The following is a 72,089-nucleotide window of genomic DNA, read 5'->3' as shown; positions in this document are numbered from 1 at the left end:
TTGTGGCATCTATCCATGCCTGCATCTGTTAAAATGTCATGGTCCATGGTCCACTGACAGTCCATGGTCACTGTCAAACCCCCATGATGACACGTCTGACATCCAGTTTCCTATCTTGTCTGTAGTGATAGCTGTGATTGTTTCTACATCCTCTTCATCTGTACTTGGAGGCCTTTTCAAGTTCAGCACTCTTTCTCATTTAAATTCCATCCCCACTTGGGGCTTGTGAAGTGTTGAACTGCTCTACAACACTATGCTGGGATTGTGACAAACTCAGCATTTCTGTCCCCGGCACTGTCATCCATACAGCCATCTCTGTATGAAAACTTGCACACTGTAGTGGAGTGGGAGTCTTGCAAGCCTGCCAGGTCCAGCTCTCATAATGGGAAGTGGGGCACAAGTCCTCCCTACTTTTGGACCCCAAACCAATAGAGGGTTCTGTTGCCTTGGGCTCCCTGCCTCTTCTCAGAGCTCACATCACCCTATCACAGGATCATTCTCCTTGAGTTCTGCTTCACCTCTAGTTCAGAGGGATTCTTTTTTTAGTTACTAGAATAGCAAAAATCTGCTCTTATGTCTCATGCATTCTTCCAAATATGTTCTTTTTGGCATTAACTTTGGGCTTTGATTCCTTCAGCATCTGGCCTTTTGAGATTGAAAAGCTTTTTTCTTTAAAACTACTGTCTCACTATATATTTCCAAAGTCAATTTGAAACTCAAAAGCTAAAAATGGAATCTGTTTGCCCCTCCCCCTTGCCCCATCCTTTAGTGACCTCATCTTGAGGGCATGGAGTACAGATTGCCCTTGTTCATGAGTGAATGGAAGAAAAGTAATGGGATCACAGGTATTCCCTCAGCTGGTATATGGCATTGTTAACAGAGCACTGCTGTATCTGCCACTGTGCCCTGATGAACTGGATGTACACTCAACATATGGTGAGATGAAGCCCACTCCAGAGTCCACAGGAACATTCTTTTGAAACATTTGACTTGAGAGCTCAGAATTTAAATTTAAATCTTTGAATGAAAGAATATATTTGGAATGTGTTAGATTCCTTGCCACATCTCCAAAGGAGGCAGATAGCCAAAAATTCTCATGGCTTTTCTTCAAGTTTTGTCTTTGGAAGTTAATATATCCTGTAACTGTGCTGAAGTTATGTATCGCCAGCATTGAATTCTATCTTATCTTTTATGTTAACTAATTGGGTCCTTGGTTTTGTGAGCAGAAGCAAAAGAATGTGGGTCCATGAGTATCATGCCTCAAATAATAAAATGTTGTCAAAATTAAGAACAGAAAAACAGAAAACATTATCTATTGAGCATGAAATGTCAAAGACATATGATATTTTTGTTCGAGTCTTTGAAGGTTGAAACCTTGTTTTATGTTTAAGCCATGACGGAAGAGCTGACATGTGGATCAAACAGAATTTTAATGGCAGCCTTCCCTACAATTGTAAGAAGCAATATCAAAAGCACTATATTTAATCTCATGTACTGTGATTTGACCAAAATTGTGAAACTAAGTTGTGGGAAATCTCACATCTTCGGGAGCTTCAGAATGTATGAGGAGATGAAAAATTGCTGACCTACTAACTGTCATCAGGTCAGAATTGATCATCACAAGTTATTGACAGTCTCAAATAAGAATGTTTAACAATTAAAAAGTCTTTTAATGTTTTCAAAACATGCAGGGTAATTTTTTTATCCTTTAGAAATCCGTTTGGTTTCTGTATTCACTTTTGTCAATCATTCTGAATGTGGGTGGTGGGTTTGCTTTGAATAAATTTTCCTTGTAGCCTAAAAGGTAAACCAAAGCCATCGGGTTCGCAAACCTTTCTTATTATCTTAAATTAACAATTCTAGAAAGTCCTGCAATTCATGGGACTTGGTGAAAAGAGATTAGAGCTTTTCAAAAGTTTTTATGAAGTTGGCTTTAATTTTATGAAACGGTTTCTAATTTAGGAAAATTATTTATCTTCTACCCAACATCTAAGTGCTCTGTCCAATTAACAAGACTTTGGCCACCCATGACAAAGTTTATCCACTGGTTATCTCACTTGCAAAAATGATATTGATGGAATGTGTGATAAGCTTTGATTTCTTCAAGGGATACTCAATCTGTAGCCAATTCTAACTATAAAAGCTAAACAAAAATATTTTGTGATCTCTAACAACTGATTGATTGGGGATGACGTTTCAAGCTTTGAGCTGGATATCCAGTAATTGGGTCTTGAGTAGGAGCTTTAAATTCCCATGTCTTCCTCTGAGTGTGTTTGTTAAACATGGAACAAAGCTGCCTGGTTTGCTGACATTAGCTCTCTACTGTTCACAACTTGGTCTTCTTATTTGACTCGCCCATCTTTTGGTGAGGATAGGCACAACCAGGCCTGGTGTGTGAAGCTATTGACAGATGAGCAGTCCCGCATCCTGCAGAAGCCAGAACAAAAGAGCTAATCATCTATGGAGTGAGGGTGAGGTCACCTGCCTTCCTCCCCAAATAAACAGATGGAAAGAGTTTGCAGTTTGTTGCTTTCCAACGTTAATTATTTATTCCAATTCTATGTTTTACAGTAATGGAACAAAAAGTTCTTCTCTTCATAGAAATTTTATTTTTCCTTAATTATTCTACCCAAACAGCAAGAATGCTGAGTCTTCTGGGGATAGATGCAGTGAAGTCAGAGTTAATTAGTTTTCTCAGTGTGCACTGCATTGGGGTAAAATATCACTGCAGGGGCACACCAACAGTCAGAGTACTTGATCAAATGCTGTGTTCCTAGAAAGGCAGAGTTCTATCAGAAAAATCTGCATGGAAGTAATATTTCATCTTCTTTGAGAGCTAACAACATTTGATACCTCAGAGTAATTTCTTTCACCTCCATTTAGTCTTTCCTTTAAGATGTTAGATGTCGAAGGAGAATGACAGAGTGGTCTGCAAGTCCCTAGTGAACTCAAGAACCACGTTCCTATTTAGTTGTACAATAAAACTCACAAATCAAATCAAAGCAGTTTATGTTTCTCTTGCGATTGTGAAAGTTACATATTCTGCAAAATATCAAGGCTAAACAAAGAAATCTACCTTCATGATCTTTTGTCATTTCATAGCTGGATGTTCAAATCAGGCTATCAGTATTACATGAATACATCTATGGCATGAAAATGAGCTTTCAAATTAAGTGTTTGTTCTTTTCTTATCTGATTATGGGCTGATTACATGCAAGCATGCCAAGTACACGATTTACATTAGGAAAATAGAAAGCTTCAGCATTGAGTATTATTCCCAAGTGATCCTATTATTAACTTATTAAGTATGTGTCTTGTAATGGACTCAAGGTTTCTGCCACACAAAAGAATAGCAGTTATCATGTACTAGAAAAATAGGCAAAGTCTGAACATCAGACTAACACTAAAGACAAGTTGCACATTGATATCTTCAAGTCAAGATCTAAGAAAAATTGCAATGTAATTATGGTAAAATTCTGAAGACAATCACCTCAGGCTTGGTTCTGTTAATTTAAAAAATAAATAAGCAATTAAAAACCAGGTAAGTAGCTAAAACCAACACCTCCTTCAACAAGTTTGCTTCTCTATTCAACTCATTTCTTCCTTAGGAAATAACAGATAATAAATAAAAACCAAGAAAAACAAGATTCCTTTATGCAGTTTTCATAGCCACCTTTTTCCTTCTTGGATCTATTTTATACAAGCATTTCGTGTAGTTGTAAACACTGGAACGTCCAAAATCTTCACTGCAAGAAAATTGCCTTCTTCGAAGACGTTTTCAAATTTCAAAGCTGAGGACTTAATTTCTCTCTTATCTGCATTTTTATCTGTGTAAAGAAAGAGAAAAAGCATTTTTCCACAAAATTATGGTGTTAAGAATATACAGTGACTTTTCCTTCGAGTTTACCTGCTTTATTCATGGATGGATCACGGAAGGATGAGATAAAGGAGAAAGAGTGTTCATCAAAGTGTCAAACAAGTGCCTTCTACTCATTTTCCTTACATAGCTGACAATAACAAAAGCTCAGTTATTAATTCTGTGCCACAACTATACATGCTTTGTTTATATTTGCCCTTAGTAAGGTCAGCTTATCCTGGTTCATTTTTTAATACTGTAATTAGCTCATACCTTAATAAGGATTCTTATCGTCCATGGCTTTCATAAAATCTGATACACAAAGTGTGAGACTGTTGACAGCCTGATGTGATGATATGAATTCCTCTGATATACTGCAGCAGACTTGATTTCTGTTTCCAATTATGAAATAAAATAGAATTTGTATTTCTTTCAAGATGAAAATTAATTCACTATTGTTAAGTATCTGACATAGCCATTTCAGGCCCATTTTTTGGAACTTTCAGGAATTATGGAAATAAGAAGCCTTTTCTTGAGAGACCAATGGTGCAATGACATGTAATTGTGGAGTTGATAGAATTAAAGAATGCAGTTGGGACTAGTTTTCTATGGCTGGCAGTTCCCACAAAAGAACAAATCTAATATTACAGTTTTATTAATTTTAATTTTCCCCATTCTCACTGGTGTGAGGTGGTATCTCATTGTGGTTTTGATTTGTAGTTCCCTGATGGCAAGTGATGCAGAGCATTTTCTCATGTGCATGTTGGCCATGTCTATGTCTTACTCTGTGAGATTTCTCTTCATGTCTTTTGCCCATTTTATGATTGGATTGTTTGTTTCTTTGGTGTTGAGTTTAAGAAGTTCTTTATAGATCTTGGAAACTAGCCCTTTATCTGATACGTCATTTGCAAATATCTTCTCCCATTCTGTAGGTTGTCTTTTAGTTTTGTTGAAAATGGTCTTGTTTTAGCTTAGCATGATAGAGTAACGTCAGTTGTTTAGATCATCTGTCCTTCAACTTGAATAACATAGCAAGGAGGAAAAAAGTATAAATTCCTCAAGACTAAGAGAAAAGCAGTAGACAGAGCTGATAAAGGAGTGGTAGCTAAAGTAGTGTAGAGTGGAAAACCACAAGAAGCTACCAAGCTGTGCACAAAGTATCAACAAAGTCCCAGAATTTGGAGGCATCAAACACCACAGATGGTAAGTTGGATACTAGACTAAAAATGGGGGCATTTGTTTTAAAAACGTTGTTTGAAATGGAGAAAATAGGTGATCCAGCTGGAGAGTCATGCACTTCTGTCCTCCCCTCCAGCTATCCCCCAGTCTGCATTTTTTTGTTGTTGTTGTTCTTAAGAAATTTGCTGGTAGGAAATTTAGATCTTATTTACTCACATATTCATTTATTCGTTCCATGGATATTTGTTAGTTATCTACTATGTACCAGGCAGTGAATAAAACAGATAATGGTTCAGGTCTCATTCCAGAAGGGGATAGAGATAAAATAAAGAAATAGTAAGTAAACAAGAAAAATATTATGACAAAGATTATGCAGAGGATTAAACAAAGCATGATGTGATAGTGAGTGACTATCATCAGCGTGGCTGGTCAGAAAACATTAGCTTCATCACATTGGCTGGTCAGGAAACATTAGCCACAGGTGTGGGTGACATATCTAAAATGGAAGTTAGGAGCCCATCTGCAAGATACTCTTTTTCCTATTATTCAAATTCCAGAATATCAACAGAATATCTGGAATATATGGTCTATCTTCTCTAGAGTAAAACAAAAATAAAAACAAAACAAAACAAAACAAAACGCTATTAGGCTTCTTCTTTAAAAGGTCACAGATAAGCAACCTCTAGATGCTGACACAGAGCTATCCCCAAAGTAAAAGGAAAATATTGTTTGTCGGCATAAGGACCTTATAGGGAACCCTCAAGTTAACAATTACTACCTCCAAACAGAAGAGTTCCTGTCAGCTTTAGTGCTTTACTTTTAAACATGAATGGACAATCAAGGATAGCTAGATATCCTAGAGGCACTTCAGAAGCCAGATCAAAACAAATGGAAAACTAAAAAAGGAAGTAAAAAAGGAAGTCAGGCAGCAGGAAAAAAGAAAACTTAAAAAAAAATCCTTAAAAAATCCTTGAATTAATATCCCCCAATATACATGTTTTTCCATAAATCAAAACCTGAATCCATGAACACGAAACATGGTTAGGAAAAATAACATTTGGAAATTAAAAATATAAGTGCCAGAAATTTTGAAAAATAGTGTCAGATATTTCCCCAGGAGATTCATGAAAACTAGTAATAAAATCAGGTACAATTCTAAGAGAGGCACTGGAGAAGAGTCAAGCAGGGTCTGTTAGGGATCATACATGAGATAGCACAATATTTATTCTGTGTGAAGGTCACATGTTCCTATCCTATGACTTTGTCAACATCCCTACTACCTGAAAAATAGACATACTTTTTCAGGGAAATGATTTTTCTGTTACTATGCTTCTGCACCAGTAGGTTGATTCAGTAATAAATGTGTGAGACCATTTGTTTGAAAAAAAAAAAAAAGGAAATAAAAACATGATAGAAATTTAGAAATTTTAGTAAGGAAGAGCGGAGAGAGAGAAAGAGAGAGAAGAAATAAAAATATAGAAAAAACACCCCAGATATTAAAGATTTGGCTTTGTAAGTTAAAGGGCCCAAGTAAAATCTTATGATGTGAAATAAATACTAATTATAATTACAAACCACACCAAGGCACATAATTGGGAAATTTTAGGACGCGGGAAAACCTATCTACTGACAGTGAATGGAGTGAAAGGACAGGTAAAGTACAAAGAATAGAAAATTATGATAGTGGGAGGGAATCTCAATGGCACCATTTGGAAGACAGAAGATGTGGAACTATAACTTCATAATTTGAAAAGTATTTTCATTCTGTAATTCTCTTCCTAGCCAAACTCTAAATCAAGTGTAAAAGCAGAACAAACAAAGCAAGGATTCAACTCTCCATTGTATTTTAGCTGAAGAAACTATTGAAGGATAGACTCCAGCATAAATGATAAACTCAAGAAAGTAGAAGAAACCAGGAGATTCCACATTAAAGATGATTGAACCAAATACCAGTGATGACTGTTGGCAGTTCCAGAATGACAGCTGAGCAGCAGGCTCAGGAAATATTCTGTCTAAATTGGAGCAGGAGGATAAGACTTTGGGAAGGAGATCTCAGGGAAATGAAAAGGCAAGCAATGATGGGTGACTGACATGTAAACATTCATAATAATATTGGTAGGTATTTGACACATATACTGGAGAAATTAAGCTGGTAATAGATGTTGAGGCACATTGAAACTTAAGTGGGAAAATAGTTCATTTTTGTCCAGAGGAAATGAAAATATTCTAAACAGGGAAACACTACTTGATTATGTAATGAATAATATTAAGACAGTCACAGTAATGGTCGCAATGGCTATTGAATTAATGAAAAATTTGATAACACTCAACGGGAAAAGGATAATAGGAAAAAGTAGTGGTCAATGGTATAAAAGAACTAAACCTTCATCTAATTTAATAGAAGTCGATAAGCAATTTCTAAAGTTAATAAGTGAATAAATTTCAGGGTAGTAATGTAATCATTTTCAAACAAAATAACTAACATATCAATATCTAACAAAATTTAAATATATTAGCTACATGAAATTAGGATTGATTAACTAGATTTTGTTAAGATTATTAGTGTCAGTTTATAAAGGCAATATAATCTATGAGTATGTTTGACTTTCACACATTTTTTTTTTTAAGATTTTATTTTAAAGTATTCTCTACACCTAACATGGGAATCAAACTCACAACCCAAAGATCAAGAGTTGCATGCTCTATCCACTGAGTCAGCCAGGAGCCCTGACTTTCACAGACTTTAGAAGGGATTAGAAATCAGTTATCATTTTTAAATGATACCACCTTTAGTAAAACTATAGGGTCATATTAACACCATCTTTTATTTTTTATATTATTATTTTTTAAAGATTTTATTTATTTATTCACGAGAGACACAGAGGGAGAGAGAGAGAGAGGCAGAGACACAGGCAGAGAGGGAAAAGCAGGCCCATGCAGGGAGCCTGATGTGGGACTCAATCCCAGGACTCCAGGATCATGTCCTGAGCTGAAGGTAGGTGCTAAACCACTGAGCCACCCGGGGATTCCCCATACTACCTTTTAAAATGAATTATAAGCAGAGCTCTGATTAGTGATAATGTTCGTGTTTCCTCCTCCTGAAACAACTACTGCCATTGGGTCAGTAACCACAAAAATGTATAAAGAAATGAAGTACATTTTAATCTGAGAGAAGATACTACCATAGAGTTTCTCAGGGAGTATATTCCATGGATCTACTCAACAAACATAGGTTGAATGGCTACTAGACAGCTCTTTTTTAGGAATAAAGGATACAGAAAGGAGCAAAACAGATGAATAGCCTGTCCTCATGAAATTTATGTTCTAATAAGACCAGGAACATATAATATACATATGTGTGTATATATATATATATATATATATATATAGAGAGAGAGAGAGAGAGAGAGAGAGAGAGAGATCTAAATATATAATAAAATATATAAAATGTTAGTAGTAATATGTGTAACAAAGATGAAGAAAAAAGTATTGGGAATTTAGAGAGAGTGTGTTTGCAATTTTAAATATGGTGGTTAGGGAAAATCTCATTAATGTCACTAAGAAGACATTTCCATAAAGATCTAAAGGAACTAAGGGAGCTAGTGATGATGCTATCTGGGGGAATAGCATTCCAGGCTGAGAATGTCAAATATATCGGCTCTGAAGTGAGAGTATACCACGCATGGTTACAGAACAGTAAAAGAGGATGATTGGACTTTTGTGTGGTGTGGTGAGTGAAAAAGGTGAGTGGTAGCAAGAAACACTAAAGTAATTAGGTTGCATGACATTGTAGAGGATCATATACCATTTTAAGGACTTTGGATTTTACTTTTAACAGAGAAATAAGATCTAACTTACAGACCCATTTTGACTGCTGTGCAGTGAAGATTGAAGAGGAGGAAAGATTAAGATCAAAAGATCAGTTGGAAAGCTGTCTAAGTAATCCAGATGAGAGGTTATGGCAGTTTGGACCTGAGGGATAGTTGTGGGCTTGAAAAGCTCTGGTTAGATTCTAGATATATTTCTGAAGATGGAACTAACAGGATTTGCTGATGAATTAGATGTATTGAGGAAGAAGGGTGAAGAACTCTACAATTTTTGTACGGAGGGCTTGGAATGATGTGGTTGTTAATTGAAACAGGAAAGGCAGGTCATTTCTATTGTTTTTGTTGGAAGGAGTATAGAAGATACTGGACTCAGTTTTGAACATACTAAATTTGAGATGTCATATATATATATATATATATGTCTATTATATGAATATGAATGTGAAGGTAAAAGGTTAAAGCTAGAGACATGATTTTGGAAGAGAATGTGGTATCTAAAGCCATGAGACTGGATGTAGTTATCAGGAGTAGATAAATTTAAGGACTGAGAAGTGTTTCAAGGGCATTTTAATATTAAGAGGTCAGGGAGAAGAGGAAAAAATAGATTGAGAAAGAGGAGGGCCATGGCTTGCATCGTTCCTATCACCTTCTGCATCATCCATAAGTCTGAGAAGTTGTGGCATAGCCTCTTGAAGGCCTTGCTGAGGGGCCAGCTCAGAGCTGACATCTGAGGAGGGAGAGGAGCTGTTCTTCAGGATGCAGTCAAGGGTCTCTGCTCATCATCACTCCCACTGACTCACTTAGGGGGAATTTATTCTTCCATCTCTACTACTTTAGGCTTCATGGTCCAGCAGTCTTGTTTCCTAAGAGAACATAATTCTAATAGAAGATAAAATAAAAGTCTCGATAAACTTAAAGCTATGGCTGATGCTCTTGAAGTTTGGATTCTTTGTATCAGCAGGATCAGCAGCTGAAGGAAGTACTCATCATGACATCAGACAGCAGAAAAACCAGGATGGTATGGTGTTGTGATTCAATTGAATGTAGGGGTTCAATCAGGAGGAAGTTTTCAACCACCAAATACTTACTTGTTATATCAAGGAAATGTAGCCTGAGAAGTTCACCCTGGACTTGGTAAAATGGAAGTTGCTGAGGGTCTTGCTAAGAGTAGTTTCAGTAGAATGGTAGATGGAAAATTCAATTTAATTTAATTTTATTGCATTCATGAAAAGGTGAAAGAAAAATCAGAGAAGGAGTAGAGACAATTCTTTAAAAGCCTCTACTCTAGAAAAGAAATAAATAGGTCACTTGAGGGAATAATGGGGTTGTGGTTGGAGGGAGACAGATAGAATCAAAATGGTAAAAGCATACTAACGAGAGATCATGTAAGGACAGAATAAATGCTGAGGACAGATTAGCCGAAGCAGCTTTTTTAGGTAAACAAGGAGGAATGGGATTTAGTGTTCCAACGGAAAGATTGGCCACAGGAGCACCAACAGTTCATCCATAGTCAGAGGAGAGGAGGCAGAGAATATGGGCACAAGTGAATGCAGAGCCATACGTAAAGGGAGGGCTGTAGGGAGTTCCGCGGCAAATTCTCAGTTAAATAGGTGGCAAGGTCATCAAGTGAGAGAGGATTGCAGTTGGGGATTTGAAGAAATCCAGCACTCTAGGCTGAGAACTTTTGGGGCTTTTTTCCCCTACTCTTTCATACTTGATTTTCAATTTATTGTGGAATTCTATGCCAAAGACATGGAGAAGCCAAGCATCATTCATCACCTACGTCACTACCTCGCTGGTTCCAGTTGCACCATTCCCTTCTTGGATTATTGCAGTCATTTCCCAATCAGTGTCTTGCTTTCACCCTTGGTTTCCCTATGGTCCATCCAGAAAAACAGCCAGTGAGACTCTTTAAAAACGTGTGAGATGACATCCTTCTTCTGCTCAAAGCCTCGGCAGCTTCCCTTCATTCTCAGAATGTAAGCCCAAACCTTAGCATGAATTTACAAGGACTTACATGGTTTTAGCCACTGCTTCATCTGGGACATCATTTCCAATCACTCTACCTGTTGCTCACTGGACTCTAGTGTTTCTGGAACATGCCTGATGTGTTCCTCCCTTTGGGCATCTGCCCTGCCCAATCCTGTGCCTAGAAAGCACTCCCACAGATGCTTGCATGACTAGGCACCTGGCCTACTTACCAAAATTTGCAAATAACACCCTTCCAAAAGCACATGTCCCTTTTCCTCCTTTCTTTTCATAATATTTGAAGCTTCCTAATATATTAAATCATTTAATCATTTTTAAATTGTCTTCCTATGCTAGAATATTAACTCTACGAGGGCGTAGATTTTTGTGTTACTTCTGGCTATACCACAGTTCTTAGAACAGTACCTGAAATTTAGGGAGCACTCAATAAATATTTTTTGAGTGAATGGATTAAGGAATGCAGCAGGATTAATTGACAGTGTTAAGGGCCCACTTGAGACTAGCAATCACACATTAAACCTCCACCACAGGGTTGTGTTGGTAGGATTAATTGATAAGATGCTTGGGGTTAGTGAAGGGGTTAGGAAGTCTTGAGCTAATTCCAAAGGCCTTGCAGGAATAACAAAAGCAATCATGGATAAATTAATTGCCTTATGAGTGTGGGTGTGGTAAACTTCTGAGATTTTCTTTTGCTCTGTATAGGTTTGGGGCTACTGCCAAATTGCTTCTGAAGATAGCTTATTGATTTGAAGCTGTTGCACATTATTAGCCTTTCTGGAACTTCTTTATGTGCTCATCTGCCTCTGAGTGAAATCAACTGTTGGCAAATATTTTGCCAGAGTAGAAAGTTTTAAAGACTCTAGTATTGGAATATTCTGAAAACAAAACAGAACAATCATTTATTGCTCTAAAAACAAGAGTACTTTTTGTATTTTTGTGTGTGTGTGTTTCATTTATGTTCCAATATTGAAAACACTATAGAGCCCAGGGAATGGCTCCCTTAATAGCATGTAGGGACTTTCTGTACAGGCTTGATTCCTGGATGTCAAGCTGACTGGATGACTCTATGGTGTCACTGTCGTCTACACTTCATTATATTCAAGAAAAAAAATGATGAGTTCGGTTTAGACTATATATAGAATGAGGATATGATAGTACTTTCAGGTACAAATTTCAATACATTTTCTTTCTTTAAGAAAAGCAGATACATTTATTCCTCCTCTTCAACTCTCTCCTCTCTCTTTTACACACACACACACACACACACACACACACACACAGTCATAACCACAAACTTTGTATTTTTCAGATGATTAGAAAATGTAGCTGGAGCAATTTGGACATCTTAACTCTCTTCAAGGTTGTTTGGCAGAGTGGGGTGTGTGTGTAATTCCCTCATAGTCAACCAGCAGACATAGAATCCTGGGGGTGATATGATGGAGGTAAACATTTGCTAAATGTTGGCTCATCCCTTTAAAAATCAGCTTTTTCCATTAAGTTAAAGTGTTAATTATAATAAAGTGATCTATCCTAAAATTGAAAAATGTCATAGCAGAGAGTCAAATAGCTCATTAATTCCTTCAACTTTAGGCACCAGATGATATAACCAACAATATTTATTTAAAAAAAAGAAAAAGAAAAAAATCTTTGAAATAATGTAGTTTAAAAAAAAAAAGATTTTATTTATTTGAGAGAGAGAGCATGCACTCACTGGGGTGGGGGTGGGGCAGAGGGAGAGGGAGAAGAAAATCTCTTAAGCAGACTCTATGCTGAGGAAGGAGCCCAATGTGGGGCTCAATCCCAGAACCGTGAAATCATGATCTGAGCTGAAACCAAGAATCAGCCACTTAACCAACTGCACTACCCAGGCACACCTGAAATAATGTAGTTTTAAAAACGAAGCACTAAATTTAAAAAAAATTAAATAGAATTACTTTTGGGGATGTTATTTTGTGGAAGATAGCATGATGTCATTTTTAATCACAGAAAAGATTTTTTCTCCTGCTGTTCATTTTAGTGGAGAGAAAATTAATTTATAATCTCTTTGCTGGTCTTTGTTTTCATTAATTTAATTTCCTTTACATGTTGAGATCAGAGATGCTGAAAGAGATGTCAGTGACATCATCTTTAGTTGTGAAACCAGCCCAGTGGGGGCTTTGTTTTTGTTTTAATTTAAAGAGAATTGTTGTAACAATTTTCCTGCACTAAATAATAGACTCTAGAAAATAAAGCAGAAATAGCATAATAAAGAAAAATAAAAGACAAATCTTAGGAAAAGATCATTTTAGAAACAATAGCTTTAGCTGTGGCATTGTTTTTTTACATGAATAGAAGTTGAATAGTCATCCTCAGGTAGTAATTCTTGGTATTCAGTTGTGTGAGAATCACCTGCACATTCGGGCAATGTGGAGGTTCTTTTGCCATTCTGGCAGAGGTTAGGATTCAGTGGGTATGGGATGTGGCCCAGGGATCTGCATTTTCACAAGGATTCCAGATGATTCTTATTCAAGTGATCAGTGTTTGATAACGGTGTTCTAAATGGTAAACTTTTCTTTTTTTTCTGTTCTTTCCAGCTAGGCCGTTAGGGTATCCTCACCTTCTAGCCTGATACTAACCAGGTTTTTTTTTTTTTTTTTCAAAGAAACATGAGGAGCAGAGACAAATAAGCAATCCTTTTCTGTAAAGGCTCAAATGACAAATGTCTGGTTTGTGGAACATCTTACTGTGAATAACTTTAGTTCATCTTATAAATGTGTTGTGTTCTCATCGATAAATCTATACTGAAAGGTCAGGGGAGAGCAAGAGAACAAGAGGGCACTGGGTCCTTGAGGGCTGCGATGTTAGGAAAGGAGGAAGGACACAGGAAGAGAAGCCTGGGAACTAAAGAAACCTTCAAAGGCTTTACAAGCAAGCACAAATTGTATATTCAATATTCACTTAGGCAGGAGGTAAATAAAAGGTCCTCACTGAAGTATCTCTGGTCTTGTAGCTGCTACAAACAGACTTTTCAAGTTTTATGATTTGTTTGCTCATTGTGGTTGGTATTGTGTAAATTTGTATGACTTTACATAAAGTCTTTTCTTTGTATAAAGGAGTTTTGGTCTCAGATAATTCATTAATTTAGGCTTCTTTGGATATGCAACATACAAATAAACAAGAACCTGCCTACAGATTTCCTTCCTCCTTTCTTTCTCTCCCTCCCTTTCCTCTCAGTCTTCCTCCTCCTCCTTTCCCACCTTCCTCCTCCTCCTCTTGTCCTTCTCCATCATCTCCCCTCCCTTCCTCCTCCTCCTCTTCCTCCTCCTCCTCCTTCTTCTTCTTCTTCTTCTTCTTCTTCTTCTTCTTCTTCTTCTTCTTCTTCTTCTTCTTCTTCCTTCTTCTGCTGCTGCTTCTACTTCTGCTTCTCCTTCTCCTTCTTTTCTTCTCTCCCTCCCTCCTTCTCTCTCTCTCTCACACAACACACACACACACACACACACATTCAAGACATGTTTAAGTAGTTTGCTTATTTTTGGCTTAGTAGTGAAAATTGGGCATCACCTTATGCTTTGTTATAATTGGTGAAAGACTCTGATTTCGGCATTTCTATTGAGGGAAAGAATTAGGTTGTTTCAAGGTGTTAGGAATAATACTATTGCAAATGGAGGCATGAAATCAGAATGAATAATTTAGCATTGGCAGAAGAGGAATTTTTCATTCTGATTTCATATGCAAAAAAAGGAAGTTTGAAATCAAAAGAAATATTGAATAGAGTGCCCAAACTTTGTTACAAAGGTGAGTTGGTTAAAAAATAGAGTAATGTGCAATATTCCATCTTTCTGGTTTCATTTAGTATCCCATCCAACCTGAGCTTTTGGAAATTTAAACATCAACAAATGGCTTTATGACTTCAGTTTGAGAAGTGCTGGCAGGGATTGATTTGGTGTATAAATCTTGCCAAAATGTTCTGAGATCCTTTCTTTTGGCAGAAAAAAAAAATAGATGCAGGAATCTGATCGGGTATAATTGAAATCTGACTCCACTGTGATCGATGAGGTGGAAATATTCTTTCTATAAATTAAACAAGTACCCTCAATATGTGAATTTGCAGAACCTATGGCACTGCTGCTGCTCTTACTTTGGCTGAAGGCTTTTAGTACAAAGTAGAGGATAATGTGTACTTTCTTATGAAACAAAGGTAGAATAACTATCTGTAAATATTGCTTGCCATTGTAGGAGGGATTGTGTTGCATATTTTAAATACACTAAATAGGGCCATGTGGGTGGCCCAGTGGGGTAAGCATCTGGCTCTTGATTTTGGCTCAGCTCATGATCTCAGTATCCTGGTATTGAGCCCCAAGTCACAGGCTCCATGCTAAGTGAGGCATCTGCTTGAGTATCCTCTCTCCTTCTCCCTCTGCCCCTCGTCTCTCTTTTTCTCTCTCCCTCTCTCTCAAATAAGTAAATCTTTAAAAATACATTAAATATTCAATGAATTAATAATATATCTTTTAAAAATATTTTGTTTATTCATTTGAGAGAGAGAGAGCACAAGTGGGGGTGGTTGTAGAGGCAGAGGGAGAGGGAGAAACAGATTCCCCACTGAGTAGGGAACCTGAAGCAGGGCTCCATCCCAGGACCTGGAGAACATGACCTGAGCTAAAGGCAGATACCTAACCATCTGAGCCACCCATGTGTCCTAAATTAATAATATATCTTAATGTTATTTACCCAGAATTTTCATTTAAAATACATTTTCTAGATCTTAAGATCTGTGTATAACCTAATGATTTTAGGATTGATTCTATTCATCTTGAGAGAAATACCTTCAGTGCTCTAGTTTGAGGATTTTATCAACTAAAGCTAGAAACTTTAAAAGATATGCATGAAATAAAGAAAATGCAGCAAAAATCGTTGAGTGATATCCTTGCACAAATGCAGGCATATATTATTTGTTTTGATCAATATATATTGCTACCAATCATATAAAAGACATGAAAATAAATAGAAAAGTAACACTTAGCCAAGGTTCATTTGAAGTTTGAAACTAAAATTATGTCATATGATATGCAAGTTATTACCTATCAATGAAAACTACATTTTGCCTGGTTTATTTAAGTTTTTGGTACAATTTTTTCATATCCATCTCTATCAATCATGAAACTGTTTCTATTCTCTTTCTTGCTTGCTTCTTTTTAAGAATTTATCAGAAAGTGGGTTTGATTAACATAGTTATGGAAAAGACAAACAAAATTTCCAAATCAAAATAGCTAAAAGGAATCAAACAAGAAGTTTCCATTTTGTATTTGAATAGTATTTATCAACTGTGGAAGGAGCCTCGGTGTCCAACGAAAGATGAATGAATAAAGAAGATGTGGTTTATGTATACAATGGAATATTACTCAGCTATTAGAAATGACAAATACCCACCATTTGCTTCAACGTGGATGGAACTGGAGGGTATTATGCTGAGTGAAGTAAGTCAGTCGGAGAAGGACAAACATTATATGTTCTCATTCATTTGGGGAATATAAATAATAGTGAAAGGGAATATAAGGGAAGGGAGAAGAAATGTGTGGGAAATATCAGAAAGGGAGACAGAACGTAAAGACTCCTAACTCTGGGTAACGAACTAGGGGTGGTAGAAGGGGAGGAGGGCGGGGGGTGGGAGTGAATGGGTGACGGGTACTGGGGGTTATTCTGTATGTTAGTAAATTGAACACCAATAAAAAATAAATTTAAAAAAATGAATAGTATTTATCTTAATGCTATTTATTTCATGATATATAATGAAATAATATATATGTAATATATATTATACTATAATATATATAGTATATAATAATAATTCATCTTTTGTGATTTTTTTGGAATAAACATGCCTTACTTTGAATCACAAGAGATTGACTTTTATTTAGATCAAAACAGTCAAATGTCAATAATTTCAAGGTATTTGATCTATAAATATGCCAAAGTTTCATTTTTTGTTCTCATACCTATTTTTATTGGGTAATGGTTTTGGAGTATTGAGAAATCTTTGATTTCTTTGGTTTGTGATATAGTTTCTTATGCATAGTGTTTTATAAATTTCGGTTAATATGTGGGTCAGACCATTTATACATTTTCAGACCATTATCCAATTCTCTGGTTTTATACTTATACTTTACAGGGATTTTCATTAATAATCAGTTGTTGTGGTTTTATTATGATTTTTTTCTGAATTTTCTCTAAAGGATCATTTATTGGAGGGGAGAGAAGGAGAAGATGATCCAAAATTTAAAGAAATCTCAGAAAACAGGAAAAAGATTTATTAGATAATGTAGTAAAATATGAATTTAAGGATTTTACAAGTTCCCCAAACAAAAATCTATTTTTATTGTCTGCTAGATTATGTTTCTTTAAAAATAGCAATTTTTCTGTCTTAAGCAACACTCAGGATCAATCATAGACATTACAGAATGGAAGGCAGATGTAGAGGTCACCATTTAAGCAAGTTTTACTTGACCTTTCCAAACTAATCTGTCTCTATCCTATTTCTAATAATCTCCAGGGATGGATATTTCAGAACCTCTTGCAGTAAAATGTTTCAGTGCTTAAGAACTATGAGTATGGGACGTTTTCTATAATTATTTATTTTATGATTATAAACATAGCATATGCTCATTTGATTTTTTGAAAGTTACAGAAATTAATAAACAGTGAACACCCTTCCTTCACTCCCATAATCTTCTGTATACCTAAATAATTCCTCTTGGTATCATATTCTTTAGTTCTGTATGTGTTGATAGAAAATATCTAGGAATATTTCCCATTTTTATAGTTCCCTTCTTCATCCCAGGTTTTAATTGCTTAACTTCTGGAATTATGATACCTTTTGTATCCTTTCTAAATTCTTTATATCTCTCTTACGTTATGAAACTCCAACTGGATAAAACATTTTATTGACTGTTGTTGTTAATATTGATTCTATATATTTTTCCTGTGGACCTTTGTTATTCCCTGGTAGTTCATTAAAATTTTGAAGGCTACATTCATTCCTTTTAAGCCATCAGAATATCAATTAATGCCTTTTATTAGGCCTTGAAACATACTGGAAATAATTTGACAGCATAATAAAGGGGATAGTGAACCTAAATATATCTCTATTTGAAATTCCATAGCTTGCTAAAGTGTAATTACTAAGTGAATGCCTTATAATAATCCTCTTTGAAGGCTGAAATCATGGTTATGTTCAGGGGAGTGGGGGAGGGAAAATAGTTTATTGTTCTAAAACCTAGGTAGGTGGATTAATTCATACTGAGAACATCTTGAAAAAATATTATATATATATATATATACACACACATATGTATATGTATATATATCCTACACACATATTTATGTGTGTAGAAAGTTCAAGAATACTTGGGAAAATTACTAAGAGGCAATCATTCATACATTGATTCACTTAGTAAATAGTAATTGAATAATTACCATGGTACTAACACCATAGATATAAAAATGAATGCCATATTTTCTACCTTGGGTGAATTTACATTTTAGATAGAGAAGACTAGAATATGAACGAATAATTGCAGCATAATATGAGTAAATGAAAGTGTACAATGTGATGGAAGAGCACCTTGGGGTGGTGGGAGAAATAAAACACCGTGGGGTGTTCTTGGGAAGTCTTGGGAAGACTCCATAGATGAAGTGTCATTTGTATTCCCTTCTGTGCTTGGGACATATCATGCACACAGAATAGAGAGTAAGAGGAGATAAGGAAATTATTTTTGGTGAAGAAATCTTATTTATAAAGAAAAGTCATATGTATGAATAATGGTCATGACAGAATTTTATAGATAGTAGGGCAAAAATTTTGATTTTTTCCCTGAATTTCGTCAGTCTACATTGTTTCTAAGTCCTTTTGTCTTTATTTTTATTTTGAAACAAAGAATTGTTAAACAACCTTATATTAATACTCCTCAAATGCATAATGGAAAGCCAAAGAGATTTAATACTGTCTGTTAACTCCATACTGAATTTTCCACTTTGTTCCTTGGCTTTGGTTTCCTATTCTATAAAATGATTAAGGTCGATTATATAATCTTGTTTTATTTCTCCTGACAAAAATATTCCAAATGTTTAGCTAGACATATAGTAAGATATTATATTAAATATTAGGATGATAAAAAACATCTTAGTATTCTTTTTTTCTTTTTTTTTGAAGTAGGCTCCCCCCACCAAAAAAAAAAACAACAACACAAAAACAAACAAACAAACAAAAAAATGTAGGCTCCACATTCAGCACGGAGCCCAACATAGGGCTTGAACTCATAACCCTGACTGAGATCAAGACCCGAGCTGAGACCAAGAACCAGACGCTTAACAAACTGAGCCACCCAGGTGCCCCACTATTCTTTCTTCTTGATGTTCTAAATTGAATATTGAGAGGAACAATGCCTTTGAGAGATGAAGTGGAAATGTTTTGGTAAATAGTACTAGGAACAATGATATATGATCCTAACAGTCCTTAATAAAGAAAATGTTTAGCCTTACAGGGAAAGAGAGAGCTGGAATTGAATATTCTTAAAGAAAAACAACTTCAATATGACGAGGTTTTGTTCAAGTGTAGACAAGAAACATAAAATCAATCTACTGTGTGGGAGCTGTGGAGAGCTGTGTTCCATTCCCAGTTTCTTCTTCGAAGTTATTTCAGATCCTAATTAAAACTGGTTTTTATTATTATTTAAATGTTCCACAGGGAAAGGCTTGTCACCTTTTAAAAATACTTTTGCAGAACAAAGTACCTCAATGTCATGACATAAGGATACAGGCAGGAAAAGACAAATGAGCTTTGGCAGTGTTTTCCCATGTGGATAAATCCAGAAGGAGAAGCTAATAAATCAGGAAGGGTCATTCCCTTGAAAAGAAACATTGTCCATTCCTGAATATTTAGGCTTAAAGAGATGGGATGCATTCTCAGTGTTCATTCTACCATCATTTCTACATCAAGGGGGATGGAGGGAGCTGAAAGCTAAACTAAGGCAAAGCACTAAAGCAGATTATGTTTGAATAATTTCAAATCAGAAAAAAGTTTCCATTTTTAGAACAATGTACAAATACAAAAGAGATAGCATTTGAAATTGGGAGTGGATGGAAATGGATAAAAAAGTGGTCAATGGTCAATGAAAAGTAAAGAAAATAGAAGTATAATGTGTGTTAGAAGCAGCAATTTGTTTTAAATCTTGAAATTTTCCATTTAAGAAAATGTCTTTAAGACACTTCAAGAGCTTTCAAGAGACCTTCAAGAAGTTTAGTCAATTTTATACAATAAAGCAAAAAAGCAAAAATGATTCTGATAATTTTTATAAACAAGCATACTTTGCAGAGATAGCTTATTTTTTGAGGAAATTATAATACTAATTCTCAAATTTAATTACAGCATTATTTTGTAAATTAAAAACAGTTGGTATAAAATATTTAGTATGTTTTTATATTTTTTGCATGCACTTTTTACTTTCTTAAAATTTTAATCTTTAAAAAAATATAAATATGTCATCTAGATTCTGTTTTATCAACAGTTATTCTTCTAAGAAATATCTTAGAGTTACTAGTATTCCTATATATTTTTCTTCATTTCTGGATGTGAAAAAAATAATTTTTAAGTGCCATTAGCTATAGTCAACTATACTCTTATAGAGAGTAATAATAAAAATGTACTGTATCTCACATATAAAGCTGCTGCTTAACCTTTTTTAAATTTTTTTCTTTCTCTTGCTCAAATGAAAGATAAAACTCAATATTATAGTTTAACTCCATGTAAGAATTGCCTGCCTTGACTCTATTCATCTATTTTTCATTCTAGAACTAATAGATGTTTTAATTATTTACTTTAAATGGCATTCCTATTTTCCTTATTTTTTTTTTTTTTATTCACTTACCATTTTTTTAAGATGAACTCTAGTTGGTTACTCCAGTTATTTACTGTTGGTACTAACAAGGTCATGGGTTCAGGCCACATCTGGGCCTGTGAGAGTGATGGCATGCAAAGCTGGCCATCTGCTTTATAAATGCTTTATGTTAATCCCTATGACAACAAGGCTAAGGCATAGGCATGGTGCAGCAAAATGCATCCTGCTACTGGAAAAACTCAAGTTTATTCTCTACAAGAGGAGACAAAAATATGACCACTGGCTCAGAATAGAATGATAGACACTGTGGGGATCATGTCCTTCCTTCTCACCCCATTGTATGTTATAGCCAAATAATCAGATGATCAAAGGACCAGCATACTTCTGATAGAGAAACAAATGTCAAGAATCCTTCTAAAAATCCTTATTTTATTATGAAATATATATATATAATATACAAATATAAATATGTGAATAAGTAAATTATTATAATGTGATTTCCCATTCATTTCCCTCCGTCTTCACCAAAGTCAAGAAAAGAACACTGTGAGCATGCCAGAAGCCATGGGATTATTGGTTATAATGGCCTCTTACCTCTGCTCATAATTTTTTTATATATGCTTGTTTGCCAAAATAATATGATTTTGCTTTACTAGATTTTAAATTGTATATAAATAGAATCATGCTGTATGCATGTGTCATGTTTCTTCTGTCCACTATTATGTTTATTAGAGTCATACTTGTGTAGCTGTATTCTGTTTACTTTCATTTTTATGTGATATGCTTCATTTTTCTACCCATTCTACTACGGATGAAGTTATTAGGAACAACACTGTAAATGTTTCCTGAAATTCGTGTGTATCAGATTTCAAAGGAGTAGAAACTTATTGCCATGGAATATATTCATATAGCTAGCAAGTGACCGCTTCAGGTTTGCTACCAGGTTCATTAGAGTCCCCTGCTACCCAATTCTATCCTACCCTTAAAACTGATCATACATGAGTATATATAAAGACAAACTACAAATACTGCCCTGCAACCTTTTTAATTTGGTAATAGTTAAACATATTTCTTAGTGATAAAGATTAATATACAACATATATCTATGCAGGGATCTATCGGTCTCTATTTGCTGAATACATTGTGTGTTTAGGTTACTTTAAAATTACTTGTTAAATATAAGTAGTTAAATATAAGTGCAGAAAATTAAAAAAAATCTGAGCAAATTGTTAGATGTGAAATTGAAAGGTTAAAGATGAAACAAGATTGTTAAAGTTTTCAGAAAAATAACACAATTTATTCATGAATAATTTACAAAATTGACCATTTTCTTTAAAAGGTCAGCAATTTTAGTATTGTGTATAAATATTTTATACTCGCCAATTTTATGATAGAAAAGTATTTTATTAAGCATTTCTTTATCAATAATGCAGTTAAATAATTTTTTGCATACTATTTATTGCTTATTTCTTTGTAAATATATTCTTATACTTCCGTTACTATTGGGAAGATGTATATCTTTCTTATTTCAGGTTTTGTAGAAACTTTTAGCACAGCATATAGATATTTTGTCTGCTAAATATGTTGAAAACATGTTTTCTCAGTTTATCATTTACCTTAAAATGTTTTCAATTTTTTAAAAAAGATTTGTTTATTTATTTTGGGGAGAGAGAGTGCATGAGCAGGGGAAGAGCAGAGGGATAAGGAGAGAATCCTCAAATAGATTCCCCACTGAGCACGGAGCCCAACGTTGGCTTGATCCCAGGATGTGGACAGCATGACCTGAGCCAAAATCAAGAGTTGGACACTTAACTGACTGAGCCATCCAGTTGCCCCAAATGTTTTCAATTTTTTGTGTTTTTTAGTATCTAGTGTTAAAATTTTATGTATTAAAGTCATTTTCCTTTCATTATCTTGGCTTTTAGCATAGGCTCTCTAAGATTATCTGATCATTTGTCCATATATTTTTCTAGCCTTTTTAATCTCTTATTCCCAGGCTGCCACATTACAAAAGTTTATAGGGCACCACTTGCATCATTCCATATTTATTACTCTCAATTATTATTACTCTGTAATTTGTAGTAATGGATATAGTGAGTATTTGGATTATTTATTTTTTCCAAGTGGTTAAATAGTTGTCCAAAGACCAATAATTAAATAATCAATTATTTTCAACATTGATATACTGTGACCTTTGTATCATATACTACCTTTGTTTCTGGACTTTTTATTTCATCTATTGATTTATCTATTTCTGATTTAGGAATATCTTTACCATCTGTTTGGACAAGTTTCCTTAACTTTATTCTTTTTCAATATTCTTCTCTTTTTATTAGTCATGCTTTAAAGTGAACTTTAGAGTCATATTGTCAAGTTCTGAAATATTATCTCATGGGATACTGATTGGTAGCACATTAAATTTTCAGGTACAATTTTTGGGAATTTACAGATTACAAAGTTGAGTTTTCCCAACCAAGACTGTTAGTATTTATTCAGTTTTTACAAATCTTGACACTGGGCATTTTATAATGAATATCAATGAGTTTTGGAAAAATGCTTAAGTGTTTATGTATATTGAGAATAAAAATAAAGTTAACTATGTACTGTCGTTTATTTTGACTTAGAGCAAACAAAATGAAGAGAGGAGGCATCACTAACAAAATATACAAAATATACTTTGTTTTTTCCACCTAGGCGTTTTTCAGCAAAATTCTATTACAAAAAAAAAAAAAAAGAAAAAAACCTTTTACAGACAATTCCTGAAATATTGTGTAGCAAAACCATAGTAGAACAAAACATTAAGAAACACATTTGCTCTCCCAAATAGTTGATGAATAAGTGATTATTCTAATTGCAAATACTGTAATAAAGGAAGATAGATGTATGGGACTTGCTCTAATTTCCTAAAGATTAAAGATTAGAAACCGCTAGAGAGACAACATCAGCCAATGCTTCATTATACCCAGCTGGTCTGCCTTCGTGTGTAACTTTGAACTAGAATAATGAGTGGTATACAAATATGCTCAAGCACACCAGGAAACGGCAAGGCTCAGCAGAATCGCACATATCAGGAAAAAACCTGCTGAGATTTCAGATATTGGAATGATCAAGTCATACTGGAGAACAACTATGTTAATATAGTTAAAGATAGGAAAGCCAGAGAATAGGAAACATTCATCTAAAGTATTAAAAATAATAGAAATTTAAGAATAACAAAAATTTAACAACTCAAATTAAAGAGGCACCATGTTTAAAGTTTTCAGGGAAATAGCTGGAGCTTAGTTTTTGGGTGTATTAACATTGAGATGTCTATTATACATTGGGGTGTGGATGTCAGGTAGAGAACTCTGAATGTGGAGTTCAGGAGAGAAGTCCAGTCTGGAGATAGATATTTTGGAGTTGGCATGGCAATATGTTTCTTTCCATCTACAATTAGAATTCAGGGTACAATGGTGGAAAAGGCAGAGATTCATTTCATCTTAGAGTTATGATGTTTTCCAGACTAAAAACTTAGAAAGAAAGGTATAAGTGTTAGGAATGTAGGAAGGAAGTGATTATAACCTGGTGATTTAGAAGAAATGTTGGCATGGTGTGTCCTCCAACACATTATATCTTCATATGTAGTTTAAAATATGATGCTCGGAACTACAGTTATCTTGAGACAAAAACAAAACAAAACAAAACAAAACAAAAAACCATTTTTCTAAACCACTGACATCTTCCAAAACCATAAAATAGAGGAACTAGCTTTAAACTCTAAAGGTAACATTAGTTTAACTCTCTCAGATATTGTCACAGCTGTTAAAATAACTAAAAGACTACACAGTAAAAATAGAAAAGTTAGAGCAAGATCAAGAGAACTTCTGAGTCTTGATTAGTACCAGGGCCCTGCTCCTTTTCCTATTATTCTGTATAATCTTGTGCAAGTTGCTTAATCTTTATGAGTTAATTTCTTCATTTCTAAAATAAGTGCATTGGGCTAGATAAAAGATTATAATATTTCTTACTAAATTACTTCAGTTAGAATGCATTAAGTATAAATAGCAATACAATTTGTTCACATTTTCAGCAATGATAGGCCACTGCCAATTCAGAAACCATAAATAAGCTTTTACAAAATATTTGAGGGTGGAATTAAAAAGCTGGTGGGTAATAATCATTCAAAAGACACTATCATCTCTAGGAGCCAAAATTTATTTATTAAATGTAAATTTTCCAAAATAAACCCCATTTTCTTTAAAAATAAGCACTAGACTTTTAGATCAGAAGGACATGGAAACTACATTTATCTGTTTCTTTTTTTTTATTTTTATTTATTTATGATAGTCACACAGGGAGAGAGAGAAAGAGGCAGAGACATAGGCAGAGGGAGAAGCAGGCTCCATGCACCGGGAGCCCGACGTGGGATTCCATCCCGGGTCTCCAGGATCGCGCCCTGGGCCAAAGGCAGGTGCCAAACCGCTGCGCCACCCAGGGATCCCATTTATCTGTTTCAACAAGTTATTTGACAACATCTTTTAGGACAAATTTTGCCCGTGAAGGATAAGAAATACAAATGTTCCATAGATGGTAATATGATTACACCAATTATTTGCTGATTGAAACCCCCAGGAATTCTGTTGGTACATTTTGCCTTCTTATTTCCTTATCACCTCTTGACCAACCCAGTAAGAAACAAATGTTTGATGGGTACCACTTATACGACTTTATAGCGGTGCTGGGTGTAAGAGAATGAATATATGTTAGTTCCTGTTATGAGGAACACATGGTTCAGTCTAGCTTTTTGACTCAGTACTTGCAGTCTGCATATTACTTTGGCTCTTGGAGCCAAGATCTACTTATTCCGCTAGATCCCTCTGCATTCTTTTTCTCTGACCACATTCTTTATTCCTATTTTAAGAAACCAAATATTGTGACGCCTGGGTGGCTCAGTGGTTTAGCGCCTGCCTTCTGCCCAGGGTGTGATCCTGGAGTCCCCAGATCGAGTCCTGCATTGGACTCCCTGCATGGAGCCTGCTTCTCCCTCTGCCTGTGTCTCTGCCTCTCTCTCCCTGTGTTTCTCATGAATAAATAAAAAAAATCTTAAAAATAAAAAGGAACCAAATACTTATTCAAGTCAGATGCAAATAGATACATTATTTGAAAATTGATTACTAAAAAGAGCACAATGGGAATTCTGATTTGAAGCGAGATGGATGAAGTATATTCTATCTTATATACCCTATAGAATGGAATTCACTTGAGGTGTTTGAAAAATAAGTAGTGGCTGGTGGACAGGGGAAGAAGATCAGAATTCAAGGTACACCAGATTGGCAAAGGGTTTCCCATTTTCCTCCGATGTACCCTGGCCTGAATGTAAGGCAGCTCAAACACCAGAAGAGGGCAGCAAGGTGCAGACAGAGTTCCAGGAGAAACCCTCTTATTCTGTCTGAGGAGTGGAATAAAGGGGTCTAAATACTGAGAGAGAGTTGGGGGAGTCCCTTATGTTTTTCTTTTCTCAGTTCTCCCATTCTCTAGCTACCAGACAAACTTACAGTGGCTGTGGAATGAGCAGCACCAATGGGTGGCAATAGGAGCCTGGAGGTATTGAAAATTCAAAGGGAGGGGCCCCTGGGTGGCTAAGCAACTAGTCATATGCCTTTGGCTTCAGGTCATGATCCAAGGGTCCAGGGATTGAGTCTTGCATTGGGCTCCTGCTCTGCAGGGAGTCTGCTTCTCCCTCTGCCTCTCTCTCTCTCTCTCTCTCAATGTCTGTCTCTAATGAATAAATAAATAAAAGCTTAAAAAAAAAAACAAGAAAATTCAAAGGGAAGAAGGTCTTCCGCTCTAATTGAAGGAGTTGAGATTCCAAGAAGGTGGAGTGAACCCCTATTGCTTTTCTTCCTTCTGACCCATTGCCCATCATTCCTGAATGTGCACACAGTCAGAGACAGAGTATAGCAGAGTGGAGTCTTACTAAAATCTCAGCTTTCTGGTAAAAGACCAAAATGCAAAAAAGGACTTTGAAAGGGGAGACCACAAAATCATTATAAACCCTTGGCTAGGCTCCTGAGCTCTGAAACTGTGGATCTGTTTCTAAACAAATAACAAAAGATGCTGAGAACTAATGGATGGACTACCAGTGACCACCCCATGCCAAAGTAAGTGGCTCATGTATGGGACATGTATAGGCCATGCTAAAAAGGTTGGAAAATGAAACTGACGTTGAACCTAAACTTCATGTCATTACAATCACAGACGAAGAGAAAAAATATGTTGTCTAAAACGTATTTGAAGACATGATGGCTGAAAGCCAGTAAAACTTGACTAAAGATATAAATCTACAGATTCCAGGAGTTCAACAATTCTTAAACATGATAAACCTAAGGAAACGTAGACACATCATAATCAAACTGCTTAAAACCAAATACAGAGAAAAAAATCTTGATGGCACCCAGGAGGCATGACCCATTACTTTTAGGGAACAATGACAAATGATTTTCAGAGACTATGGCACTCAGAAGAAAGTGGGGCAAAAATTTTAAAGTACTTCAGGAAAAGAACCACTAATGCAGGATTCTATATTCAGTAGAAATATCCTTCAAGAATGGAAGTGAAATAAAAACGTTTTTAGATGAAGGAAAAGTAAGATAAGTTGTTGATAGCAAAATCATTATAAAATAATTGCTAAAACTAAATTCTTCAGAGAAGGAACATGATACCAGGAGGAAAGTTATACTGTCTGAAGAGGGAGCAACAGAATGGTAAGTATCCATGTAAAAACTCCTGAGTTTTTAAAAACATATAGTTAAAATAAGAAATTATAACAACTTGGATGAATCTCAAAGGCATTATTCTGACAGAAAGCCAGTCTCAAAAGCTTACCTATTACATAATATACCAATTATGTGATATTAATGAAAAGACACACATCACCTCTTTTATGATGTTTACTTTAACCTCCTAGTCTAAAGTAGCCATGACTTCCACGTCCATCACATCTGGTTTTATCTTAATCATAAAATCATACCCATTATCACAATTTAAACTATTTGTTCATATATTTGTTTTCTTATTTAGTATCCCTATCTCCCCCTACCCTCATCTGTTTGCTGGTGAATTTGTTGATTTTATTTACCTACAATGCTTATTATAAAACAGACACTTGGGGCACCTGGGTGGCTCAGTCAGTTGGGTGTCAGACTCTTGATTTCAGCTCAGGTCATAATCTCAGGGTAGTGAGATCAAGCCCTAAGTTGGGCTCTGTGCTCAGCGGGGAGTCTTCTTGACATCTTCTCTCCCTCATGCACTCTCTCTCTCTCTCTCTCTCAAATAAATAAATAAATAAATAAATAAATAAATAAATAAATAAAAATAAATCTTTTTTTTTTTTTTTTTTTTTTTAAGCACCAGACACTCATTTGCTAAGTACATTTCTGTTTAGTGGCTGAATTAACTGATATTTTAGTAAGGCTGATGCTAACACATTTGTATCAAGTGGATTGGAATGTGATGCCTTAGTAGCTAATATCTTATGAAGGCTTGCTAGAATTTCAAATGTTGTTCTAACATTTTCTATGTATTCCTTCATGTAATCATAACAATTACATGAGGGAAGTACTATTCTTACACTTAGTTTATAAGTGAGGAAAAAAATCACAAGAACATAATTTGCCCAAAGTTACACACCCATATTAAGTGGTGGACCTGTGAAGTAAAATGAGGAAATGTGATTTAAGAACACACCCTGATGATACCTGCCCTGCTTCTGCCTAGAGGCAAAGTGAAATTGCGATGCTCTGTCAATATTCTAGCCATGCCTTGAGGAGGGCTGTAACTTAGAAAAGAAAGGAATATGTATGAGGCATAGATTAAAGTGTTGATGACCGACTGGTTGTGGAACATCGGAAATGGAGGTTAAAGGGCATCTCTGACTTGGAGAGCAACGTTAGCACTCTTTATTTACTATTTCTGTAAAAAGCAAAGATAAGAGGGAAAACAGGGTTTAGGGGTGGGATATGTACCTGAAAATGACTAGTGGGTGATTTGATGGGAATAAATTTTAGATTTTGGAATCATTAGTACACAGTATCATGTTGTTTGATTGAAATGTTTCTATGCTTCACATTTTCATAATTTTGAATTTAGAGTACATTTTAATATTGGGGTTACATGTATCTTTTGCTGATGTTGCGCCTGACAATGGAAGATCTTTGGAAATACATATTGTGTGGAAAGAGAGAGAGAGAGTAGAGAAAGAAAAAAAATTAAGGATTGAATCCTAAAATCTAGGATGTAAGAGGAGAGGACTTAAGAGTCACAAGGAGTCATAGAGGAGAGTGAGATTCCAGCCTTCTCTGGTACCACTTGAGTGAGTTAACTGATTTCCTTCTGGCCAACTATACTCATCACCCAGTCCAGAGAAACTAACACCACATATAAACTTCCTCACGACAGTTTTTTTTTTTTTTTTCTTTTTCATCAGTGAAAGTTTAAAGTAAACGATGAGGCAAAAGTTTGTGAAATAACTACAATGTTCTCTCTCCTCCAACCCTTGACACCCAGAAACATTCCCTGCTTTGTCTTATGTACAACAGCATAGGGAAAAAAGAGCTGGGGTATCATTCCTCAAAGGGGACATTAGTCCCAGGTCAACCCCCGATACACTCAGTTCTCCTGGAAATCATTAAGATTTCTACATTGGCGAGTTTTGCCTTTCAGGGTCTGATTAATCTCTTGCTGGGCATTAAACATTTTAGTAGAGCTAAATTTAAGGCTTACTTCCTGACTATTCCTGGGCTACCCTCCTTTCTTAGGTGAAAACTCTAATGTCATTTAGGCCCTAGGCTTACCTGTCCTTTTCTGTTACTACAGAGCCTCTTGGAAAAATAATAATAAAATTTCTCATGCATTTTTCATCACCACAGAGCCAAGATAAAAAACTGTGAGCTTTAAAAGTTTGGACATTCTTTGAACCATGTGAAACAGATATCTTTGGTCAAAACTGAGGGCAAAAGAGGTTCCAAAAGGAGGGTCAGATTAAAGAGGAGAGAAAGATGTAATAAGATTTAACTTTTCTTGAGAACTCCAAGGGGGAAATTAATACTTAAGGGAAAATGCTAAATGTATTAAGAGAAAAGAAGTTAACTTGAAGAAATTCTCCCATGTTTAAAAGATTTCAGGAGAAGATTAATTGAATGCTTATAAGAATGGCTAAAAACAGTTTTGAACTACCAAAAATTGTTTTTCAAAGTTTCATAACATCTATTTTCTGGTAATGGGATAATTAAAATGTCAAACAAAAATGGGTACAATTCAATTATAGCCATATACTTTGCAATTAAAAATGCCTCACAGCAAATAAACTTGTTGTTATTATTATGGGGGGAATTTTTATTAGGTTAAGAAAAGTATTGTCAGATTTGATTGAGGTGATGCAGTAATGTCACCTTAATTCCCATAAATCAAATAAGAAGCCCAGAAAGTGAACTTTCAAAAACATTTAAAATTTTTCAGCCTGAAGGAAAATAGATAAAGGCATATTCTATTGCTTTAGCAACCTTAGAATGGTAATTACCCTCCCAATAGGTGAGTGACTAGGAACATTTGGCAGACCACAGGAGTTTAATGCTTATAAAATGGCCTTTTTTTCAGTTTAATAGCAGGTGTGTAGTGTTGGTTACCTCATTTTCACTCTCATTAGGCAGAAAGTACAGTGATGTTAGATTATTCAAAACTAGTCTCCAGATTTTTCTGTTCTCTGCATTGGTAGATTTATAGATAATATCTATTAAATTTTTAATTAGCATTTATATATGACACAGAAAAGAAATGTTAAATAAAAACATACATCTCTTGATTCAAGCTGGAGTTTTATTTCTGATATGATGTGCAAAATCTAACCTTTATTTCCATCATATTTTTAATGCACACGTGAAACTTGTAATGGAAAAGAATTATGCAGTTAATTCTTTCACAAAACGAAAGGGACTTGCCTGGTAAATATTACCTCAATTTACTTAGTTGTTTAGGAGAAAATCTAGGAGCCATCCTCTATTTTTCATATCTGATATTCAATCCATTATTAAATATTGTTCACTCTGTTTTAAATATTTGATGCCTGGGGCACCTGGGCGTCCCAGTGGGTTAAGCATCTGCTTTTGGGTCAGGTCATGATCCCAGGGTCCTGTCAGGCTCCCATCTTAGTGAGGAGTCTTCTGGCCTGGTTCTCCCTCTTCCTCTGAACCTAACTTCTGTTCATGTTATCTCAAAAATACATAAATAAAATCCTTAAAAAATAAATTAAATAAATAAAAATTTAACCCTCAACCGACCTCTACTGACCCTTCCTCTATTGCTGGTCTAAGCCAGCAGGTCCATTTTGTCTAGCTCTGGACCTCTCAGTAGACTCCTATACACACCTCCATTTTTGCCTCTACATTCTATTTTGTACTCAGCAGTCATACCATTCTGTAAAATTAGAGCAGATAAGATCATTCTGCTGTTTACAGATCTACCATAGCCTCTCAACACAGAGAGAATAAAATTCAGCATCCTTCCTGTGGCCTGCAAGGTTTCTGTACTCAAGCCTTTGGCATTTTCTCAGACTCATCCATGTCTCTCTAGCCACACTGGCCAACTCTTTCCAGCTTCAGAGTCCTCTGCCCAGATCATTTCCCTTCAGGCCTTTCCATGTCTGCTATTTTATTTCATTCTGGGAGTTCTTACCTTCCTAGATCATTCCAGGCAGTCTCCCAGCTTAAGTCCTGTATACTGGCTCTCTTTCCCCAGATTATTTCCCTGCTTCGTAGCATTTCCCTGAGGGCTATCTGGCCATTCTATTTAACATCGCCAATTCATCTATCTTCTGGAAATAGTAAAATACAGTACTATCTATTGTTACTGTATTCAGTTGTTGATCCAAAAGAATTTTTTAAAGGCAAATATAAGATTGAAGAGATTATTTGGGTAATTGAAGCAAAACACTGATGTTATTTGTATCATTCCATGTTAGTAGATAACTCTCAACTTTCAAATTAATATCAACATATTTTTGGTAATTCAATCTTTTTGTAGTTAATTATAGCAAATTTTTTACATTTTTGTCTATTTTTCCTTACTGAGTATATCCAAAAGATATTTCATGTATCCTTTTACTCCTTGATATTGTTTTCATAGTTTATGTCTATTTTCCTCAAAAATTGGAAATCATCTAATTAGTTTATTTGAACCCTTTCCTTCTTCCTGAAAGTTTTTTTAGATGTGGGGCACCTGGGTGGCTCAGTCAGTTAAGCATCTGCTTTCAGATCAGGTCATGATCTCAAGGTCCTGGGATGGAGCCCTGATTGGGCTCCCTGCTCAGTGGTGAGTCTGCTTCTTCCTGTCCCTCTACCCCTACCCAACCCTGCTCCTGCTTGCTCTCTTTCTCTCTCTCTCTCAGGTAAATAAATAAATAACATCTTTAAAAAAAATTTTAGGATGTAGCTGATTAAAAAAAAGATAATGTTCCATATATATGCTAATAGTAATTGCTAAAATAATCATAAAATTATTAAATAATCAAAATAATAGCAATTATTAAAATAAATTATTAAAATAAATTAATAAAGGAAAAATGCCAATAAACTTGAAATAGTTGGATGAAAACTTTCAAGAGCCTTTAAATAAACTATTTAATAGTATTATCCTCATTTGTACTGGGAATTATTCTGTTTTGTTACAAAGAATTTTGTATAGTACCTTCTATTTATCTGTTGCACAATAGACTTCTATTTGATTAATTTAGTTTAAATAAATAAAGCATATTAGTCAATAATCATCTTTAATATTTATGTCTATCTAGTGGGTTATATGGCAAAAAAAGAAAACTGCCTAAAATGTTGCATAAATCTAGAAAGTATTGTATGGCTCTTGGTAAAAATCAGTCAGAGAAATAGCTTTTCCACCAGAATTAATTCACCTCTTTTTTTTTTTTAAATTACATTTCCAAATTTTAGTTGGGTACATAGTCACTCAGCAAGGGCCAGCAAGACTCACTTATATCCAGATATGGCCCTATGACTAATTTATACCTGAAGGAATGTGAGCCAAAATATTATGTGGTTATTTTAGGTCATGTCCTTAAAAGGAATAGATATATACTGAGCTTATTTTTCACTCCTTCCCCACTGTATTATGAATATGTTGGAAGATCTTGAGAAACCACAGTGGGTGTAGAGATCCTACCAGTCCTGAACTGCAAGCCTCCAGACTATTTTCTGAGACAGTAAACAAGGTTTTCTGTCTTATGTTGAAGCTCTAATTTCAGGATAATTTTTAAAAAACATTTTATTTATTTATTTGAGAGAGAGAGGGAGAGAAAATTTGAGAGGGAGGGAGGGGCAGAGGGAGAAGCAGACTCCCCACTCAGCAGAGAGCCTCTATGGGGGACCCAGGATCATGACCTGTGTGGAAGGCAGACATTTAACTAACTGAGCCACCCAGGCACCCCAAGAATCATTTTATTATAGTAGTACAGAGTTAATTAATAAAACCAAAGAATACAAGACAAAAATTATTTTAAAAATGTGCATTCAGGATTCTTGTACAGTTAAGATGACACAGTCAATTTTTGGAGTTTTAGGATTTGGAGAACTTTGAAAATATTACTCTGATGCTTCCTAGAATCTAATGTAGCCAATGAGAAGGCAGTACTGGGGGACCAAAAAATGAGTCACTTTGAACTGAAGATAAGCATTGTTACTCAACTCTAGAACATTTTCCCTTATTATTTCTTTAATAATTTCCCTTCCCTCCTCTAATTTCTTTTTATTATTTCTGGGCCTTCTGGATTGGTTTTTAATGTCTCCTATGTTTTTTCCTCATACTTCTGTTACTTTATTCCCAAATTCCTGAACTCTAGGGTAGCCAGCAATAAACATATTGAAAAATAGCCCTTCATTTGAAATCTTAACTCTCCTCGTGTGAGGACTAAGGGAGGACTGTAAGTGCTCTCTTTTTTTCCCAATGTGTTTTGAGGTGAATCTCATCACTTTCCACAGACTTATTGCTCTGGCTTCTTACAAGTTAGAGTCTTTAATGCTCAGCCCCTTTATTGTGCTACCTCACTAGAATAGTGAGGATAATAATAAAATTGGTAACAATTGTAGGAATTTAATGAACATTTACTGTGTGACTGACCAGATTATAAGAATTTTGCACCTATTATTCATTTAAGACTTCCACAAAATATTTATAATTATTTCCCTTCACAGATAAGGCAGATGGGGCAAGGAGATGTTAAAGCACTCACCCCTAGTCACACAGCTAATAGCAGGTTGAGCTGAGAGGTTAACCTTCATGGTCACGTGCCCTAAAAGTTTTAATTCCTAATAAATGGATAGAATACTATATGGTTATCTTTTGTATTTTTTCACAGAACCGTGCTGGATATTTGAGTTTACTGCTTCAGGTAAGTAGAGCTTTGCAAGAAAAAAAGTATTGCCTGTGTTTATCCTTGGAGCCCTGTAGGAATCCTTTGAACATTTTATTGGCATATGTTTTAAATAGTTCTACTGCAGAGGAACTTCCTTTGTTTATTTCTCACTCATGACTTCTATCTGTCTCCTTAAGCCTGCTTCTGACCTTTATCTTTTCTTCAAACTGTAAGAAAACAAGAGGTATTTCAAATTAGCCCCGGTTTTCCAATTTGACTGAACTGTATCAGAGATAATGGCCTGATAAAGAATAAGCAAAAGGGATTGCATTTAATCTAGGAATTGTTTAATTCAGAGTTCTTTTTGAAAACTGCCCCAAAAGATATTAAGTTGATTTGGAAAACTAGGAGGAAGAGTGAGAAGGATACAAGATTAATTTTCACTATCTCTTTTCATGTCTTTGGAGACTATTTAGTTACTAAATTATTGCCTAAGTGTGTCAATATTAAATGATGCTTCAGAAAACGGTGTTACCAGAATGTATGTAGAATTATAATGGCTCTAATCCTGGAAGTAGAGATAAGTATTTGGTAAAACTTTATCCAATGTATTTGAAATTCATAAAGTTGTTACAAGTCATTTGATATTTTAAAAAGTAACTTTCTTTGATTCTTCTATGGAATTAAAGATTAAAGTTCATATTTTACTATAAATATTATTCTGTTTCTGTTCAGTGATATCTATTGTAGTTCTATCAATTCTATAAATCAATACTCTAAGAAATTCTAAAGAAATTCTAACTAATTCTTCTTTCTTTACAAGGATTTGTTGACCTAAGACCACTTTTTTTTGCCTTTACTGAAAATAGAAATCATATTACCAAGAAATGGATGGAAAATTATTACATGATTTTTAGCTAGATCCTCAAAGAACCTCCTACTTTCCATCCCCATTTGTTTACATCTTGCAGAGGAAACATTAAACAATCATAATATTCATCTGATCACTTCATACTGATAGATGAGACATTCTTTCAGAAGAGCCAGCTGGGAAAAAAAAAAGAACTGAAAAATGATTTAATGGAAATGTACCGAAGAAGTAGGGAAATATTAGAATGCCGGTGAAAGGGAAGTGATCATGAAGTGTCACAAACTATTAATTTTGAAACATAAAATTTAGGCACTTTCAGTTTTGTTATTGGTGTGAGAAAATCCATTCAGTGGAGATATAAAATTTAAAAGCCGAATTGGACACTTTGAAAATCAGATCCAAGTGTTTGTGTGAATATGTGTCTGTGTGTTTTGGGAGAAGTTGTGAAGAATAGTTTCAATCACATGATCTCCATTTTAATTTTATCCACATGACCTGGGATCCTACAGGGACCCCTTAAGAAGAGAGAAGTAGGTTGGTGCAGGTGTCAGAGCAAGATCAAAGGACAACAGGCCATCTTAAAAAAAAATAAAACAGGAAAATAACAATCTGGAACCAAGGGTTCAAGTGCTTTGATAGTGACACCTACTTCAATGAAAGCCTTTTGCGAATTTGTGATCCACATTTTATAAAAACTTACAAATATACTTGTATATTAAAAACAATCAGTTACTCATCAGGACATGTGAAACAATATGAAAATTGCTGTAGTACTCAAAAACACTCATGATGAGATCTGGTTTCCACAGCCATAGCTTATTTGTAAGAAATATTACCTGGAGATGCAAATTATCTTTTTGGAGACAAAGATGAACTAAAATATTGTTCCTGGAGCTTACACTTTGTATGGGAAGCTGATATTATGCAACTAATCAAATGAATGAATGTGTAATTTGAAATGTGATAAGTTCAAAGAAAATTTAAAAAGTCAGTTCTGGAAAAGTACATCACAAACAAATTTGACATAATATGGAAAAGTGAAGATCCTCGAGATCAGAGGATTGAGTAGGGGTTCACCAAGTGAAGGTGAGAAGCAAAAAGAGAATTCTGTATTGAGGGACCAGAGCATGTAAGATCCTGTGGAGGAAGGAATCTTGGAAAGAAGAGAGTGACTGGTGAAAAGAGAGGAGGGTGGGGGCACCTGAGTGGCTCAGTGGTTGAGCATCTGCCTCAGGTTGAGATCCCTGGGTCTGGAGATAGAGTCCTACATCAGGCTCCTTGCAGGGAGCTTGCTTCTCCTTCTGCCTATGTCTCTGTCTCTCTCTGTGTGTCTCTCATGAATAAATTAAAAAACAAAAGAGGATGGTGGAAGAGGAGGGAGAAAAAAAACTGGAGAGTTGGCAAAGAACCAGATCATGCAAATAATAGTGCCCTCTTTGCCATATTCAGGATTTCAGTCATTATTTTAAGACAACAGGAAAAAAAAAAAAGAAAAATTATAATGGAGCTGTGTAGGGGAAATAGGATTACAGGTGTGTTAACATCAGATTTACATTTTGAAAAAGTTACCTTACTGCAGAGAATAAGTTGGGCAGGGACTAGAATAAACTTTGGGAGGCCAGTTATTGCAGTAATCCAGGTAAAAGATGAAGACATGTTTGATTAGAAGAGAGCCAGTATAGTTGGAGAGAAATTAATAAAATTTAGAAATGATGTGTGAGGGGCGCCTGAGTGGCTGAGTCGGTTAAGTGTCTGCCTTTGGCTCAGGTCATGATCTCAGAGTCCTGGGATTGGCCCTGCATCAGACTTCCTGCTCAGCAGGGAGCCTGCTTCTTTCCCTCCCTTGCCTTTCCCCAGGCTTGTGCACTTTCCCTCTCTCTGTTAAATAAATAAATAAAATCTTAAAAAAAAAAAAAAAAGGAAACAATGCATGAGTTGCCTGAGCTTGGTTAATTCCTTTGATGTCGGAGGTGATGGAATGAGAGGTGTCAGGCATCCTTGATTGCAGGTTAGGTTCTAAACAATGGGGCAGGATGTTGCCATTCACTGAGATAGTGAATACTTTAAAGAGTGTCAGGTTTGTGTGGGTAGGATCATGCTTATCCTAGGGTGTGCTGATTTTGCAGAGCCATTGAGAAACTTATATGGCATGTTTCATAGGTGTCTGGAGCTTAGAAGATAGTTGATTATGAGGTATTAATTTAGAAACTGGAAATGGGTGCAATTAGGCTAGAGAAAGAGCATAGTATGAGAAGACTACTAAAAATAAATCAAGATAGCGTTTAACAGCTGGATTAAGGATGATGAGATCTCAAAAATGAAAAAGAAGTATCAAATATACTGTATCAAATATGTGGGAAGAAAACAAAGAATATGGTTTAGGGAGGACAAGGAAAAGATAACTAAAGAAGTGAACATTTAGGACTGTTCATGACTCATGAATCAAAAAAAAAATCAGGACTAAAATTTAGTCATTACAGGGGTGCCTGGCTGGCTTGGTCAATGGAGCATGAGACTATAGATCTCAGGATCATGAGTTCAAGCCCCTTGTTGAGTGTAGAGATTACATACATACATAGATATTTAAATGAATTAAAAACATTCTAAAAATTTAGTCATTACATTTTGTGACAGAATCACTGTCTTAGGAACAATTTTTGTGTTGGCATTTTTTTTAAATCTCTGTTAAGTAAATATATAGTAAACCTGGTCCTAGGTTTAACTTTCTAAGACATTGCAAGACTATTTTCCAATGCACCTGAATCAAACATTCCACCAAAAGTATATATGAGTGTTCCAGGTGCTCCACTTCCTCACTAACATCTAGTAGACATTTTAAGGGTTTAACAGGTTTTCTGAGGTAAAGTTGACAAACCAAATCAAGATAGTATACATGTCCGTTACCCCAAAGTTTCCTTTGTGCTGTTCCTCCCTCCCACTACTCCCCTACTCAACCACCCAGAAATATTAGTTTGCATTCTCTAGAATGCCGTATACATTGACCGTACTTAGTGGTAGTTCCCATTCTCCTTTTTGTAGTACCATCAATGAGAATCTGTGCTAAAATTATCTTAGTTTACTAAACCTGTGTAAAAATTGCATATGAACTAAACTTTGGAGCATTTTCATATTCTTCCTTGATCTACATAATTTTAAGATAAAGTATTTTTATGTGGCTTGGATATATTACATATGTATATTTTAGCCAGACTCCTTTTGTTATTTACATTGATTGTTACTATTTTTTGGAAATTATGAAACATATTGTAATTAATATCCTTTTAATGGAAATTCATACAATCTAAAACGTAGGGTGTAGAGACTTTCATATTTTACCATGATTAAACTATATTTAAAGTGCTTGAAATACATTGCTAAATTCATTCCAGAGAGACTGAACTAATTTACAGTTTTGGTTATGGGACTGCCAAATTATGTATATGCCCATTGACCCTGGGTACCTATCATTAAAAAAAAAAAAAAAAAAAAAAAAGGATTTGGCCATTGGTAAGCAAGAATTGGTGGTTGACATTTTTATATATTTTCAATTGAAAAAAGCACATTTCATAATATCATTTATGTTATAGTAATTCATAAAATTTTTTATGAGTATAAATGTGAATGTATATATAATGCAAATATATGTAATCAAAATATATGTGTCTGTATATGATGGACCCATATATGTAGATTTGTTTTAACCTTAACTTTTTATATTCTAATACTACTGTCATAACCATGAATTGTTTTAGTAATAATTTGAAATCAGTTCTTAACTTTGATTTAATTAAAAATCTAACTTTTGCCAAACCATATTATTTAAAATCAGAATGTAAAACATTTTATATTGATCGTCTGCCTATACAGATCGGTGGAGACATTTGGCTTCTTTCATAGATGGGAAGAGTAGGAAAGGAATAACTCTATTTTTTAAAAAAATTATTTTTTAATGGTGTTCAATTTACCAACATATACAATAACACCCAGTGCTCATTCCATCAAGTGCCCACCTCAGTGCCCATCACCCAGTAACCTCCCCTTCCACCACCCCTAGTTCATTTCCCAGTTAGGAGTCTTTCATGTTCTGTCTCCCTTTCTGATATTTCCCATTCATTTTTTCTCCTTTCCCCTTTATTCCCTTTCACTATTTTTTATATCCCCAAATGAATGAGACCATATAACGTTTGTCCTTCCCTGATTGACTTATTTCACTCTGCATAATACCCTCCAGGTCCATCCACATCGAAGCAAATGGTGGGTATTTGTCGTTTCTAATGGCTGAGTAATATTCCATTGTATACATAAACCACATCTTCTTTATCCATTCATCTTTAGATGGACACTGAGACTCCTTCCACAGTTTGGCTATTTTGGACATTGCTGCTAGAAACATCGGGGTGCAGGTGTCCCGGCATTTCATTGCATCTGTATCTTTGGGGTAAATCGCCAGCAGTGCAATTGCTAGGTCGTAGGGCAGGTCTATTTTCAACTCTTTGAGCAACCTCCACACAGTTTTGCAGAGTGGCTGCGCCAGTTCACATTCCCACCAACAGTGTAAGAGGGTTCCCTTTTCTCCACATCCTCTCCAACATTTGTGGATTCCTGCCTTGTTAATTTTCCCCATTCTCACTGGTGTGAGGTGGTATCTCATTGTGATTTTGATTTGTATTTCCCTGATGGCAAGTGATGCAGAGCATTTTCTTTTTTTTTATTTTTTTTATTTTTTTTTTAATTTTTTATTTATTTATGATAGGCACACAGTGAGAGAGAGAGAGGCAGAGACATAGGCAGAGGGAGAAGCAGGCTCCATGCACCGGAAGCCCGACGTGGGATTCGATCCCGGGTCTCCAGGATCGCGCCCTGGGCCAAAGGCAGGCGCCAAACCGCTGCGCCACCCAGGGATCCCTGCAGAGCATTTTCTCATGTGCATGTTGGCCATGTCTGTGTCTTCCCCTGTGAGATTTCTGTTCATGTCTTTTGCCCATTTCATGATTGGATTGTTGGTTTCTTTGCTGTTGAGTTTAATAAGTTCTTTATAGATCGTGGAAACTAGCCCTTTATCTGATAGGTCATTTGCAAATATCTTCTCCCATTCTGTAGGTTGTCTTTGAGTTTTGTTGACGGTATCATTTGCTGTGCAAAAGCTTCTTGATGAAGTCCCAAAAGTTCATTTTTGCTTTTGTTTCTCTTGCCTTCATGGATGAATCTTGCAAGAAGTTACTGTGGCCAAGTTCAAAAAGGGTGTTGCCTGTGTTTTCCTTTGGATTTTGATGGAATTTTGTCTCACATTTAGACCTTTCATCCATTTTGAGTTTATCTTTGTGTATGGTGAAAGAGAGTGGTCTAGTTTCATTCTTCTGCATGTGGATGTCCAATATTCCCAGCACCATTTATTGAAGAGACTGTCTTTCTTCCAGTGGATAGTCTTTCCTCCTTTATCGAATATTAGTTGACCATAAAGTTGAGGGTCCACTTCTGGATTCTCTATTCTGTTCCATTGATCATGTGTCTGTTTTTGTGCCAGTACCACACTGTCTTGATGACCACAGCTTTGTAGTACAACCTGAAATCTGGCATTGTGATGCCCCAAGCTATGGTATTCTTTTTTAACATTCCCCTGGCTATTCGGGGTCTTTTCTGATTCCACACAAATCTTAAAATAATTTGTTCTAACTCTCTGAAGAAAGTCCATGGTATTTTGATAGGGATTGCATTAAATGTGTACATTGCCCTGGGTAACATTGACATTTTCACAATATTAATTCTTCCAATCCACGATCATGGAATATTTTTCCACCTCTCTGTGTCTTCCTCAATTTCTTTCAGAAGTGTTCTATAGTTTTGAGGGTATAGATCCTTTACCTCTTTGGTTAGGTTTCTTCCTAGGTATCTTATGCTTTTGGGTGCAATTGTAAATGGGATTGACTCCTTAATTTCTCTTTCTTCAGTCTCATTGTTAGTGTATAGAAATGCCACTGATTTCTGGGCATTGATTTTGTATCCTGCCACGCTACCGAATTGCTGTATGAGTTCTAGCAATCTTGGGGTGGAGGCTTTTGGTTTTCTATGTAGAGTATCATGTCATCGGCGAAGAGGGAGAGTTTGACTTCTTCTTTGCCAATTTGAATGCCTTTAATGTCTTTTGTTGTCTGATTGCTGAGGCTAGGACTTCCAGTACTATGTTGAATAGCAGTGGTGAGAGTGGACATCCCTGTCTTGTTCCTGATCTTAGGGGAAAGGCTCCCAGTGCTTCCCCATTGAGAATGATATTTCTCTTGCTGAAATGATGAATCACATTGATTGTTTTACGGGTATTGAACCAGCCTTGTGTCCCGGGGATAAATCCTACTTGGTCATGGTGAATAATATTCTTAATGTATTGCTGTATCCTATTGGCTAGTACCTTGTTGAGAATTTTTGCATCCATGTTCATCAGGGATATTGGTCTATAATTCTCATTTTTGGTGGGGTCTTTGTCTGGTTTTGGAATTCAGGTGATGCTGGCCTCATAGAACGAGTTTGGAAGTACTCCATCTCTTTCTATCTTTCTGAACATCTTTAGTAGAATAGGTATGGTTTCTTCTTTAAACATTTGATAGAATTCCCCAGGGAAGCCATCTGGCCCTGGACTTTTGTGTCTTGGGAGGTTTTTGATGACTGCTTCAATTTCCTCCCTGGTCATTGGCCTGTTCAAGTTTTCTATTTCTTCCAGTTCCAGTTTTGGTAGTTTGTAGCTTTCCATAAATGCATCCATTTCTTCTAGATTGCCTAATTTATTGGTGTAGAGCTGTTCATAATATGTTTTTAAAATCGTTTGTATTTCCTTGGTGTTGGTAGTGATCTCTCCTTTCTCATTCATGATTTTATTAATTTGAGTCTTCTCTCTCTTCTTTTTAATAAGGCTGGCTAATGGTTTATGTATCTTATTAGTTCTTTCAAAGAACCAACTCCTGGTTTTGTTGATCTCTTCCACAGTTCTTCTGGTCTCTCTATCATTGAATTCTGCTCGAATCTTTATTAACTCTCTTCTTCTGCTGGGTGTAGGATCTATTAAAGGAATAACTCTTAAGAAGAGAATGGTGGAGAGAAGGGACAGGAAGACTGAATTCAGGAATATTATTTTACAAAGTAGCTGGAGGAAATAGTCACCAGGGACTCTCTTAGCCTTTAAAATAGCCATCATCTGGGCATCTGAGTGGCTCAGGGTTGAGCATCTGCCTTTTGCTTACTTAGGGCCTGATCCTGGAGACCTGGGATCGAGTCCCACATCGGGCTCCCTGCGTGGAGCCTGCTTCTCCCTCTGCCTATGTCTCCACCTCTCTCTGTGTCTCTCATGAATAAATAAATAAAATCTTAAAAAAATAAAACAGCCATCATCTTTCTATTTTATTGTACATAAAATAATTCATGTGACTCAGAACATTTTTTTTATTTTTTTTCTTTTTAAGTTTCATAGGTGTTTTTTGATTTTTAAAATGTGTTATGTCAGATTTAGCAGGAATGATTTCTTTTGCTAATGGATTCAAAATATATTACTTTATACTTAGAAAGCTTTTTCTTCTTTTTTTCTTGAGTTCAAAGTAATGATGGGAAATCTAGATTTTGTTAGTGTTTGCACTTTTCAGAGGAAGCACAACATAAATCACATCAAGTATTTTAAAATGCTACTCATTTTAATTAATTTAAAACTGTTTAAGAGAGTATTTTTTTTAAGAGAGTATTAACTTAAGCTCATGTACATGATTTGTTTTTTTTTTTTTTTTAATTTTTTATTTATTTATGATAGTCACAGAGAGAGAGAGAGAGGCAGAGACACAGGCAGAGGGAGAAGCAGGCTCCATGCACCGGGAGCCCGATGTGGGATTCGATCCCGGGTCTCCGGGATCACGCCTTGGGCCAAAGGTAGGTGCCAAACCGCTGCGCCACCCAGGGATCCCTCATGTACATGATTTGACTTTAAATAACACACATGCAAAATCTTTGTCGATGAAAATGTCTCATTCTTAAGAAAGTTTAAGATATTCTTCTTTATTATAATTTACATAATTAATTTAAGAAGAAATTATATCATACCTATTATTAAATGTTATAATTAAAGAGAAATTATTATATCATCCCTATTATTAATTGTTAAAATTGTTTTTGGATGATTTGGTATTAATCAAAAAGGAATCATTTAAACTTTTATACTACTTCATATATAATTTTAATAAATAAGATAGAGATAAAATTACTTTTCTGTTATTTATTGTTATGTCAATCATTTAATCAATTTTTTTGCATGTAAGTAGATAAAAAATGGAATTATATTGTCTAAAAGCCATCTTTTCACATACATGGTAAGCATGAAAGGGTCTAGAGATTTTATTTTTCAGGTTTTTTTTTAAAGATTTTACTTATTTATTCATGAGAGACACAGAGAGAGGCAGAGACATAGGCAAAGGGAGAAGCAGGCCCATGTAGGGAGTCCTATGTGGGACTCGATCCTGGGACTCCAGGATTATGCCTTGAGCCAAAGGCAGACACTCAACCGTTCAGCCACCCAGACATCCCTATTTTTTAAGTTTCAAGTTGTGTAAGTAACAGGTAGCAATCTCAAAATATGGATGAAGGACTTAAAAAAAAATTCAGTCAGCTTCCTTTTTATCTTTCCAAACTTTTGCACATGCTCCTATATCTCAAACAGTGATTACATTTTCTAAGATTAAGTTTTGAACATCCAAGACTAGGCTCCACAGGCAAATTTCCCTTATACACACCATGCCTAAAATACCTAGCCCACAACATAGAACATAGTACATGCTAAATATGTTTATTTAGTAGGTGAATCTTTGCTTTGTAGAAGAATAAAATACAAAGGATTTAAAGCTTTCTGATTGTTTATCAACTAGGATTGTAAATTTTGTGATGCGAAGGTTGTAGATACAAATAGTAATAAAAAATTGGGTTTCAGATTCTCTAAATTGGTCTCTTTCTGAAGATTAAATTTTCAGATCTTCCTTTAGGAACTATTCACTGCTCAAAAATGTTGAAGGAAGACATACTGTAGATAAGTAGGGATTTTACATAGTCTTAACTGTTCTCACTTTTGTCAAGCCATCCTTAATTTCTAACTTTTAGTCTATTAAGTTTACATAGAAAGATAGATATAGTATAATATATGACATATAATATGCACTTGCAAGCCCTACCCCCCTCACAATTTTTCTAGGTTGTGATAAAGAATTATTACTCTATCCAAAAGAGACAAGAAGTATTGACTGGCCACAAGGAATTATTGCATTGGCTATATAGGTATGGAATATATTTAGTCTCTTGCTTGTTGTAGTGTTCACCAAATAGAATTATTGTAAGTGCCAGTTGGTATGCTCTAAATCTTTAGTTTTTCATAGAACAAATCCAGCTCCTCACCACAAATGAAAGTGGACTGTCCTCTAAGCTACAGTCAAAGCCCCAGAGTGAAATCTACTTTTCCTTCTATTTCTTCTATATTTCGTGCTTCTGTACATTTCTTGTTGTGGGGTATTCTCAGAGCCTCCAGGGTCCTGATCATTCTGCCACTTTTATTAAGGATATTGGCACATTTTTCACAGTCCTTCCAAAGTTGTCTAGGGCCATCATAGGCTGGAGGAGTCCAACATCCATATAAAATGGCAATCAACTACTATCTGGCCTTAGATTTCCTTTGTCTCTTTAACTTCAATAACACATTTTCTCCCCTTTATTAGCACTTTCATGTTGTTTCACCTTGGATTTATTATCACTGTGGAAATTTCAGACCCCATGTCTGAAATCTTTACCTGTAACTTTAATCTGTAAACTTTAACTGTAATCTTTAATTGCCCATTTTCTGAACAAAATCTGCTACTCTTTCATTTTCTGTGCCCCTAATTCTAACTCAGTCTACTCTTCCACCTTAAGAAGACTATTCCTGACACTCCATTTTCTTTGCTTATCAAACCCAAAAAGGGTTTCCTTTTTCTCTTTTCTGAGCTTAACCCCATTATCCAATCATTTAAACTATGGTCCCTTCTACGACCAATGGCCCCCAAATAGGCAAAATATCCTATCCTAGTACAATAAAGTTTTGATAGAAATTTCTCTAATATTAATAGCAAGTTCTTTAACATTAATCAACACAAGTGCTGCTTTATAAAATTTTATGGGTAAAATTTGTTTTGATGGGTAAAAGTGACCATTCCCCATAGTAGTATTTCAAGCCTTCACTCTTTCCTCAGGGCCTAAGGCTTCAAACCTTGCATATTCTTGGTAGATAATCTTGTTTCCCACCAGCTCAATCATTTTTGGAAATTTTTCTCACCTCCTCCACCCTGCTTCTTCCCATTGCCTACCAAAGTCCCCCACACTTATTTATGCCTGATACCATTTTTATGTTCTTTCATCCAATGTTAGAGGGATTAGTGTCCCTCCTTCAATTTTGCTCTTGATCTGAATCCCTCTTAAATTATCAGGGATTTGGCCTCATCTGATTTTACTCCTGTATTTCTCACCAAAATCTATTCCATATATCTTCTTGCAAAATATTCATTTTAATCTCATCTCCTTATTCCCTCCTCCCTGGTTGCCTATTGATTTCTTCTTCAGCTGAACTGCTGGTCCATTTTCATTCATCTACATTATTATTGATTTCTAGTCCTGGTTCATATCACTTCAATGAACACCTGAGTTTTGACAACCCTATGACTTTGGGTTTGGGTTTATTCTCCCATTCTCCACTCCCTGATGCAAGAGTGTTTCTTATTTATTCATTGTCTATTTATTCAATAACTGTTTATTGATTGTCTGTTATGCCAACCACCATGCTAGGCACTACAAAAAGAGTGATGAACTACACAAAAAGTGATGAACTACACAAAAAGTGATGAACTACAAAAAAAGACAATCCTTTCCTTCAAGGGCACTAACAATGTATAATAGCTCCTTGTCTATCTCCTTGCAGGGCTTCAGAGATATGTCAAATGTGCTTCATCCAAGCAGTTCTTGGTACTTCCCCTTACACCTTAGATGCCTTGTATAGTAGTCAGAATTCAAAGATGATCTCCAATAATTCATGCCCTGTATATCTCAGCCCCTTCAGGTATCTGTGAATATAGTGGTTTGTTTATATTATGCATGGCAGTTTATTTTAGAGAGGAAGATTACCCTCAGATCTCACTTAATTAAGCAAGCCCTTAAGAGAGATGGCATTCTTCCTTGAGTAAAAGATTTGTCAATCCAGATAGATTCAGTGTTCCACTGTTGAGGTCAATGGAGGGGGCCATAAAGCAAGAAACTGTGGGAGGGCCTCAAGGAGCTAACAGCGTGCCCTGGTTAACAGCCGGAAAGGATATAGGGACCTCAATCCTGCAACTCCAAGGAGCCGGACTTGCCACGACTAAGTGGCAGAAAGAGGGGCCCATGCTTCCGATAAAAATGAAGCCCAGCTGACACCTCAGTCTTAGCCTATAAGACCTGAGTGGGGAACCTGGTCTTGCTATGACCAGACTTCCAATATACATCATGGTGACATAATAAATGGGTGTTGCTTTAAGCTGCTAAGTTTGTGATACTTTGTTGTGCAACATTAGGAAATTAATACATCTTGGCCATGCTTAACCTCAGAAAATTGTAGTAAAATTAACTATGTATTTTGGCAGTTCCTTGATTGAACTCAGTAGTCTGAAAATGAGAACTATAAAGACAGAAAATGCTGGGAATATTCCAATACGCAACATAAGCTTTTGGAAAATACTCTTTAAGAAAACCAGCAAAAAGACAATTCAGATTTCAAGGGTATAATTATCTGTGGAAATTCACTTCATAAGAGATGGAAAATTTTATCCATACCAATCCCAACAATTCCAATTATTGAAATAAGGAGAGGTATCCAAAGAAAACATGTTAACTTTATAAGAATTTTCTTTTTTAAACAAATGTTTACAATCAATGGGCAAATGAAAAAATAAGAAAATAATATAAAAATGAATATTCATTTGTATAAAAAACAGGAAAGGTAAGTACCAGAATAATTTTAGGTTTACAAAAATTAAAAAATAAGAGGTAAACTTTTGGTTCATTGCTAGTCTATTTGATTTTTATATATGCACTCAAAAATACTTCTCTAGTTTTTCCATGCTCAGTACAGATGTAGGCCATAAAAATGCATACTTTATTTGTCATCATATGCTGATGTGTAAGTCATCCATATATTAAATGATATGTTATTTATACTTAGATTTTAGAATAAAAAGCCTGTCTGTATCTCTTCTATGGTAGGTCAGGATTTTTTCAGTCATCATAAAAATTGTTCTTCAGTTTTCTATTTGGAATCTTAGAAAAATCCAATTTTTAGGCTTTACTGACTTCTGACAAAACCCAGGGCTTTAGTCTACCATTGATATCACTTTACATGTGGCTTCATTTGGACCTGGGAAACCTGTTTATTTTAACGTAAGTGACTTTTTTTGAGGGAGTCAATTCTTGGTCCTTACTTGAAATGTCAGCTTCTCTGAATGTCCATTGACTCCCAGACTGCTGCCCCTAAACAATCTGGGATTCTGGGATTTCCTTTCCTTTCCATCTTCTCTTTTTTCATCAATAAAAAAGAAAAATTTTATTGAAATTGATCATCTAGTAATGTAAAGAGTTCTCTATCTCTGGCAAAAACTGGAATTTGGAGACACTAAAGATCACTTCTACCTTAGTGAAAGCAATGGTCCCTAAGATCAGAGGAGAATCCATGGATGGCTTATGTATCCGCTGAACCTCAAATGATATTCAGTATTAAGTAGAGTGGGAAAGTAGATCACATAACCAGACAAGAGCATAAATAAAAACATGGGAATAGAAATATACATGGTATTCCCAGGAGATATAAAATAAATATGAGTAAGTGCAGATTTTGAACATCATAGGTATTCAGAGTTGACTTGGGAAGCAGGGCTGTAGCAATGGATGGATGACCTCAAGTATAAGCCATAGATTTGGGATTTTTTTTTAAAGTTTGCTATGAGCATGGCCTATACTGAGTGTTGAGTAGAACTGAGATGATCTTATTTTCTAATCATTTTAAAGGGGAAATACTGATGAAATTAATGGATATCTCATTGTGTTGGATTCTGAAGAAGTAAAACTATATGGCATAAATTAAAAAATATCAGATTAAATCAGAAAAATGATGGCAATTCTGTATAGTTGATGATGTCCTATCTCAATGATTTCATGTTGTCCTTGCCATACATTCATCATTAGACCAGATAGAAGTCTACAAAGAAATAATATTTCTTTGCTTTTCTTTTAATTTTTGACTTGTTCTGTCTTTACTATCTTCTGTGTTTAGGCACTAGTACAACATCCACTTCAGGGACTTCTTAAGACAAATTAGAGCTAGTGTAGAGTTTGTGATTTTGACCCTAGAGAGAGAATACTTAAAAATTCACAGTTGTCCTCATGTGGTTTACTGGTTTATTATAAGGGATACAACTCAGGAACAGCCAAATGGAATAAATGCATAGTGCTAGGTGTGGGGAGAGTAGGGGATACAGAACTTTTATGTGTGTGCCACCTTCCCAGCATCCCTATGTGCTCACCAACTCTTTTCAATGTGTGTCCCCTTCAAAGGTAAACAAATTTGAGATACTTGCATTCACAGTCATGGGAAGCCAGGCTTCACTAGCCCACTCTTGGCTTCCAAGAGATGGGACTTGGCTGTTATGACTGGAGTAGAATGTCTTAGCCAGGATAAGTGAGTAAGAGAGGTTGGAGGGCAGGTAGGCTGCTGGGTCTAGCTTAGAGCCTGTGAATAGCCCATGCATTGCAGGTGGGAAGAGGGTAAGATCAGGAATTGTTTTGAACTTGCCCTCTTTTTTCAACTTTATTATGGCAATTGAGCTTCTAAGGCTCACAAATCAAGCAAGAGAAGAAACCATAGCTCAGTTGGAAGAAGTAGAGAGATGATTCAGGAAACAGTGGATCCAGCAGGGTTAAAGGAAATAAAAACAGGTAAAATATTCAGTAATAGTAATGGGGAGGCCTCTCATCACTGAGTTGGACCCAGCTGTGGTATATTTCCAGAAAATTATGACTTACTGATACATGCATCTCAAAGTATTCATGTGAGATTCTAAATGGTTCAAGTGGTGAATGGAAAATAAACCCTATTTCAATTTTTACTTCAAAATTAGATTACATCTCTATATGGCCTAGGAGCCTGTCATGTTTAGTACAAATAAAATTAGGTGGTGTAAAATACTTTACTAGATTAGATTAGTATGTAAGAGACTCAGAACAAGATGCAACTGGTTCAAATACCAACTTGATTTTTACTAAGTTGCCTCAATTTCCCTAATGTTATCAATCTTGGGGGGGCTTAAAAATGTAATTAGTAAGCCTAACAGATTGAACTCTGCAAAATGTTTTACGGAGCTCAGCTTTGAAGAGCCCTTTCGGGTATTGCCCCAGAAACGTGAACAGCAAGAGAGGAAGTGTAGATTCATGGCTCATCATAAAACTCTGTAGTCTAATTTTCTAGGTTTGAATCCTGCCTGTGATAGTTAATAGCTGTGTGAATTTCAGCAAGTCCCATAACCTGCCATTCTCAATTTTCTCATTTGTAAAGATCAGTTAATAATAGTATGTATCTCATGGGGTTCACGTGTGCATCAAGTGAGATATTGCAAGTCAAGTGCAGAGGAAGGAGTCTGGACCAAAGAAAATAATCAGTTAAGACTGGCTAATGTCATTAGTAGGGACTTGTGGGAGGCACTTTTCTATTTATCACATGTGATACTTCCACACATCCTGAAAGCTGTAGTGCCATCCCTGGGCATTACTAAAATATCTAATTGAACAGAGCCTCTTGATTTCATTAATATCCCCAGTCCTTTTTATGTGCTAAAGTCTCTACCTAAAATTGATATTCTCCTGCTTTATCAACACCCCTGCCAGCTGGGAAATAATTCACATTCATAAAGGAGAGGCAAAATTGTGTTTTGCTCTTAGACCAGTGAGAAAAATACCCCCATCTCCAACCACATTAGTCTACAGACTGCTTGTTAGTACAAGTGCCAGAGGACAAGAAATAGCAAACATTTGGTTTGCAACAATAATTATATTAATATAATATACTAGTTAAGCAAATGACTTCTAATAACCCGTTAGTACAAATGTTTCATGTTCCTTAATCTTGTCTGAACTTTTGATTTTAGATATTCGATACTCATGTATTAAGTTCAAAGGCATTCTTTTCCTGATTAATAATAACTCACTGAACATAGTTCTCTCTACATATCAAATGATGGGTGAAAAAAGATAACTAATATATAGTGAGTTTAAATACTAATTTGAAATTTAATATTCCAAACTTATTCTGTACCATTTGTTGCAGTAGGTGTTCTACATGCTGTATCTTATTTAATCTGCGAAGAAACTATTTGATGTTTAATCAATGAATTTTACAGATGAGAAGATACCTGTGTCTTAACCCCACAGGTTACTTACCTTAACGCTCAGGCCTAATTTAAACTGAGATATCACAAACAAACAAACGAACAAACAAACAAACAAACAAAGATAGCTGGTGGCTATTAGGTTGGGTTGATTCTAAACTCTTGATTTCAAATGCATTCTAAAATGCTTCTTTTCTTTTCTTTCTTTCTTTCTTTCTTTCTTTCTTTCTTTCTTTCTTTCTTTCTTTCTTTCTTTTCTTTTCTTTTCTTTTTTTTAAAGAAAGAGAGAGAGAGAGAGCATGAACAGTGGGGAGGGACAAAAGGAAAGGGAGAAGTGGACTCCCTGATGAGCGGAAGTCCTTGGTGGGGCTCTACCCCTGAACCCTGAGATCATAACCTGCACAGAAGGCAGACCCTTAACCAACTGAGTCACCCAGGTGCCCCTTTAAAATGTTTTAAATGTTAGATATTTTACACAGGTTAGAGTCACTCAAGGCTTTTCTGCCAGGCTAATTTTATTTTCTTGTTTATCTGGGATTTTTTGGCCTAATTTACTAGTTATAGGTTTCTTACTACAAAAATTAAATTACTGGTCTGTTAATGAGCCCACACCCGAGGAAGTAAGGAATACTTATCCAATTTTGCACATTATGCAGAAAAGTGAGTTAGGGCTGGGTGTAATTGTGCTCCAAGAAGGTAAGAATATTTATCAAGGCTATCACCTTGTTGCCAACAGTTAAGTATTATTAGGTTTTATTTACGTGTTTATGTACATTCGAGCTAAAGCCATCACTTCCTTCCAGATATCCTGGCATTTTGGGCAGCAGGTGGCCTAAGGCTGAAATACCAAATCTGATGGACTTCCAAATATCTCTACTTTCTAATCCCTGGAACCCGTGAGTATGCTACTTTACATGGTCAAAGGGACTTTGCAAATGTGATTAAGTGAAGGATTGTATGAAGGCATAAAATCCTTAACTTGGATTGTATGTCATCCTGGATTGTATCCTGGATTATCCAAGTGGGCCCAGTGTAATTATGCTTCTTATAATAAGCAGATAAGAGAGGCAATGTCAGAGAAGAAGACTGAGGATAAGGGGGAAAGAGGAGAGAGGGAGAGAGAGAGAGAGAGAGAGAGAGAGAGAGAGAGAGAGAGAGAATACACACAATTTGAAGATACTGTGTTGTTGGCTTTGAAGATGGAAGGAGTCATGAGCAAAGGAATGCAGACCACCTCTAAAAAGTGGAAAAGTCAAAGAAATACAGAAAGAATGCAGCACTTCTGATAACCTTGATTTTATTTTTATATTTTTTTAAGATTTTATTTATTTATTCATGAGACAGAGAGAGAGAGAGAGAGAGAGAGAGAGAGAGAGGCAGAGGCACAGGCAGAGGGAGAAGCAGGCTCCATGAAGGGAGCCTGATGTGGGTCTTGATCCTGGGACTCTAGGATCACACCCTGAGCCAAAGGCAGATGCTCAACTGCTGAGCCAGGAGTCCCAGATACCTTGATTTTAGTTCCATAGGCCTGTTTTAGGACTTCTGATCCTCAGAAGTTGAAGGTGATAAATTTATATTGTTTTTAGCCACTAAATTTGTAGTAATTTGTCACAGCAGCAATAGAAAACTAATACCGTACATCTCTTTGGACTCTGTCCAATTAGGATCAATGCTCAGAAGTAAGATTACAAATTCAAACCCATTTTAAATTTGTTGTGTGTCAACAAAATTCCTCTGAAGATTTCCAACTACATACCATGTGGCTTTTCTCTTCTCATTCTCCACATCTCCCAACCCCACCTATGTTCTTTTTCATCTACAGCATTGAAAACTACTTCTTAAAGTAGTTTTTGATTAATGTTTATTAATTGAAGTTAATGATTATCAAAGTTTGATAAGCACCAGTGCTCTGCACATGAGAATCAATGGGAATCTTTTTAAAAGGTAGATTCTGATTCAATGGGTCTGGGATAGGGCCTTAGATTCTGCCTTTCTAATAAATTCCCACCTGATGTCCATGCTGCTGGTTTTTGGAGCTGAGCTCACATAGAAATCCAGGGTATAGACTTTAATATTATTTATTTATGGGAGGTGTTATTGAACAATTATTAAGATCACAGACTTAGGAGTCAGACAAATCAAGCCCCTGCTCTGTTTCTCTGTAATTATGTGAGTTTAGATGTAGGACTTTCTAAGCTTCAATTTTCTTATCTACAAAACTGGAATAAGAGTGCATGCAAATTGTATACATTTTTGTGATAATCCAATAATATGATGCATCTCATTACTTTAGCACAAAGCCTGGAACTCATCAATTATTATCATTGTAATTATTATTAGCTGTATCAATTGAATTGGCTATATTTTTCCTTCAGTTTCTCTTGGAATATGCACTTTTTCTAATTGTTGCAGATGCTCTTATATGTTTCAGACATCAACTCTTTTCTGTCATGTATTCTATAATGCTTTCTTCTAAATTTTTAAATATGTATTTTAACTTTATGACATATCTCACATTTATGTGCTCAAATTGATCAGTATTGTTCTTTATTATTTCTGGGTTTTACTCTTGTTTAAAAAGGATTCCCCCAGGCCACAGTTATTTTAAAAACACATGTTTTCTCCCTGTGTTTCAAGGGCTTTTTTAATTTTTTCTTTAGACTTTAACTCCTTTATTCACACAGAATTAATTTTGTAGCAGAGTGACATAGGGATGCAATTTATGTTTCCCCTTGAAGATTAGTCATTTATCTCATCATTTATTGAATAATCTGTCTTTTCTATTATTTAAAATTTTACCAATTTTTATAAACCAAATTTTAAATATAGTTGGTTCTCTTTATGGACTATATGTTTTATTTCACTGTTTAGCTCATTTATATATAGATCAATACTGAACATTTAATTACTCCAGCTTAAATTATATTTTAATATTCAGTAGTTCAAAGTTCACTCAATGTCTTTATTTTAGAATTCTCCTCATTCTAAATGTGTGGAAGTTCATATATATTTCTGGGAAAAACTTGCTGACCTAGTTATAGTTTTTCTTTATATCCTCAAGTAATGTTAAGATATCTTTCTTCTATTCTTACTATATTTACTTGTCTTTTTTATAGCACTGGTGCTAAGTTAGCCACATGTTATCTTAAAATAAGCCTGTGGATAGACTTTCTGGGGCTGGTCACAAACTGGAAAATTAATGGATAAATAATGGTTATATTAATATTTAGATTTTGGGTAAATTATATTGTTAAATTGGAAATAATTAGAAACCACTACAGAAAATCATGTACTTTGAACTCATACTGTTTGCAGTTGAAAATTTCTATTGCTTGGTGGCTGCTATCAAAGTATGAGCTTCTTTTGGCAGTTTTGAGTAATTCCATATAGTTCCCATTCCCTTTATATCAGAGAGATTATAGCACCAGAAACTGGCCCCCTCTTTGGTGGGAACATTTGTAATCTTTGATTGGTATCAGGCTCCAGTCGTACTTTCTGTGATTAACATCAGTTATTGATTCTGAAATCAAGTTCTCTACATCTTGAACTGCCTCCAGTGAACAAAGGGGCTATAGCTCAGAGACGATTGGGGGGTTGGGGGGTGGGGGAAGCATTGAGTATTAACCATACACTATTTAAGATTCTACAGAGATATTTGCTTCCCCAAATTAAATGTAACCTGAGCATACTAATGAATTTGGGATAAACTGTGACCTCTTGTGGTGGGCTTTTTGGCATTGTTTTATTTCATGTGTGCCCAGTATTCTCAGGCTAAAAATTAGTGTACAGGGATTTGTCACTATCTAAAGACCTGTGTAGCAGGAAACCGTTTTCTTGGCTATTTTGATGCCTCAAGAAAATCCAGGTGAAAGAACGGTTTTCCTGCTAATCTGCAGGGTTTTTGGCTTTTGGCTCTTACAGAAAGCCTCCTTCTGTTTGTTTAAGGTACAGTAGTATTCGTACAGTTCAAACAGAACTTTTTTCTTAATGAAGTCTTTGTCACCATTCTTCTATACTTCATTTGCAAGATAAAAAAAACTCTCTTCACGTGTCAGAGCAAACCAGGGCTTGAGAAGGGAAGCAACATTCTTGCATCTCTTTTTCTCTTTTTCCTTTTTTCTTTTCTTTTCTTTTCTTCTTTTCTTTTCTTTTCTTTTTTTTCTTTTCTTTTCTTTTCTTTTCTTTCTTTCTTTCTTTCTTTCTTTCTTTCTTTCTTTCTTTCTTTCTTTCTTTTTTTTTTTAATAGAATGGTCTGTTTTGTGGAACGGCAGGTCTCTGTGCCACGTCTTTTTTCAATGTGGACTTAAAAAAAATTATTTTTAGTTACAACTTGTGTCACGCAACAGGCATGGAATCTCCCCTACCACCATTTCACGAGAGTGAAGTAAAGCAGTTGTCACTTGCACTTGCAAAACGAAGAGTAAAGGCAGTATTTATAAGTCAAATACTTGCAGCATGGGAACTCTTTGTACTTAAAAGTAAAATTTGAATTCTTTTAAAAAATTTTTTATGTTTCTTTTGCAATTTATTCAAATTAATATTTTACATTAAATGTCCCAGGTTTATCGTAGTGGTACTATCTTTTCACAGAGGTGTATCCATAGGTTCATGGGACTCACAAGACCAGTATTCACTTTACTTTCTTCTATGCTATTGTACTCTTTGTAAATGCACCAACAAGTGTATGCCTGACACATAGCAATCAAGGAAGTTTCTCATTAATAGCCAAAACCTTATAATCTAAAACTAATTATCAACTATTACTTCCCAGCCTCGATCAACTGATGAACCAATATAACGAAAAACAAGCTTCAGCTTTCTCCAGATATTTAATGCGAGACGCTGTGTAGTGCATGTAGTGCATGTGGCAGACGGGGGGGGGGGGTGGGGGGGGGTGGGGGGGTAGGGAGGGCAGGGAGGGGCATTCACGTTTTCTGTGGGACAATTTGCAAAGGCGCGGTGCTGTGGATACTTTGCAAGAGGAGGGTCTGGGGGGGGGGGGGCGGCGGGTGAAGGGCTCCGCAACACCTGTAGCAAGACACAGTGCAGGACCCAGAGCCCATCTTACACTGCTTTATTCCCCTGCAAGTTTTCAGCATATGTTCCTTTCTGTGAAAAATAAAGGGCTCTCTCAGAGGGTACCTATCAAGCGAGCTCAGGAGGTTAATAGCTTAGCTGCCATCAATCTAAGCCTTCCCTAAGCCTTGCCTCACGACACCCTAAGGCCGGGATTCACCACCCCTGTTAGGATGATGCTGCTCATTTTATTAGGGCCTGTGGCTCCATCGTGGAGCCGCCGTGTGTTTACGGTGGAAACCTTTCCGCAGGCCTTCTCTTCTCAGGAAGAAAGCACCAGTAAAACGGTAAGCACTCCCTTTACAAGACTTGCAGTGAATCTAGAAGAGGCGAAAGAGGTTTCCCATTTTAAATGAGCCCTAGTGAAGGTCCAATCTCTGCCCAGGCCTTGGCAGGACGTTGGCAGGCGGAGGTTTCTAATGCAGTGTTCAGGGCTGCAGGTCCCTAACTCCGCCCTTGCAGTTTCCTTTTCCCCCCTTCTCTTTCTGAATTGGAGCAGTGGGGTCTGCCCAGGGACACGTAGGAGTGATGCTCTGTGATTCAAGTCAAAGAATGTTTAGTCTGGATCCCACAAAGGCCCACGATTCCCAGCCCAGAAACACATGCAGCAAAGCAGAGAGAGAGCAAACATGGCATCAAAGAAAGCTCGTGAATATAGACACCACTATAAAAACTAACTCTGTGTTAGCCCAAGAAAGAAAGAAATGACAAGGGTTTTGAATGCTAAAATATAGACGGTGGTATGAAAGAGAGGGAAAACATACACAAAGTAGATGGACTGAATAAAAGTATTTATCTTTAAACCACACGAGTCATGGTAATTAAATTAGGTCAGGCTGGTTACAACGCTACAAAAAGCAGGCTGTAACTAATTTCAAAAGGAACAGAAAAGACCTGAAAAAAAAGAAAAACCATCAGATTGACAGCTTCTTATTTTTTTGTTTTCATCCAATCAAGGCAGCCCAACATCAAAAACTGGGAAGAGAAATCCTGATTTGCAGGAAATTTGTCTCATTACAGAATATAAACTTTGCAGCTAGATCCAGATTCAGCTTAGAATTTTGGGAAATTATTATTCGTTCTATGAGAAAAACAGTATTCACACATAAGGTTCACCATTTGAAAGAGCAAACTGACAAAAACTCTGCTCTCTAAGTGGTTCCAAGCCTATTAGAAATGCTACATCTTCCCTATTCTTTGTATGGTGGAGAGACGTTTGCAGCCTCAGTATCTTCTGCAGTCAATTATTCAGTACAACTCTCAGAGTATTATATGAAGAGGAGAACACAGTGAGACTTTTCTTTCAAATTGTCTCTTTAAAAGACCACTTACTGATGTCCATTAAAATGACTTTGAAAAACAGTTTCAAATATTTACTTTGAATGTAGATGTGCCAAGTTGTAAAGGACATGTGCCATAGAAATTGGGGGATGGGAGAAAATAACACAGGGAGATCTTTACTTAGAGCCCATTCTGTATTTTTAAAAGAAAGTTTAAAATGTGTCACTTTCTTCCTTCCTTTCTTGAAAAAAAAAAAATAGCACAGGATTTGAGGGATTTTTGTGAGCATCATTGAAGTAGGAAAATTGCTGAATACCAAGCAATTAATAATGCAAGGAAACCATGATAAAGTTGCCTATGAGAGTCTCAAATACAGCTTTCACCCTTGTCATCCCATAATCCATTTCATTTCTCTTTATGAATTGCTGGGGTGATGTGAGTCAGGAGCATTCAGTAGCTGTGCGAGTGTGGCTATGCACTGAGCAACACAAGTAACTGCCAATTCACAGATTTAAGGTAGTCACTTCCCTTTTTTTTAATTATTTTATTTATTTATTCATGAGAATACACAGAGAGGAGAGAGAGAGAGAGGCAGAGACACAGGCAGAGGGAGAAGCAGGCTCCATGCAGGGAGCCTGACATGGGACTGGATCCCCAGTCTCCAGGATCACGCCCTGAGCTGTAGGAGGCGCTAAGCCTCTGAGCCACCGGGGCTGCCCGTCACTTCCCTTTCTGTATCATGGACAAAATCCTGACTTCAGCCGGTGTGATACAGAGACCTGTTTTCTTATTCCTACAGTGTTCCGCTTCTGGGAAACTTAGATTTAGCCAGGGAATGCTGGTATATGTAAACCCACGATATCATGGGAGTATTTAAACAAACATAGCTTTGCCTTTCCAATGGTTTGGAAGCATGTTTAGCACTTGGCATCTCCTAGAGGTCTTTCCTGAAGTGTGACTTGGTGATTTCACTGGGATGGACTAGGTGACAATTGCTGTGCATGATGTTGAAATACGAGGTAGGGAGCATGAAGACCCATATCCATGAAGCAGAAATGCTACTGTTACTCTCAGAAAGGATTGTGGTATAACAGTGAGGCAGGAAAGGCCTGCATGGAAAACAAGTCATTTAGATTTATGATGGCGACTGATAGCACCATCATCAAATGAGCTTAACTTTGGTTGAATCTCATGCCTGCATCAGGAGGGAGCAGTGTGAAGGATGCAGAGGAGGCTCTGCTGTATTAGTTCCCCCATGTGGTGCCAATGGCATGGACCCCCAGCCACATGACAGTAGGGGTCTCCTGGGATGGTGAAGATTCTTACTGGTGTCCCTCTGGAGTAGTCTTTTTAATATCCAGAGATCTTAGCAAGGTCTATCGTGTCCCTGAGGACGCCGGCAGAGTTGTCTGTGGTCTTCTTAGCAGGAGGCATTTCTCATCTGCTGTGCACAGCGTCCCACCTATCTCCAACAGCCATCAGAATTTGTACTACGTGCCTACTAGCTAAGTTTTGTTTTGTAGGAAAGGCAACATAATAGGGGAAGCACATCAAGGCCGAAAGGGGGTGGATTTGTAGAAGGAAGAGGGGAGGGCAAGCCAGGGAGAAAAATGGGGAAATTGAAAGAGATGGAATGTTTTGGAAAATGCACCAAACAAAGGAGCTAATGTGACCCGTGCCCTCTTGTGAAGGTCTGCATCTGCGGTAATGAGGTTCTGTTGTTGGGTATTCAGCCTCGTAAATGGGAGCACCCGAGAGCCCAGAATGGGGGTGGGTGGAGCAGAGTTGAAGGGGAACAATCTGGCTTCCCCAACTCCCTGACCTCGGGCTGCCGGGAAACCACTGAGCACACCCACAGTTCTGACGCCCAAACAGGAGGCACTTTAATTGCACAAGCCAGGGCACAGGGAAAAGCCTTTTCTTTTTAAAGGTAGCTCATGGAATTAAGTTAGTCATTTAACCTTAGACTTGATGTATGAATCCAGACAGGATGAATTCAGGTAGAGTAGCCCCCGAGGCACCAAATGACAATGCGGAAGATAAAGAACCACATCACAAAAAGAATAGTTCTTTATCATGAAAACTACAGCGTAACCCATTGACTACGATTCCCAGCAGTTTCTTTCAAATTGTCTGGTTTTTTAGCCACCATATTCCATAGTTCAGTGGCTCTCAGGGTTGATTCAGTGTAACAGCCTAGAATAAGGACTCTGGACACCATAGCCTGGGCTGGGATTACTAGCTTGGTGTCATTGGGTGCTTGGCTCAATCTACTGGAACCTCAGTTTCCATGTTTGACACATAGGAAGTACTCAATCCATGTTAGCTACTATGATAATGAGACTCATGGAAATTATAATTTAGATCACAGTATTCAACACTTTTTGGTTTTCAGCTATAACTCCTCACGCTGTGTCATAGTATTAATCTTAGATTGGGGGGTGCTCCACCGCAAGGACCACATTTCACTTATCCCTTTGTGTCTAGCTCTTAACATAGTACCTGGCACTTAGAAGGGGTCAGTGGATGGCTGAGTGGCTGAATGGATGAATGAAGAAAATAAAAGTTGTTTTATACTTAGAGATTTATTTTTCAGTTGAGTGATGGCTATGCTTTCAAAAAATTCAGCAGTTTTGAAGGAATGCAAGTTTTTAGACACACTTTCAGAACATAAAATTGGCTCAAAATCTTTTAAAAACCTCAAATGAACTTTTCAACACATCAGTAACTATGATCTCTAAAACACTTTTTGCATTTACATTAATTTCCAAAGTTTCTTGGAATGCTGATCCACTGTGATCATTTAGCTTTTACCAGGTGTTTTAAATTGAATCCCTATAGTTTTCCATCATGAGATGGCATAAGATATTTTTGTTCCTTGGATAACTCTCAAAGAATAGGAAACTTGTGAAAACGTCATACTAGGGGCCTCCAGATTTTTGTGGTAAAAAATATGTATTTTGTTTCCTCATAATATGTGGTGTTACTACTATCGTGTTGCCCTGAACTGTAATCCTATACTTTAAATATTGAAGCCAGTGGTTCTCAACTTAGGATCAGATTTTATTTTAATAAATTCTATTTTATGTTGATTTCCTAAGACATGGAGCAGGTATTTACAGAGAAATTATGTTTTGTAATGGGTGTTGAGTAGCTCTACCTTGTGAAGAAACTTTTTGGTTATTAATAAGACGGGATTGACAAGGATATTGTAGTGTTTGAGAAATGTGGACAGTGGGCACAGACTAGTTCTGTTGTCCTGGCTCTGGTAAGCCCTAGGCATTGGACCTTAGACAAAACAATGATCTATAATTATGCTCAACAAATGGTCTTGATTTCAACATGAATTTTAAGTACTGCATACATCCATAAAAGTACGTAAAACCTGTGTACAACTTAATGAATTTTTATAAATTGAATATGCGGAGGTAACCAGTAAGCAGATAGAGAAATAGAATATTAACAGCCCTCCAGAAGCTGCCTCCTGTCCTTTTTCAGTAATTAACCTCCTTAGTTTGTGAACTTTAAAAAAATGGAATCCTAAAATACGTATTCTGTTTTAGCTGGAGTCTTTTGATCAGTGTGATATTTGTGTGTTTATTTTGTTATGTGTAATTGTATTTGGTTTATTTTATTTTTTGTATTTGGTTTAGTTTCATTATTATGTATAAATTTAGCATCAACCTGTTGATTTCCATGAAACAAACTGCTGAGATTTGATTAGAATTATATTGAGTCTATATTTCAACTGGCACATAATTGACACATTTACATTATTAAGACTTTCGACTCACATACATGATATACCCTTCCAGTTACTTTGGTCACCTTTTATATCTTTGATGTTTTCAATTTTTGGTAGAAAGTTCTGGTACATACTTCATTTAGATGTATGTTGTTTTGATGTCATACTAAATTATATCTTTTAATATAATTCATTCTGTTTTTTATTTGAGATGTATATAAACATAGTTCATTTTAGTTTATTGATGTCATATTCAGAAATATTATTAAACTTACTTTTTACCTTTAGTTTTCTGAAGACCCTTGAATTTCTGCACAAAAAGCACATAAAAATATATAATAATTACAGATTTATTTCTCCCTTTTTATCCATATAACCATTATTTTCTTTTCTTGCCTTCTTGAACTATTTAAGACCTCACTTGAATGTTGAACATAAATTGTTATAAACTGATTTCACAGGATTTCACCAATAAGGATTATTTACAGTAGGATTTTCTAGGTACTCTGTCAGATGAAGGAACCACCTTCTGTTCCTCCGTATTAGTGTTGGAGTATTGGAAATTGTGACTGTTTTTAATTGTACCTTATAAAATTTCTATGAGAAAAAATTAGTCAGATGTTGCTAGTGAAAATATCTGGAAAGCCTGTTCCCTCTCACTCTAATTTCCAGCAAACAATTTCCTATATTTTCAGAGCATCTCTTCTTCCTCTACACACTGGTTTATTCCCTTAAAGTAAGCCTGTAATGGCAGCAGTTTTTGTTTCCATACACATCAATTTATCACTAAGAATTGGGGTTCTTTTTTTTTTTAAGAATTGGGGTTCTTAGTAGAGTTTTACTAAAAGAGACAGATATAGATGCAGAGACTATAGTTATGAAAATTTTTGCAGTCCCTCTTCTCATTTGAGCCCATGGAGGTGGGGCTCTTAGGGAAAAGGCTAGTTTTAAAGGAAGAACTGGTTTGAGAGTATAAAGCATGGTGGTTAAAAGCTTGAGCTCTGGAGCCTAACTTCTTGAGTTTAAATCCCAGCTCTGCCATTTACAAACTATATCTTCTTAATAATTTAATTTTCAGTTAATTTCACACTTCTTGTTGGTAAGGGGGCTAACACAGTATATAAGGTTGTAGTATATAATGCACTGAGTTTGTATATAACGTACTGATGACAGTGTTTGGCACATAAGCACCATCCGAGCAAGTGTTTACTATCATCATTGTCATCATCATACCACCAACAGTAATATTATCACCACATGCTTTCCAGGCAACAGCTGGCCGATTGTCCACTGCTATGAACTAGAGAGGGTGGTGGATGTTGAAAATTATGTGAGGTATAAATTTTAGTGAAAAAGCAGCATTTGATGTTGTATAGCTATATCGGGACTACTGATATGGGATCTTCATGTTTGTGCTCTTTAATCACAAGACAACTTTATGATATTTTATTTATTTATTTATTTATTTATTTATTTATTTATTTATTTATTTATTTATTCATTCATTCAGAGAGAGTGAGAGAGAGGCAGAGACACAGGCAGAGGGAGAGAAGCAGGCTCCATGCAGGAAGCCCGATGCGGGACTCGATCCCGGGTCTCCAGGATCACACCCCGGGCTGCAGGCGGCGCTAAACTGCTGCGCCACCAGGGCTGCCCTATGATATTCTTATTTCAAATAATGTTTCCTTTTCTGATGTTTGTTCTCTTATATTGTATGAATTTCATCAATATAAACAAAAGAAGTCTACTTAATCACCACCATTTCAGTCTTGTTGCATTTGCTAATTATGCAAAAGGGATGGCTAACTTTATTTTTTTAAGATTTTATTTATTTATTAGAGAGAGAGAAAGTACAAGTAGGCAGAGTAGGAGAGGGAGAAGCAGGATCCCCCCCTCAGCAGGGAGCCCAACGTGGGGCTCAATCCCAGGACCCTGGGATCATGACCTGAGCCAAAGGTGGATACTCAATTAACTGAACCACACAGGTGTACCTAGGTGGCTAACTTTAAACCATAGATGCATTGTGGAGGCCGAGAATCTTGGGCACAACAGCATGCTTTTCTTCTATTGTACAAATTTGTTGCTAAGGAGTGTCTGTCCAGTCTGGAGCCATCATTCTCAATGCTCCTCACTTCAAATCTAGGTGGGAGCATGTGACTAATTTTGCTCTGTGGAATGTAATAGAGGTGATGCAAGACTAAGAAGCATATGTCTTCTCTATATCTCCTTCCCCATCTATTGGCTGCACAAAGAGGAAGATGCAATGAGAAAATGAAAGGAGATTTGATCCCTGAAAGATCCTGATGATGTCCTCTTAACTGGGAAAACCCACAGGATATGGTGACTTGAGCAAGAGACACACTCATTTGTTAAGCATTTGAGATTTCACTGTTAATCAGCTATAGCAGATAGCATTATTTTAATGAATACATTATTCTCCTCTTAGTTTCAATTGCTTATGATGTGGTTCAGTTTCCCAAGGAATTGAAACTCAGAGGAATATGATGGCATGTACATATAGTATAGAAAAGATGATAAATAAGACATATAGAGAAAATCCATTTAAATATCTTTAGATTTCCCCATTTGTCTGAGTTTTAATTAATCAAATACCCCTTTAACTAAGGAATTTAGTGATAATCCTTATAATTGCATTTTGCAACTGACTTTAAAGATGAAAACTGCCTTCAAACTTTTATAAAATGATGAGAAAGACCATACACTGTACCTTTTGTTGACAGCTTTTTATTTAAGTAATTTTATCTTGAAGAAGCCTAAAGAGAGATCAGACTATAAGTGGCATGTGCAAATAATCAAAGATTATTTAAATGTCTTCTCAGGGCTTGGTGTTGTGCCCAAGATTGCGAATCCAAGAAACCACGAAGGAGCCGACGCCGATGCAAACACACGAGGGTTTATTTACAAGCTGGAGCTTGGGTCCAAGTATACCCCACACAGCGGAGCAGGGACTTGGACCCCGAGGTGGGTTTCAGCTGAGTTTTAAGGGCTGGTCTAGGCGAACTCCAGAAGGGGGGAGGAATTTGTCAAGTTCTATTTACATTCTGATATGGGGCTTTCAAGGGCATTGAGCTCTGTTCTTATTCTGATATGGGACTTTCTGCCATGGGCATTGAGCTCTGTTCTTATTCTAATACAGGGCTTTCTAGGACGTTAAGCTGTTAGCTGTTTTCTTCCTGTAACTGAAGTAAGGTAAATGTCAGCTCTTGTTCACAGGGGCCTGGGATGGCTGTACCTGTGCTAACGCTGAACTTTAAGTGGAATGGCCTTAATTTTCTCAGCCTGCACACTTGGGTCCTTATCTAGAAGACATCAAGTTTCACTGAGTCCAATTATGGCTTTGAGAGGGTAAGCAGGTGATGCAGAGGACCTAGACAGTAAGGGATTTTAAGTTTCTGAGAGAAACACAGAAGAGAGTGGAATAGCTGCTTTGTGTATATTGTGTGGAGGAGAGTAAAAAAAGGAAAAACTGTGTAGGCTGGTCATGATGGAAATTTGAAACGCAGATATGCCATAGATAGACGTCTAAAGGTGTTTGTAGTGAAATGTGCAATATAGACCTCTTCTTTAGCTTGCCTGGCAAAAATGTTCAGTTTATTCTACACTGCTGGCTAAGGGTTTAATTCATTAAAAAGGAAAGAAAAGAAAAGAAAAGAAAAGAAAAGAAAAGAAAAGAAAAGAAAAGAAAAGACACCTATTTTTGATTTGCTATTTTCCTAAAATAGAAATAACGTATAAAGACCTCAAAACATCTGGATTGTGGATATCTATTTTATTTGCTTTCTTTTTTTCCCCTAACATTTAAATTCAGGAAATATGCCTAATCATGTAACATTGAAAATGGTGTTTGTAAGGCAAGTAGAAAATGAGAAGTTCTGGGGTAAAGTTTAAGTAGTCTTTCCTCCTTTAGATCACCATACATTTGATATTTCACTCTCCTTCCTTTTCTTTCATTTATCTTTGTCTGTCCTTCTTTTCCCTTCTCTTTTTATTTCTCAAATTACTGTAATTTTAAAATATAAATTATGATTATGTTAAATACTTTTATTTTCATTACTTTTTTGGTTAATTTTAGCTAATTGAAAAATGTAGGCATGAATATTTTTTTCTAGGGTCAAGACAATTATATACTTCTTCATTAGTGTAACTAGAGGCAAAACAGGGACTGAAATCAACCTTGATCAATTGAAAGACAATTGGACCAATATCAATGAATCCTTTCCTTTCCTACCCCATAAGAAAGCTGCTGCTTTGTATCAGCTCCCCAAGTTACATGGGAGATGCTTCTGATCACATTGGTCAGCATGGAATTAGGTAAAATTTGAGTATTGTTTAAACTGGAAATTGAACTAATATACTATCAGAAAAGTAGATTTTTGGTGAGGAGTATTTCATTCTATCCTATTCAAAATTCTATTCAGAATGATATACACTGACAAAGTACACAATTGGAAATCTTGTCTAGAAATTGAAAATACTTAGGAAACAATTTTTATGGGAACTAAAATTACAAATAATTTTAGGTTCTTAAATTGCAAATAACTATGAACTGCTTCAAATACCTTTTCTCTGACACCAGATATATATATTTCTTTATTGTCAGAATAAAGCTTTGGCTGTCCTTTGCGACTATCTCAATCATTTTCTTCCTATTGTGTTGTGGGGTATTTGTGTCATACATTTACATTTTAAAAGTTGTAGTCTATGCAGTGTGACTTTCAAACAATTGACAAACCTATTCCCATGTCAACCCCTCTGCTTAATCAGCAGTCACTTTATTCCTACTCTTTTCAAAAGCACTTGAACTGCCTGAAAAGCTAAAGGACAATTCAAGTGAGTGTGCTGGGCTGGTCCCCTCCAGTGTTCATCCATTGAAATTCGCGCATGTAATCTTCTGGTGAAGAAGAGTGGTTCAGTGATACCATCACAGCTATGCAGAACAGATGTCCTAAAAATAAAGGCAAGAAGGTTTCCTTCTGGAAGGGGGAGTTAATTTTTCTTATCTGGGTATCTGAGTGTGTAGTATTTGTGAGATGAAGGATAAAGACTAAAGGGTGGGAGAGAAGATACTTTACAGAGGCAATGCATGATCCTACAATCTCTTCTTGTTTGGCAAACATATCCTGAATAGTTTTTACCAAGTAGCATGCTGTCCCATCTATCGCTTGTTAGATTCTAAAGATCATCTCCACCTTGTTGATTTAAATATATACTCAGTATTATCCAGAATCCTTGGTACTTAGGGGTTTAGGCATAAAACAACTAGAGTATTATTGATGGAAAGTGAGGTTTTATTTGCCTGTTGGTTTTCACAGCAGACCATTGGATGCCAGTATGCTTATTAAGTCCTTTGAAGTTTTGAAATAAAATTTTAATTTTTACCTCGGCTAGCCAGATTTGGCCAAAAGTAAATGTAATGAGGAACTGAAATACAAATAATTTTGGATATGAATAAAATACTCAGTTTTAGAAATTTGACTACAAGTCAGGAATTTTTTAAAAAATGTGAATTGATGGGAGGTGGAATATAGAGCTGAAACTTAAGAAATGTACATACTTTTACAACAGACAATTTTGTGACAATTTCAATTCCCAATTTAAGATTGTTTTATAGTAGACTTAAGAACAAGTTGGCTGTGTTCAAAATGTGAATGTTGACATATTAGAGAAGAAAACGTTGATGACAAAGGACACTGAACAAAGGATGACGGTACTAATGTTGATGTATTCCCAACCATTAACTATGAGACCAAGATCCAGCTGTCACATTATCATTGTCCACAGTGGGAAAAGCACAATTTTAGAGTCAGACACGTTTGAGTTTGGTTTGGGTCATTAGCTGTGTGACCAGGAGAAATTATTTTACAACCTTGGAGCTTCAACTTCCATTATTAATAAAAGTACCATTTTTTCTTCCCAAAGGGCTTTTTTCATTTATATATGATAGCTATGAATATTTTTTACCCAAAGTCTTTATCTAAATACATTATAGTAAATATTTGTGAATAAGAATAAATCATTTATATTTCAAAGATATTTTATTGTGATTAATGAGATATATTTTGTCATATTTAACATATGTATCCTTTCCTGAAAATGACAAAGTGCGAATTTCAGGATTTTGCCTACAATAGAAGATTTAGAGTTTCTATGTTGTGATGATTAATTTTAGCAAATAATTTTGCTTGCTGACTTTTGGTTGAATTTCAAGCCTACTGTTTTTTTGGCTTGTGGGGTTTGTTGGGGCCAGGCGGGAACGGAAACTCCTCAAGATGGCAGATACGCCAAAATGGCTGAGGTTCTTGTCACCACCTCCACTTGGGACGCCAATGGACCAATGACCTGCTGACAGCTTGAGCAGAGCCTTACACCTCTCCTTTGGACTTCCCCAACCGAAACCAATGCCCTTCAAACCCCAGAGGAGGAAGTCACCTTTGACTGGTCGCATTGCAATCCTTCCTTTGCATATGAGCCAACCAATAGGAAACCGTTCTGCCTTACAACGTTATGGAAACCCCCTACCACCTTGTCTTGGCGCGACTTCCCCGACTCACTCTCTTTCCCCCGTGAGTCGTGGAACCTCGCCCGAGGGTGCCTGCAATAAAATCTGTTCTTGGACCCTCGCTTGCCTTGGCGGTCTCATTTCCATCTAGTTACTAAAAAACTTGACAGGGTTTAGGATGCATTTATCCTATATATTAGACACGGACTCTTTGGGGTAACGTGGTTTTATTTCTGCTCTCTTTTTATTTTTTCATCTGAGGCTTTAGAAATGGTTGGTATTAAGTAAGGTTTAGGATTAGGCCTCAGAGGAGCCCAGGAAAGACTGAGGAAAAAGAAGTTCTGGATAGGGCCCTTAGACGACACTTATACAAGAAACACATTTCAATGAAATACATGAAATAATTGCAAGTTTTTTAAATTTAAGAGCGAATTGCTTCCTATGTACGAGGCACTGTCTAAGGTTCTCTATGGTAACCATAGCGTGGGGAAGTTGACATTACAAAAAGGGATGTTAATAAGAGTAGGAACATATATTAATATGCTTGTAAACATTCCTTTTAATAATTCTTAGGTGTATGTCATTCTGACTCACATCTTTAGGCAAAACTCTTTTGACTCCAGAGACTCTCTTCTCCCCAATTTAACTGATGTTTTCAGCCTTTTATATTTATTACAACCCTGTACTGTTCACAGTTGACAGCTTCAGTAGATCTCCAACATCATCATATTGTGGGCCCCCAGGGCAGTCTCTGAGCCTGAGAGTTGATAATCTTATCTGATAGTCCTACCTGATAGTTCTACCTCTTGTTTCCCTCTGTTTCCAGTGGTTAGGTTCCTCTCACTCTTGTCTTTGAGCTAAAGTGAGGCCACTGTCTGGGGGAGCCTGAGTGCCTGAGTCATGGGTTGCTATCTATATTGGGTTGAAGACAAGAGTTACTCTTTATGGTTATCACAGATAGTACAAAGCACTACTTTCATGATGTGAGTATTTTTCACTCAAATTAAATCTAAATAGTTCTGTCACCATGTCCATATGGTCAAAAGAGCTGCATGTCCTGCACCAAAATGACAGGCATCAGATTCTCCCAACACAAAGATTATTGGTGGATGTTAGGATTTTTGTTTTTTTTTGTTTGTTTGTTTGGTTTTCTAGATTTTCCTTTTCCTTTTTCATGCTGACAGTAAACTAAATCCAAAATCCAAATACTCAATAATGAAAGTGACATTCAGGGCCTTCCTTTTCCAGGAGATATGTTTGCATTTATTTAGTATTACATTTCAATTTTTCTGTATGTGATATTGGTTAGAAAAATGCCTTCCAGTTGATTTCTTAGCTAACAGTAGAATCTATTTTCCTAAACAGTAGTATGGAGATTCTTGATAAACCACCTTCTAGAGGTACTGAAAGGAATTGAGTAATGTGCTGAAATCTGGATTTATTCACAAACACATTACAGACTGAGTCATGGTGATATCTGTCAGTTCAAGTCATTGTTTCTTTTGTCTAAATCATTGTTGAGCCACCTCCATCTGTATATGTAATGTTAATTTGGTAACAACTTCTTTATACTAAGCCAGAACTCATTTTACCTGGGGGTTTTATTTTAAATGTATGAGCTTTATTAAATAACATTCAAATAACTAATAGAAATTTAACTCAAAGAATATGGAAAGAAAAGTCACACAGGCACATTCAAAAGTAATTGGAATCTGGCACCTGACAATGATTAACAAGTTGAACAGATTAGCCTAGATCTAAATCTCTGTAAATAACATTGAGAGACAGAAATATTTTTATTAAAAACAACCTCAACAACTTAACAGTTCTATGAGATGTGAACAAAAATTTGATTTGTTTATATATCATCAATCAATATTAGGATAGGCTGAAAGAGTTTGAATACATCTTACAAAACAGGAAACAATATTAGTCAACTATCCCAAAACTTCATCTGATTGAAACCATACTTCTTTTGGTATTTGAAACATCAAATTATGGTTGAAGAATATCGATTTTGAATGGATATTTGACCTGAAAGAGATAAACTTCTAATAAATAAAGCAATAATATTTTATAGTGATTGATATTAGATTTGATTTAGGAAATAGTTGTAAAAGTATATCTCTGAAGTAAAAGAAAAAGCAGCCATTTAAATCTGCTGTCTAAATAATTTTATTAAAATATGGGATATAGTGTGATCTACTCAGATTGAGTACCCACACCCACAAAGTATGGTGAACTGCACATTTCCCTACCTCATTTTGCCTCATGAAGACAAATCTGAATCTATGATTACCCTTCTAGGAAAAAACTCTTCCAAGAAACCATGTGAATATTTTAAAAGATGTAGAGATATTGGGGCATTTAGGTGGCTTAGTCAGCTGAACATCTGATTCTTAGTTTTGGCTCAGGTCATGATCTCAGAGGGTCATGAGATTGAGCCCCACATTAGGCTCTGCAATCGGCATGGAGCCTACTTAGGATTTTCTCTCTCCCTCTCCCTCTGCTACCCCCCCCGCTCTAAAAAATAAAATAAATTTAAAAATAAAAAATAAAATAAAAAGTGTAGGGATATTAATATAACTTGTTACATACATAAAGAGTTCGCTAAACTCTATGGTAATTTTGAATTTTTTTTACTGTACATCAATTTTATATTGTATAAAACATAATAGAGTTTTTAAATTGTTATGTAAATTATACAAAGCCCCAAAATAAATCCTGATGGATAGTCACCATGATTGCCATTTAAAAAACTAAATATTAGCACAGTACACTGCGTACATGCAAAGGAAAACTAAACTTTGAAGAGATACCCTTCTGTATATAGATAATGGCTTTTTCTCAGATAAGCCTGTCTTCTGAAAGATAAAACAATTCTTTAATCTTTCATCACCTTGTCTTCTAAACACATCCAGGAGATCAATTCAGAATTAGTGGTGAGGTGAATGCAAAGGGAGCTTGTTAATACGTGTTTGCTGCCCCATTCCCAGAATAAAACAAGTTTTCTCCACAAATTTCTTTGATGGCATTTTACCTTCAAAGTTTTATTTAGACCTAGTTCTAGAGATATGACAAACAAATAAATAAAAAATAAATAAAGTGAAATGAACTAAAATAGAATAATAAGCTTAGCCTTCAAAACACGAAGTTCTTCCTCTAAACAAATCTCTCTTATTGGAAATCTGGCTCATATTAGATGTATATAGAAATATCCTGGGTAAGTAACATGAACAAAACATGGTATCTGGTGTACAGAAATATCCTGGGTAAGTAACATGAATAAAACACAGTATCTGGTTGAGATAAAAGTCCTCTTTGAATATTGTTTGTAACTTGAAGACTTTGCTCACTCATTGGATAGATTCCATTAAACACAGCCGGGAGCAATATATAGTGTGGATTATATGAATTTGCTGTAATGGGCATGCAAATACATATTTTTCACATACCGTATACAAACATCTCAGCAGGACAATTGAGTAAATGGAGCCAAAACATCAGAAAACTGGCAAATGTGCAATGGATTACTATGGCTTGATTCCACTCTCCAAATATAATGAACATTTAATTCATTTGATCTCTTTTTCTAATTGGAGACACATTGGTTAGGAGGGCATTTGAGTTCACAAACACTCAATTATTTGCATGTTAACCACATTTCACAAACTTCCACCTTGTGAACTGTAGCTAATGTAATAGAACTTGCAAACTTTTACCAGTACAACTTTTCATTCTTTTTTTTTCTTTCTGTGGCTTTGCCTTTCAAATTAGACTCCACTGAAGTCAGATTTTACATTTCATTCTCATGTGGCAATTTATATGTAATTATAATTATCACAATTTTAAAACTAAAATTTTAATTAATTTCAAAGAGTGCCAAATTGACATTAAACTTCCAATAATCTTACCTGAATATTATTCTTCATTAACTTCTATATAATTCTACAAGCTAAACTATAGTAAAATAATAAAAAAAAGTCCTGATTTGTGTAGCTTTATGGTTTACAAAGACCATATATTCATTCATTTAACTTGTAAGTTTTGTTGAGCACACACAGTGTCATACATTTTGCTAGCCTCAGGAAATAAAATGGGAAGGAGAAAGTACTGGTTCCTGCCCTCATGAAACTAGCAGTCTAGCTTCATAAATTCATTATACATTACAGTGAAATGGATACTCTTGAAGTCTATTAACTTCCCCCAAAGTAACTGTTACCCTAAACTTTGTGGTATAATTTACCTGATTCAATTACATCCTTAAACAGTATATTGTCAATTGTGCCTACTTTTTGCCTTTATGGAAAAGAAATCATCCTATCAGCATTCTTCTGTGCTTCATTTTTTTCATTCATAATTTGTTTTTTATATTTACCACGTTGGTTTGCATGTGATAGTTGTCTACTTTCACTGCTGCAGTGTGAACATGCAACGAGTTCTTTTTTTTTTTTTTTTCATGCAACGAGTTCTTTATCAAATCTTTTGCTCATGGATATCCATGAGTTCCAATTACTCCACATCTTAACCAACTCTTGGAATTTTTAGCCTTACAATTTTTTGTAAAAATGGTGGATTAAAAAAAAGATATCTCATTGTATTTTTAATTAGGATTTCCTTAATGGTGACTAATGAAGTCAGAATTTTTCATAAGTTAATTGGTTATTTGTGTTTTAAGACTTGCCATGTGTCCTATTTTAATGTTGTTTCTAAAAATTTTCCTGTTGCCTCCTATGTATTCTGTAATATATATTTTCTGGATGTTAATCTTTTGTAAGTATATGTATTTTCTAAATATTTTCTTCCAGTTATGGCTTGCCTTTCCACCATCTTTATCAAAAAATAATTTTTTAAAAGCTCTTACTAATCAAAAGTTCTTAAAATTGGTGAAATCAAATTTATCAATATTTTTATACATGATTCTTATATTGTGCCATGTTTAAGAAATTTTCTTTACCTAAAGTTATAATAGTATTCTCCTATGTTTTCTTCCATAAGATCTAAATCCTTAGTCTATCTAGAAAGAGTTTTTGT

This window comes from Canis aureus, chromosome 20, assembly GCF_053574225.1.
Source record: "Canis aureus isolate CA01 chromosome 20, VMU_Caureus_v.1.0, whole genome shotgun sequence".
Lineage (NCBI taxonomy): Eukaryota > Metazoa > Chordata > Mammalia > Carnivora > Canidae > Canis > Canis aureus.
Note: the sequence above shows the minus strand (reverse complement) of the source record.